Source organism: Theropithecus gelada, chromosome 20 (assembly GCF_003255815.1).
Source record: "Theropithecus gelada isolate Dixy chromosome 20, Tgel_1.0, whole genome shotgun sequence".
NCBI lineage: Eukaryota > Metazoa > Chordata > Mammalia > Primates > Cercopithecidae > Theropithecus > Theropithecus gelada.
In genome coordinates this window covers 55,334,624-55,395,596 of record NC_037688.1, presented here as the reverse complement: position 1 = coordinate 55,395,596, position 60,973 = coordinate 55,334,624, and the positions used below count along the sequence as shown (strand labels likewise).

Genomic DNA, 60,973 nt, shown 5'->3' with positions numbered 1-60,973 from the left:
TTTTTTTTTTTTTTTTTTTTTTTTTTTTTTTTTTTTTTTAGAGACAGGGCCTCACCATGTTGCCCAGGCTGGTCTTGAACTTCTGAGCTCAAGGGATCAGCCCACCTCAGCCTCCCAAAGTGCTGGGATTACAGGTGTGAGCCACCACCACCGGCCCAGACACTTTGATTTTGCCCATTTTATGGGTAATAAGTGATTTCTCAGGGTTTTTTGTTTGTTTTGAGACTGAGGCTTGCTCTTATAGCCCAGGTTGGAGTACAGTGGTATGATCTCAGCTCACTGCAACCTCCACCTCCTGGGTTCAAGTGATCTTCCTGCCTCAGTCTCCCAAGGCACATGCCACCAAGCTCGGCTAATTTTTTGTATTTTTAGCAGAGATGGGGTTTCACCATGTTGGCCAGGCTGGTCTCAAACTCCTGACCTCAGGTGATCCACCCGCCTCGGCCTCCCAAAGCGTTGGGATTATAGGTGTGTGCCTCACCCCCTCAGTGTTGTTGACTTTACATTTCTCTTACTTTTTATTTTATTATTTTTTTTTATTTTTAAGAGACTGTGTCTCACCGTGTTGCCCAGTCTGGCTTCACTCAAGCGATCCTCTCGCGGCAGTCCCTGGAGTAGCTGGGATTACAGGCATCCGCCACCAGGCTGGACTCCATTTCTCTGACTTAAAAAAAAAAAAAAAAAAAAATTGCAGTGAAATACACACATCGATATGTACCATCTTCACCATTTTTAAGGGTAAGATTAGGTGGTGTTCGGTATGTTCACTTTGTCGTGCAACCATATTTCTCTTTTAAATAACAGCACTTAGAGATGCCAACTTCGTGCCAGGCCCAGTTTGGGACACTAGGAACTCCCAGATGAATCAGCCGCTCCAGTGGAACTCCCTGCTGGTGGGGGAGGCACTGGCGAAACAGTGCTGAGCGGAGTCCTGACGGCGCTGGAGCTGAGGGGCAGTGTGGGATGCCCCAGGAAGGTTCCTAGGAAGAGGGGACCCAGGGTGACTCCCTAAGGAAACGCCGGTCCCAGGTAGAGGAGCGCATGTGAGCCAAGATCCTTAGGACTGAGCCGTCTAGGTGTGTCCCGGGAACTGCAGGAAACGGTTGGGTGAGTCAGTGGTGGGCAGCGGGGGTGATAAGCCCTTTCGTGTTTTCGGAATGGTAAGTTTGGGTCACAGGTGAGTGAAGACCGAAGGCCAGGGGTGGACTGACACTTCGTGGTAGGCGCAGGGCAGGGCAGGGGGGCGGCTTGGGGGTGGCAGGGTTTGGGTGAGAAATGGCAGCACATGGGGAACGAACGCAGGGCTCGGGGGCCTTCAGAGCTAAGCCCCGACGCCCCTTCCCACCTGCGGGGCAGAACTGGAGACGGCAGGGGGAAAGGTGAGGGAGGGTGGTTCCTAAAGGAGATGCCATCCCTGGTAAGGGGACACGGGCCCCTGGGACTTGGGTTGGGCCACAAGGAGAGAGGCCTGAACGACCAAAGGGAGGAGGTGTGCGGGAAGCCGCAGCGTCAGACCTCTGCCTCCTCCCTCAGATCGTGAGGCTCCCCAGCCTGGCTCGGGGGACCCCGAGATCCCCGGCCGGCGACAGCAGGCGGATCAGACCCCCTGCTCCTGTCCGCCTCTGGGTCCCTACAGACATGGGGAGGGGAGGACGGAGGCCCCAGCTCCCTGCGGGGGAGGGGCGTGAAGACGCGCGAGGTTCGGGGGAGATGAGCCGGCGTCGCCATGACAACGAGGCTGGTGGTCCGGCCCTGGGGACCCGGGAGGGAAGGAGGAGTAGTGGCCACACGCGCTGGCGGGGGCGGGGGCCCGGGTCTCCCAGGAGTACTTGGGGAACACCCGGCAATTCTGGCGGCTGCTTGCTGGTGGCGCAGGGAGCCCGCGTGTTTGAGAGCGCGTGTGCGTGCGAAGTTCTCTGGGTAAGTGTGCCAGCGCGCGCCTGGGGGTGTGCAAGGGTGTGAGCGTGCACACGTGGGCACGGGCGTGTGCGCGCAGGGGTGCCCGGCTGGATGTGTGCACACGAGTGTTTTCCGGCCCGCGTGCCCCTGCGTAAGTGTGCGCGCGCGGGCACACGTGTCTGTGTGTGCGCTCGCGTGCGCTCCCGAGCGGCCCCCGGGTGGGAGTCCGAGATCCCGCCCCCTCCCCAGCCCCGGCGTCCCTCCCCGCCCCCACCCCCCACCCCCTCCCCGCTGCCGGCGCCGGCTGCATCCTCGCCTCCACCTCGCTCACCCCCTCCTCCCCGCACTTTCTCGGCGCTCCCTCCCTCTCGGCTCGCACAGCCGGACTCCGCGCTCTCCTCGCCGGCCGCCGCCGCCCAGCCTGCGCCTGCCGTCCCCCCATTGCCTGGGCACCTGTTGGAGGCAGAGGCAGGTGCAGGGGGCTGGGCAGGCCGGGGGCGTGAGGGTGCTGGGGAGAGTGCCAGCCTGTGTGCGCTACGGGGGTGTTCGGCTCTCCTGCGGCTGCAATTTCTGGCTCCCCTGGGGAGCCAGGGGTGGCATCTGAGGCTGGGGTCTCCACCGGGGGCTGTGGTGAGCGAGCGGGGGAACCAGGCAGGCAGACAGGTCCTGGGGCTGAATGAAGGGACAGTGGGCAGTGGGAGCCTAGAGGGGTGGGTGACACCTTGACTAGACCAGCGCCTGGTGCAGAGGAGGACAGAGCCTCCGAGAAACAGAGGCGGGGCCCTGCAGGGTCCCTTGGGGAACAGGCAGGCTGAGGAGCAGAGCAGAGGGGAGCCCTGGAGGAGAGGAAGGAGCTGGCAAGATGATACAGGGACAACCTGGAGGTGGGTGGGTGAGGACGGGGTGGTGCAACTTCGACTTCTGCGGGGAGTGGGTTGGCAGCCCAGCCCCTGTGGAGCCAGCGTGGGGTCTGCAGGGCCCAGGCCTCCTGCCTGCCACCGGCTGGCACAGGCCACCCTCTCCCTCGACACCTAGGAAGGGAGGCTAGTGAGGGCCCTGCAGACCGAGGAGGCTGTCGCCTGGCCCTCAGCCAGAATGGCTAGGTATGATGGGCTCATTGGCTCACACGCCCTCTCCCAGCCAGGGGTGCTGCATGAGGGGCCGCAGGGGCGACCGCATGACCATCAACATCCAGGAGCACATGGCCATCAACGTGTGCCCCGGGCCCATCCGGCCCATCCGCCAGATCTCTGACTACTTCCCCCGCCGAGGACCCGGACCTGAAGGGGGCGGCGGCGGCGGCGAGGCCCCCACCCATCTGGCCCCCCTGGCTCTGGCCCCCCCTGCAGCCCTCCTTGGGGCCACCACGCCTGAGGATGGTGCGGAAGTGGACAGCTATGACTCGGATGATGCCAGTGAGTCTGGGGGCTTGGAGGTCCCATGCGCTGGTGGGGGTCTCCAGGCTTGCCGTGCCGGGGGAGGGGAATGGGCCCTGCTGGCTGTGCATGTAGGTAGGGGAGGAGGGCAGTGGGGGGGGAGGTGGCAGGGATGGCTGCCACAGCTGCAGTCGGTGTGGAGATTACAGCTTCAGCAAGGCTCAATATTCAGTATTTCTGCTGAGACACTCCACCACCCACACAGCCCCAGTTGCAGCCGAGCCAGGGACCCAGACGCACACACGCACGGGCCCACTCAGCCTCTTGCACTCACACTCGCTGGCTGGCAAGAAAGACACACACAGCCAGTGCCCACCTGCTGGCCTCTCTCACACACCTGTCTCCAAACCGATCCATGCTGCCTTTCCTCTCTCTCCAGCCGCCCTGGGCATGCTGGAGTTTGACCTTCTCTATGACCGAGCCTCCTGCACTCTGCATTGTAGCATCCTCAGGGCCAAGGTGGGCACTCCCTGCTGCCCCAGCCCGGGCCGGTTTGTGTGCAGCCCCCAGAGGGGGCCCATTCCTCCTTCCCTTCCCAGGCCTGCTCCTTCCTCCTGCCCTTGCAACCCCCTTCTGGGCTCCTCCAGGGTCCAGCTCTACAAGAGGGAGAAAGGTGCCGGGAGCCTCCAGCCCTCTCCCCTGCCCTCCTCTCCAGGGCCTCAAGCCCATGGATTTCAATGGCCTCGCCGACCCCTACGTCAAGCTGCACCTGCTGCCTGGAGCCTGTAAGGTAACAGCCTCCTCTCGCCCTGCTCGGCCCAGCCCGTGCCTCCAGCCCATGGGGCTGGAGGACAGGTATTGAGAACCTTTCATCCCCACACCCCAGGCTAATAAGCTAAAAACGAAGACTCAGAGGAACACACTGAATCCCGTGTGGAATGAGGACCTGACGTACAGTGGGATCACGGATGATGACATCACGCACAAGGTGCTCAGGTGAGGGCTCCCCTCCCCACCACCCAGGTCCAGCAGCAGCTCAGGGACAGCTGACATTGTAACTGCTGGTTGGTTGATCTATGTCCCATTAAGTCTGTACCTCTCTGATGCTCAAGAACCATCAGTGGCTCCCTAGCCCCTTTGGCAGCAGGCCAAAATACTTCCCTGCCATTCCTGCCCCCCAATATCTCCTGCCAGCCAAGTGTGGTGGCTCACGCCTGTAATCCCAGCACTTTGGGAGGCCAAGGTGGGCGGATCACTTGAGGTCAGGAGTTTGAGACCAGCCTGGGCAACTTGGTGAAACCCCATCTGTACTAAAAATACAAAAATTAGCTGGACATGGTGGCGTGCGCCTGTAAATCCCAGCTACTTGGGAGGCTGAGGCAGGAGGATCGCTTGAACCCAAGAGACAGAGGTTGCAGTGAGCCGAGATTGCACCACTGCACTCCAGTCTGGGTGATAGAGGGAGACTCTGTCTCAAAAACAAAAATATCTCCTGCCCCTCAAACAGAGAACTCCCTTCTTCCAACTGGCCAGTTCCACAACTCCTGAACTTAACTTGTTGTTTTCTATCTGGAAAGCTCCTTCCTGCCAGCCTAAATTCCGCTCATCTGAGGCTCAGTCCAAGCTCTGCCCCCTCCCAAAAGCGTTCCTGGGTTACCGAGACTCCTTCTCAGAGCCCTTGGCTGAAGTCAGACCTCTGCAGCTTTGGTCTGCCCCTTCCATGCCTTGAGTTCCCCTAAAATCTCTTAAGGAGTGAAGTCTTCAGGGACAGGGAACTTGCTCCGTCATCCCAGGAGATGAAGATGTGAGGAGAGTATTCCCTCAAGTCAGGTGGCGGGCAGTGAGACCCAGGCTCCGGAGAGACCTCTGCCTTTGTGCTTGGATTTGCATTTGGGACCTTCCCTGATGGTCAGGGCTGTGTGGCAGGGAGGCCACCTTGGTGTCGGGTGTGCGGGTGGAATGGAGGGGAGGCCAAGAGGCCAAAACCAGAATGAGACCTAAAAATGAGCACTCACCAGGGCCCAGCCTGGGCTTAGTATTTTCACATTTCTTTCTTTCCCTTGACCATCTCCATTTACAGATGGGAATTGAGGCGTAGGGTGATCAAGTGACTTGCCCAAGGTCACACAGGTGGCTCAGAAGTTGCAGGGTTGGGATCTGCCCATCCTCCATGCCACAGATGCCCAACCTGGTAGTAGGTCACTGCAGAGGCAGGGCAGGGGCTGCCGGAGGACAGGTGGCCGGAGAGCAATCATTTCTTTTTTTTTTTTTTTTTGGGTATATTTTTTTTTTGAGACTGAGTCTGGCTCTGTCGCCCAGGCTGGAGTGCGGTGGCCGGATCTCAGCTCACTGCAAGCTCCGCCCCCCGGGTTCCCGCCATTCTCCTGCCTCAGCCTCCCGAGTAGCTGGGACTACAGGCGCCGCCACCACGCCCAGCTAGTTTTTTGTATTTTTTAGTAGAGACGGGGTTTCACCGTGTTAGCCAGGATGGTCTCGATCTCCTGACCTCGTGATCCGCCCGTCTCGGCCTCCCAAAGTGCTGGGATTACAGGCTTGAGCCACCGCGCCCGGCCTGAGCAATCATTTCTTAGTGAGTCCCTGTGGGGCTGGCTCTCTGCTGCATGCAGGAAAAGAACGGGGTTCCTGAGGAGGCATGGGGTCCTTGTCTGGCTGTCCAAGGCTCTCACGGCCTGTGTCTATGGCCACATCCACTGTAGTGTTTGGCTTCTGCCCCCAAGCCCTGAATGGAGGCAGTGATCAGGGTGCTTCAAGATTTCTGAGGGCTTCCCACAATGGCCGAGCACGTTCTGATGGACCAGGGACAGCCGGTTGGCTGCACAGGGAGGGACAGAGGAATGGGCAAATCCGCTTGTCCTTCTCAAGTGCCAGCCTGTCTTCCAGATGAGACGTAGTGTGTAGGGCAGAGCTGGGCTGGTTCAAGGCCCTTCCTACACCCCAGAACAGGGCTCAGGTACCCCAGGGGCCCTGACGCTGCAGTTCCCCACCAGGATTGCCGTCTGTGATGAGGACAAGCTGAGTCACAATGAGTTTATTGGGGAGATCCGCGTGCCCCTCCGCCGCCTGAAGCCTTCGCAGAAGAAACATTTTAACATCTGCCTCGAGCGCCAGGTCCCGGTGTGTGCGGGGGGCTGCAGGGGCACCGGGGTAGGGGGCCCTGGGGAGGCCAGGCTTCCAGAACCTTCTGTTTGCCCCCTCAGCTGGCATCCCCCTCTTCCATGTCGGCGGCGCTGAGGGGCATCTCCTGTTACCTGAAGGAGGTGAGGCATCTCACAGGGATGGGGATGCACGTGGGTGGGAGGCGGCAGGGGCCCAGGCTGACCCTGCGTCTGTGCCCCGCAGTTGGAGCAGGCGGAGCAGGGCCCGGGGCTGCTGGAGGAGCGCGGCCGCATCCTGCTGAGTCTCAGCTACAGCTCGCGGCGCCGGGGACTGCTGGTAGGCATCTTGCGCTGCGCCCATCTGGCTGCCATGGACGTCAACGGTTACTCGGACCCCTACGTCAAGACGTGAGCCCTCGCCCTGACCCTCTCCTCCCCAGGGAGCCTGCCCTGGCCCGAGTTGGGCCTGGCCTGTCTCTGACCCCTCAGTTCCTCTCCCTCCACCCCACCTCTAGGTACCTGAGGCCTGATGTGGACAAGAAATCCAAACATAAGACATGTGTGAAGAAGAAGACTCTCAACCCAGAATTTAACGAGGTACCCGGGTGGGGATGGGATGCAGAGGGAGGCCAAGGAGGGGCTGGGGAGCCGGCTCACGAATGGGTGGCTGGCCTTGTTCTCAGGAGTTTTTCTACGAGATAGAGCTCTCCACTCTGGCCACCAAGACCCTGGAAGTCACCGTCTGGGACTATGACATTGGCAAATCAAATGACTTCATCGGTGAGGGAGGAGCTGGCTGAGGGTGCTGAGGGAGGGTGAGTGGCAGGGAGGTGGCCCTGACCCTGCCACTTGCTCCCCCAGGTGGCGTGTCCCTGGGGTCAGGTGCCCGAGGCGAGGCTCGGAAGCACTGGAGTGACTGCCTGCAGCAGCCGGACGCAGCCCTGGAGCGCTGGCACGCCCTGACCAGCGAGCTGCCCCCCGCGGCTGGGGCTCTGTCCTCAGCCTGAGTGGATAGCAGTGTCCTGGTACAGGCCTATCGGGCCGGGTGCAGTACCCAACCTTCGCACGAGTGTGTTGCACGTTTACACGGGGTGGGCTGCTCCCACCCTGCACTACCTGTCTTATTTTTGTGAATCTCTGTGACCTGGGTCTGTCTGCTCGTGAGGGGCTGTGGAGTTCTATATTCATATATGCAAACCTCCTGCCTGACTCGCTAGTCCCTGCAAATATGCAAAGCCCCCCTCCTCTGCACACCCGGGCAGTGCTCAGAGCCCGGCCCCAGGCCCCCACGCTCCTCGCTCCTGCCTCTCCACGCTGCCCCGTCCCTCTCCCCCCACAGGGAGGAGGTCGGATTAGGGGAGGTTCAGAGGAGGAGAATGCCTCAGAAAAAGAGAAAAGGACAAAAAACACACCCAGAGCCACTCCTTTAATACAGAAACTTCATTGCAAAAACCTAGCCCTGTACAGCTGCCCTTTTAAAGGGGTGGCCATCGCAGGGTCTCTGCCTCCCCAGCAGGGGGCAGATGCTCCCGGCCACTCGTTTAAATAACTGTCCCCTGGAGGGGGCCAGAGTTTGAAGGCAGGGCCCTTGCCACCCTCCTGGGGGACACCCGTGCATGTTTACGCCTTTTCTGGTTGTGTCAGTGGCCGGAGCATGGCAGCTGGGCGTCAATAAACACCTCCAAGGAAGCTGGGCTCGTGTGTGCTGGCACGGGGAGGGCGCCGGGCAGGGCTGTGGTGGGCATGGCATGATGTCGCGGTCACTCTGGGATGTCGATCACCAGGTCATCGTCCCCATCCAGGGCATCGTCCCCGCTACCTGCGTCGCTGAACATCTGCCGAGGGACCGTGCTCAGGATCGTGGGGGGGGGCATCTTGGGGGGTGGGAGGGGGGTCAGGGCTGTCCCGACCCCAGCCCCAGAACCCCGGCCAGGGAAGGTCAGCGGTCCTCCCACAGGGCAGTCAGGCGGCCCCACCGCCATCTGCAGCAGGGGAAGAAACACAGGGGGACTAGTCAGGGAGGCACTGGGGCCTCAGGAGACCGGGCCCTGCCCCCCAGGGCAGCTCTGGGGACGGGGAAGGGGCCCTGGGCACAGCCAGGCCAACCTATGCTGCACTCAGGGCCTGCCCGCCCCCAGCCCCTCGAGAGCCTCAAACCAGCAAGTGCCTGGGGGTGGTGATGGAGGTGAGATGAGGGGATGGGGTGCCTCATAGGAAACCAGGAGGGAAAGGCCCGGCCCTGCCCTCTCCAGGGAGGTGCCTGGGCTGCCCTGAGACAGGGGTTAAGCCAGAGGTGGAGTCGGCCTGGACTGCTTGCCTGCCTGCCACTGGGCCCCGAAGGTGCCACCTGCCGCCACTGGCTTCCTCTCCCTCCTCCTCCTCTCCCTCTTCTGCGGAACTCACTGGTTCGGTGGAGGGTATTGCAGGCTGCCTGAGCCAAGAGCCCCGGTGGCTTCTCTGCCCCCCAGAAGCTTCTATTATGTCTTGGATGGGCCCCTCCTCGGTATCCCCGCAGCCGTGACCTAGGCCCAGCCCTCCTCTCAGCTCACCTGGGCTGCGGTCCCAGCCTCCTAACTGGACTCCCTGCCTGCAGCCTCTCCCAGATCCAGCTCCTCCGCACTGCAGCCAGAGCGCGCGCTCTAAAACACAGACCTGAGCGCGTCACCGTGCCACTCAGGGCCTCGGGACGGGAGTGCTGCCTGCCGGATGACAGGCGGCCCCTCCACCTGGGCATCCTGCTCTATTTGTCAGAAGTCCTGCTTCGTCCTCTGAGGCTGGGAAGTGGCCTCTGCCCTGCCCAACCCTTCAGCACCCCCAGCTGCCAGGTCCTCACAAACCCTCCCCAGAGAGCTCTGTGGGTCTCCTCCGCAGTCCCCATGCTTTGTCTGTGGGCACAAACTGGGCACGGGCTGTGTGCCAGGTGGTTTGTTAATGCCCTCCCAGCCTCAGGACACTGGGGAGCGGAGACAGGTCACGTGCCAGAGAAGGAGGCTGAACCTGGTGTGGACATGGAGGTCCTGAGGCACAGGCCCGCTGGGTCCTGTGGGGCAGTGGCAGTGTCCAGTCTGGTCCTGGGCTAGATGCTGGGTGGGCTGGCAGGAAACGCCATGCGCGGTCTCCAGTGGCCCTTCTGAGTGTCACATTTGGCCCTGTGGCCTCCTTTCTGCTTCCTAAGGAGCCCTCACCCTCATCTCCGCTGCTGGGGTGGCGTGGGGGCCAGGGTGGGTCAGGCCTCAGGGTATAGGAGACTGGTAGGATGGATGACAGGGGGTCCAACTCTGAACAGCACCCCCGCGCCCTGTACCAGGCCCCCACATGTACACACGGGAGCAGACATGTGTGTATGACTGGAAAGCACCATCCCCTTCTCTGGCCACCCCCTCTCCTTCCCCGCTGTGCGCAGCATGTCCCACCCTGGCCTGGACTTCCTCAGTGGCATCCTCTCAGCCTGACTGGCAGCGACTCACGTTTCTCTGTGGCTTACTAGGAGCCAGGCATGGGCCAAGCAATTTTCATCCCTTCACTCACATTCTTCCCACAAGGACGCCACTGAACAGAGAAAGAGAGCTGTGGCTCCAAGTGTGAAATGACACGCTGAGGTCGCATGGTGAGTACTGGAAGAGCTGGGATTCAAAGCCGGCCAAGTCTGACTCAGGCCTGACAGAACCAACCTGCTTCTGTCTTCACAGTTATCCCTTCTCTGCTTGGACTCCCTTCCTTCCATCTCCTCGCTCCCCTGACAGTAACAGACAAACTCCCACTTCAGGCCAGTGTCCAGGCCTTCCATGATGCCGCCCCACCTGGTTCTTCTTGCCAATTTCTTACCACTCCTGCTCTGGCCCAGAAAGTGCTTTCACTGTGGCCCTGGCTCCCTTCCCACCATGGCTTCAGCCAGGAACATCCAAATCCACTCACCCTGGGCTCACACGTTCTCCTCGCTGAGGCCTTTCCTGGCTTCTCCCCACCTCCCCCGACAGCTATGGACCTGGGCCGCCCTCCCAAATCTTCTCTCCAGAATGTCTAGAACTTTGCTCCCAGACGCAACTCCGCTTCAGGAGTCAGCACCAGGCCAGAAAGCCTCTAAGTGCCCCCCAGTGCTGCACCACTCCCCACCCTGCCCGCCATCCCTCTGCGAAGGACCAGGGCCAGTACTGTCACCTCTGCTACTCAGGCTCAAGGGGTGAAGCCTCACAGGGCCAAGGTCACACAGAGAAAACGGCAGAGTTGGGATGGAAGCTCCAGATCCTGTACTCCAGACCACCGCAAATGCGGCCTCTCATTCTGCTTCTGGCTCCAGAACCCTGGGAGCCGCCCAGCTGGTCCCCATTCCGCTCTGCCCCTCAGCCCATCCCCATCTCGCCCAAGGCTCGCATCTACCACTAGCCTGGTGGCTTCCAAATGCGCAGCCCCTCATGGGCTGCTGTCTAGCTTCCTTTCCAGGTGGCACCTGACACATCCGCGGCCAGACTCAGCTTCCCTCCAAGCCTGTGCTCCCACAGCCCTCCCATCTCGAGGGAGGGAGACTCCACTCGTGCTCAGACTAAAGCCCTGGAGGCATCCTGGCCTCTCTCCCGCACAGCCCACACGGGGTCCTCCTGGAACTCCCACCCTCATTCTCCGAAATGGGTCTGCAGCCCCCTCTGGACCCTCTGCCCTCGGCCTGGTTTACCGCGGTGGCCTCCTCATTCCCATCCCAACTCACCCCACCGCTCACCTAGTCTGTTCTCTGACCACCAGTGTCTGCAATTTTGTTAAGATGCAATTAGATCACTCCCGCTTCATGCCTGCAACCTGTGCCCCGCCAGGGAACTGCCTTCTCCAAGGCTTCATTCACAGCGAATCCTGCACACTGGCGCCTCAGGAGCTCCCCTCTGACCTGCTCCAGGACCCACTTACTTTCCTTCCCGACACGGACTCCTTCCAGACCCTCCAACAAGCCCAGCTCACACCCTCCCAGGGTCTCTGCCTGACAGAAACACTGCCCAGGAGCCACACGGTTTGCTGCCACTTCCTGTATGTCTCTGCTCAAAGAACATCCCCGACTGCTGGGCCCTAAGTGTCAGCCTCGTCCCCCCGGCGTCCCCATGCTCTGGACCTCACTCTGTTCTTCTCCACAAGTACCTATTTTTCTAGTATGTTTTCTGCGTATCTTGCTAGAACGTGAGCTCTGTGAGGGCAGGCACTGGTCTGCTTTGTGCACTGCCGTGTAACAGGAGGTGCTCCAGGGGCGCTTGCTGGTCATATCGAGTAGGACCACTAGCACTATAGGTGCCAAGCCTAGGAAGCCTAGAGGGTAACAGAGACTTGCTGAAGGCCATGTGGTTTCTAATAGGCGGTCTTGACTTGACTAGATCCAGTAATCCTGCCCTGGTCTGGGGCTACCTGGCATCACAAAACACGCCCCACCCTGGGAAAATGAGCCTGGCCCCGCTACACTGCAGCCGTGAAAGGGCGGGACCCCTGGCATCCGCATGCCAGGTCCCCCAAGGCTGGTTCTGCCCTGATTTGTCTCCATACAAGCCTGTGAGCCGAGATTTCTCTGATCCACCCCTCAGTGCTAAGTGCTGACTGGGTCCCCAAATTAATCGTTCATGATTCTCTGACAGGCCCCCGCCTTGAGCCTCCCTCAGGTGGCTCTCCTCCTGCCGTCCTGCCCCTCCCTAGCGCCCCCACGTCAGGGTACCTTGAGTTTCCGGGGCAGGCGGGGCCGTTTCTCCCGCTTGGGCCTCAGGGGGCTGGGCTCGGGCAGCTGCAGGGCCAGGTAGTCAGAAGGGAATGGGGGGTAGCGGGGGGAGGCCAGCTGCGGGCGGGAGCGGGGATGGAGATGGGAGGCGGAGTGGACCGGGGTGAGGGTGGGGAAAGAAATGCAAACAGGAGGAAGATGGAAAAACAAAAGAGATGGTGATGAGTGCGGCTCCCGGGGCTCCCGAACACAGAAGGGCCGGGCAGCAGCAGGATGCTGTCCTGGGCTTTGCTCTCCTCAGTCACGCCTGGCCCCGTTCCTATACCAGAGAGAAGGGGGCAGCCCCCACTCACACCCTCCATGGGACACTTGGGCCACACCCAGACAGATGTCCCCAAAGTTGGGCAGGCCTTGCCCGGAGGCCCAGCTCTTCTGCCCAAACGACGCCCACCTTATTCCCAGGCATATTAGTTCACCACTTCCCACCCCTGACCCCAACTCACCGAGCTCAGGTATGGGGAGGGAACCCCGGAGGCCTGAAGGGGAAACCCTGTTGAAGGAGGCAGGGAGAGGCTGGAGGGAGAGGGGGCCCCCCCCAGCGGAGGGCTTCTCTTCCTGGAGAAAGGACAGCGCGGGGTCAGAGGTGGCTGGGAGCCCAGGCGCCCCACCTGACCCTCCCCAGCGAGAGGAATGCATCTTCTTCTCACCTCTTAGGGGCCGGTGTGTCAGACAACTTGGGTGTCCCCTCGGTCTCGCTGTTATCTGATGATGCAGTGGCATCTGAGTCTGTGACGGGGACAGATGGTCAGTGGGGCTGGGGGATCCCAGTCCATCCCAGAAGGGTATAACCTCCTCCACGCTACAGAAGGGCACCGGAGGACCAGGTGCGGGGGCTCATGCCCGGAATCCCAGCACTGTGAGAGGCTGAGGTGGCCAGATCGCTTGAGGCCAGGAGTTCAAGAGCAGCCTGGACAACCTAGCGAGACCTCATCTCTATTAAAAACAAAAGCAATTACCCGAGCATGGTGGCGTGTGCCTGTAGTCCCAGCTACTCAGGAGGCTGAGGCAGGAGAATTGCTTGGAGATTGAGGCTGCAGTGAGCTGTGATTGTAACACTGCACACCAGCCTGGGTGACAGAGCAAGACCCTGCCTCAAAAAAACAAAACAAACCAAAAACCCAATAGAAGGGCTCCCGGGGGGGATTCTGACTCACCAGCTAGTGGGCACGCACATGCACCACACACCTGAGCTGTCCCAGGGAGGTCCACAGCCTCTCCAGCCTCCCCAGCGCCCCTCCCGCTCTGATTCCTCCGTAACACACCTGCCACGCATGGCCAGCGTGCCGGGCTCCTTCCCACTCACCACCTCTCCTTGCCATCAGATCCAAGGAAGGATGGGAAGGGCAGCACCTCCACTTGTCACATGAGGTCACCGAGGCTCAGAAAGTAAGGTGTGAGGCTGAGACTCTGACTCCTTGGCTATTTGATGCCACTGGTTCCTTGCCTCTGAGCTGAGCTGTCTTCAGCTCCTGCCTCTGCCCCACACCCCATAACCAGGGTCCTGTTCATCCACCCCTGAAGTCCTCCCCTTCATCCACTGCTCCCCACGCCAACTAACACAGGTCAGGCCACCAGCATGTCAAAATCACCTGCTAAGCAGTCTCACATCACCCTGCCATCCACTGTCCACCCCCAACCCCACAGCGAGCTAAAACAAACCTGGTCACATCCTTCTTGATGACATCCCCCACTACCTGCACGAATTCATGGTGCTACTTAATCTGGCTTCAACACACCTTTCCGATCAACTAACGTAACTGTATTCTTTACAGCACACTGACCTATTTCGTCAAAAAAGAAATGTATTTCCTATTCAGTGCCTCTGCCTACAAGGGCCATCTTTCATGGAACAAATGACTGATACACCTATAGAAGCCATTACCAATGTCTCTGCTCAGAGAGACCCTTTAAGAAGCAGATCAAACGCCACCGCCTCTGGGAAGTCTTCCAGAATCCCTCAAGCCCAATTAACTGCAGGCTCTCCTGGAACCCTCTACTCTTACTCATCATGGCTGCGCTCACACTGTGCTGAAAAGTGTCATTTGCATGTGTCTCCCTAGCCAGGGTGTGGGCCTCCATGACAGGAGTGGGGCTCATATTGCTGGCCTTTGCTCCTCAGATGCAACCCACTCTAGCCATGAACATGCTGGGTCCTCTCCCACCTCCTGCCCTGAATTCCCCTCAAACAGGATGTTAACTGGAAGACCCTAGGGAAAGGAGAGGCAGGGGATGAGAGGCTGCAATAAAAGCCAAACCTCCTACTATGACCTACCTGAGTGAGCCCCTGCCTATTTCCCTAACCTTATCTACAATCCTCCTATAATAGCAAGCAAATGGGTATCATGCGTTCTGACAAAACACTACGTCCCAAAACGTGGCTGGCTGCTACATGCCGATCCCTGCCTCAGACCAATGTTTAAAGGCACCTTGGAGAGAGGTGATTCTACATGACATGGCTTATGAGGGCCCCACCCAGGAAGAGACCCACAAATGCCCACCTTAGGGTTTTTTCAAACTGTGGGTCTCAATCCATTAGTGAGTCATGAAATCAATTTACTGGTGTGCAACCAGCACTAAAGGAAGGGAAAAAGAGCAATCTAAAAAGTATCAGGATGAAATGGATACAGTGATCTTAAAAACGTTTCACTAAACTTTGTTTTGTAGGTATGCATGTGGGGCTCCGGTTATGATGGAAAACATAGTTAATTGCAGACAATATTTAAATAAAGGGATGAAAACAGTGTTCTCTCTTTTTCACCCCTCTGCTTTTCAACCAAGCCTGGCCTGTTCTTACCTCAGGGTAGCTGCATTTATTATTCTGCTGGGGCAGCTCCAGCTCACTTCTTCACAAGGTTGGTTTTTCTTTTTTTTTGGACGGAATCTCGCTCGGTTGCCCAGGCTGAAGTGCAGTGGCGCAATCTCGGCTCAGTGCAAGCTCCGCCTTCCAGGTTCACGCCCATTCTCCTGCCTCAGCCTCCCGAGTAGCTAGGACTACAGGCGCCCGCCACCACGCCTGGCTAATTTTTTGTATTTTAAATAGAGACGGGAGTTCACCATGTTAGCCAGGATGGGGTTTCTTTCTCTTTTTTTTGAGACAGTCTTGCTCTGTCACCCAGGCTGGAGCACAGTGGTGCTATCATGACTCACTGCAGCCTTGACCTTTCAGGCAAGGGATCCTCCTGGTTCTGCCTCCCAAGTAGCTAGGACCACATGTATACACAACTATACATGTTTTTTTTTTTTTTAAACTGAGATGGGGTCTCACTATGTTGCCCAGGATGGAAGCCTGGTTTCTTATCTGGTCCCAACTCAAACGTCTCTCCGTGAAAAGCCTTTCTTGAGTACTCTATTCAGACGTTGCCTGCTGCCTGCTTGCTGCTGTCTGCAAGCTAAGAATGGCTTTTTTTTTTTTCTTTTTTTGAGATGGAGTTTTGCCCTGTGGAATGCAGTGGCAGCGATCTCGGCTCACTGCAACCTTTGCCTCCAGGGTTCAAATGATTCTCCTGCCTCAGCCTCCCCAGTAGCTGGGATTACAGGCGCACGCCACCACACCCAGCTAATTTTTGTATCTTTAGTAGAGACGGGGTTTCACCATGTTGGTCAGGCTGGTCTTTAACTCTTGACCTTGTGATCCACCCACTTCGGCCTACCAAAGTGCTGGGATTACAGGCGTGAGCCACGGTGCCCGGCCAAGAATGGCTTTTAAGCTTTTAAATGTTTGAAGAAAAAAAAACTAAAGAAAAATTTTTCATATGGAAATAACACGAAATTCAAATTTCAGTGCCTATAAAGTTTTATAGAAACATAGCCCTACTCATTTATTTGCCTATGGGGCATGGCTGCTACTACAACGGCAGAGTTCAGTAGGTGCTTCAAAGATTGTATGTTGCAGAAAGCTTACTTACCATCTGGCCCTTTGCAGAAACAATTCATCAACCCCTGTTGTACTATAATCATTACCACATAACTGCTTTCATTACCTTCAAGTCCTTACTATGACCTAAAATTCTAGTGTATTGTCTTCATTTACTTATTCTTTCCAACTAAAATATAAATTACAAGAGACCAAGGGCTTTGCCTGTCTCTGCCTCTGCTGTATCCCCTGTGCCAAGCACAATGTCTGAAGCACAATGGGTGCTCAGTAAGTGCCTGAATAAAAGAACGGTGCAGGTGGAAGGCAAGCAACTAGGCTTAAGGACCACTGGGGGCTGCATCAGCTGCCACTGCCTAAAAGGCAGGGGTCCAGGAAGCTTGCTAAGTGCCAGGAACCACGCCCTCCACCAATTTTTCAAGACCTTGCTCACCTGAAGAGTCTTCATCCACATTCTCGTACTGCAGAAGTCGGTCTAGGAGGAAACTGAGGAGAGAGAAGGAGAGACGGACAGTGATTTCCCAGCGCAGCAATGTCCCCCTGGGCCCCTGACCCTCCCAGCAGGCCCATCGGATCCTTGAAAGAGCCCATGCACTTGTGGCCCTACTCGGGGATGGGGTCCCAATGTAGACTGCCTAGGAACTACATCGCCCTCCGCCCCTGCAACGTGCCTCACCTCTTGTCCCGGGACACCTTCAGTAATTTCCTTTGCGCTTTCCTCAGCTCCTCCTGGAAGCACTCGTGCTCCTGTATCATGGGCAAGGGGTGCGCTGGGCCAACGGTCCTCCGTGAAGGGCCCCGGAACCTGCAGCCGCTCGCCCCACCCACTTTACACCTGAGTAAACTGAGATTTTGTCCGCGCCAGGCCTCCCCCATCTACAGCCTTCCCGCGGCAGCACTCACGTAGATGAGGAACTTGAGCTTCCGTTTCAGATTCCGGTATTTCTTTTTGTAGTCCACTTCACCGTCCGCCGGCCCGTTCATGACCGGCCCGGCAGTGGCGCCCAGCTTCTGCAGTCCCGCTACCCCAAGCAGGCGCTGCCCCGTCGCTCACGCCTCCACTTCCGGAGACTCTGCAAGGCTGTGCCACCGGGACTACAACTCCCGGCGTACCGGGCGCCCAGGCGGCGTCACCGCACGGGCCGCCCTGCCGGGGAATACTGGGAAAGGAGCGCGGTGGCGAGTGGCTGCGCTGGGGATGGCGCAGCAGTGACGCGGTGACGCCACAAAAATGGCGGACGCTGGAGGGCGCCGTTCCTGACTCTAATGTGCTTAGACACTTGAAGCCACAAAAGGATTTTCCCCCGAGGTTCCTCGTCTCCTCGCGAGGATGCCTCTTCTCTTCTGCCTTGCGAAATAATAGCGGCCTAGCTGGTGCCCGTGACCACGAAGGAAGGCAGAGTCGCGGGCTGATTACGTTTCACCCAAAGGTTGCCGGCGCCGAATCGGTTTCTAACGAGAAATTTAAAAATGATTCGTTCCAAGAAAGGGTAGGAGCCGCGAGACCCTCCAACTGCCCAGGGAAAACAAGTCTCGTCTGGCAAAGTTATCGGCCCACGCGATCCAAGGGCCAACGGTCCCTAGCCCCACGGTGCCGCAGCACTGCGCGTGCGCGAACCGCTGTCAAACGCGCTGACGGAGGCCGAGAAGAAAAAAAGGCGGGAGCCGCCAATCCCGGGTTGAGCAAAATGGCGCGGGAGAAGGAGATGCAGGAGTTCACCCGTAGCTTCTTCCGAGGCCGCCCGGACCTCAGGTGCCCAGGGAGTTGGAGATGGGGTTGGAAAGGGCGCGGGTGGGACGGGACTCCGTCCTGACACCCTGTCCCCGCAGCACGCTCACGCATTCCATCGTGCGGCGGAGGTACCTGGCTCACTCGGGCCGCGACCACCTGGAGCCAGAGGAGAAGCAGGCACTGAAGCGGCTGGTGGAGGAGGAGCTGCTGAAGATGCAGGTGTGCCGGGCCGGAGCCTGGGCCGCGGGAGGCGGAGGCGGGGCTTGCTGCCGAGGAGGAGGGGCCTGACGGGGCGCGGTGAACGCCGCCTTGGTGCATAGTTCGCCCTCTTGGCGCACACACAGGTGGATGAAGCCGCTTCCAGGGAAGACAAACTGGACCTTACCAAGAAGGGCAAGAGGCCTCCCACCCCTTGTAGCGACCCGGAGAGAAAAAGGTTCCGCTTCAATTCAGAGTCGGGTTAGTGCTTCCTACCTGCTATGGGGGACTTCTGCATCGTTGGGTCACTCAAGAAGCATTCACTGTGCATCTCTTATGTCCCCAGGCGTTAAATGAGGGAGCGAGGCCAGTGAGTCAGGAACCGGGAACAGCGAGGACAGATAGCTGTTTCCTGCTGCCCCTCCAGCTGTCAGGGCAGGGCTCGAGACAACCTATCCAAAGTGAAGGGAGAAGGGACAGGAGCAGCCTGTCTCAACCCTCTCTCCTCTCCATATTCCAGAGTCCGGCTCTGAAGCTTCCAGCCCAGACTACTTTGGACCCCCAGCAAAGAATGGGGTGGCAGCAGAAGTCAGCCCAGCCAAGGAGGAGAATCCAAGGCGAGCCTCAAAGAAGGCAGTTGAGGAGAGCAGTGATGAGGAACTGCAGAGGGACCTGCCCGCACAGAGGGGAGAGGAGAGCAGTGAGGAGGAGGAAAAGGGGGACAAGGGGAAGACTAGGAAGAAACCTGTGGCAAAGAAGCAGGCACCAGGCAACGCCTCAGTCAGTAGGAAGCAGGCCAGGAAAGAAAGCGAGGAGAGCGAGGAAGAACCCGTTCAGAGGATAGCAAAGAAGGTGGAGGGAAATAAAGGAACTAAAAGCCTGAAGGAAAGTGAACAGCTGAATGAAGAGGAGGAGGAGATCCTAGCTGGGAAGAAAGAGCACAGAGGGGAGGAAGAGAAAGAAGGGGAGGAGGAAAAGGAGGATTGGAAACCCAGAGCCAGGAGCAATGGCGGGAGAAAGTCAGCTAGGGAGGAGAGGAGCTGTAAGCCGAAAAGCCAGGCAAAGAGGCTCATGGGAGACTCAGACAGCGAGGAAGAGCAGAAAGAGGCAGCAGGCAGTGGGGATGACAGTGGGAGAGATGGAGAACCCCCAGTGCAGAAGAGGAGCAAGGACAGGACCCAGCTTAAGGTTGGGAAGGGGTTGAGTGGAAGCAGCGAGGATGAGGAAGACAGTGGGAAGGGGGAACCCACAGCTAAAGGCTCTAGAAAGACGGCCACACGGCGCAGCACCAGTGGTGAGGAGAGTGACTTGGAGAGGGAAGTGAGTGACATTGAGGCAGGGGGCGGCCCCCAGGGGGAGAGGAAGAACCGCTCTTCCAAGAAGAGCTCCAGGAAAGGCAGGACACGGAGCTCCTCTTCCTCCTCAGACGGAAGTCCAGAGGCCAAAGGAGGGAAGGTGAGGGTGAGGCGGGGTGGGAGGCCACCATTAGGGAAGAGGGAGACCCTGCCTCAGGCCCAGCAGGCTTTGCCTTCAGCTGTTGTCTTTCCTTGCTAGGCTGGCTCAGGTCGCCGTGGAGAGGACCACCCAGCTGTGATGAGGCTAAAGCGCTACATTCGGGCCTGTGGTGCCCATCGAAACTACAAGAAGCTGTTGGGCTCCTGTTGCTCACACAAGGAGCGCTTAAGTATCCTCCAGGCAGAACTGGAAGCCCTAGGCATGAAAGGTGAGGCCCGGCGTGCCCTAGGGGCTGCAGTAGAGGGCCTTGCTGGGGAGGAGAGGATCACCAGCTTCTTCTGCCCCAGGTACCCCTTCCCTAGAGAAGTGTCGGGCCCTGAAAGAGCAGAGGGAGGAGGCAGCTGAGGTAGCCTCCTTGGATGTTGCGAACATCATCAGTGGCTCGGGTAAGGGATTTCCTCTCACTGCCCGGGAGCAGATAGGTGAGGTTGGACATCCTCGGGTATCTGATCTCTCATTTCCCCTTTCCCCTAGGCCGGCCACGCAGACGTACAGCCTGGAACCCTTTAGGAGAAGCAGCACCCCCAGGGGAGCTGTACCGTCGGACCCTGGACTCAGACGAAGAGCGGCCCCGTCCCGCACCCCCGGACTGGTCACATATGCGTGGCATCATCAGCAGTGATGGCGAGAGTAACTGAGCTCTGCCACCCTCAGGAAGGACCCTTGATCCATGTACAAAGCATACATAGCACCCCTTGCCCGGTGTCTGTGGAACAGAAGCAGCTTTCTTCAGAGAAGACTGCCGTTCCCGAGGACACAAGCTGTTGGGATGCTACTTCTCAGCTTCACGCTCTCCATTTAAGGTGTTTATTTTTTAAGACTCAATAAAGGAGTGTTCGTAATCACATCAAATCTGGTCCCCCATTCTCACCTGTATTTTGGGCCAGGAAACTGAGGAGTCACTGCCTCCACCTCCTCCCCTGGCGTGGTTCCCTTTAATTTCCCCTGGGTTCCTGGAAGAAGTCCCTGCCTTCAGACCCTGTCATCCAACAGCCACCAGACCCATTGGAGAAGGTGTGTGGCTCCTGTGCTGCCAGCCTGCCCAGTGGCCCCTCTGCTTTTAGCCTGGCCTGCCCACTTGGGAGGGGGATAGAATGACTTGAGGGCAGCCGGTGCTTAAGCCTTCCCCCTTCTTCTGCTAACAGCCACTTTGTCCAGGGGCTGTTAGCCTCGAAGGGGTGGGGAAAAGCCCTGACCTCCTGGGCCAGTCCCAGCCTTCTAGGCCTCTGGCTACAGGCCCAGCCTGTGCAGTCACATGAGGTCTCCACTGAACTCTGGCTGCTGAGCCTTGCGGGAAGATGTGAGCATGGAGCTGCCTGGGGTCTGTATGGAAAGCAAACCTAAGAATCTTTGAAGCCAAAGCAAAGAAAACAGGAATTAGAGGTCAAGGGGTTGAAGACCACCTTTAAGATCTGATCTGGTCACACCTGAAGTCATTAAAATCACTGAAATGTTTAGATACACAGCCCAATAAATTCTCTTTTTTAAAAAAGTACAACCAGTACTATTCACTGGCCACTGAGCAAGTCCTTCACGCACACCAAAGACAGAAAGGGTGAATCCTGAGGTCTGTTAGAATAACCAACAGTTTATTAAAAGCTTGCCTGGGGCTCTGTGCCAGCCCCACAGCTGAGAGGGGCTCCCACGACTGCCCAGGAGCAGACCATTCCCCAAGGTCCTTCCCTTGTTTCCCCGCCCCAGCCCTGATCCCAATTAAAAAAAAAAAAAAAAAAGGACAAGACGGCACAGGACGTCAGACAGTAACAGGGGAATGGGGAGACCCAGGCATCCTGACCCCAAGACCCCATCCTGATCCTGCTTGCCAGTAAGGTGGCCTCTCATTCTCCCCACCTCAGGCCCAGATCTGCTCTGCCCCGTGGCAGGTCTGAGGGCCCCACTGTGAGGGTAGTATAGTTCTCTGAATATAGTATGTCTAGACCCACCCTGCCCCTCCCCCAGGGGACTAGATGAATATTTGACACGCACATCTCCCTCCTTTCCCAGGTGGCGGAGGGAGACCCTGGCACCATGGTGGGGAGGCAGGGCTCCCAGGCAGCCTTGAGGCACCTATCCTCAAGCTAGCCCTGGGCCACTGGCCGGCCCCAAGAAGCTCATGAGATGAGGTGTGAGGGGAGCTGGAGCCAACATCCTGTCCTCTACCCTTGCGGGGGCCTCCAGCTCAGTGCCCTCCAGTGTCAGGCTCCACCCACCCCTGCCCTGCCCAGCTTATCTGCTCCTCCCCACTGCACTTCAGGAATAGAAGTGGGAAGAACCATTGAGGATGTGGGAAGCGACACTGGTGCTGCGACTCAGGGGCCCGGGCACCGCGGCAGCAGGGGGGCCCACGTTCTCACTGCCACTGCCCCCTGAGGCTGCCCGCCGCAGGGGCTGGGGGCTGTTTCTTAGCAGCAGCAGGGCTCCGCCACGGGGTGTCCCACTCTGTGTGGGGGGCCCCAGCCAGTTTGGGGGGCCTGGGGGAGCCAGCAGAGACGGCTGACGCCAGGCTGGAGGGGGCATGCCTGGTGGAGGAGGGCCGTGACTCCAGTGTGCCCCGGAACGGGGAACGGGACGGGAGGGCCAGGCTGGGGCAGGGGGTGGAGCAGGATAGCCCTGGGCAGCAGCCTCGGCTGGGATGCCCCCCAGAGCCATGCTGGAGAAGCCCAGCCTCATGCTTTCCGCATCAAAGGCCTCGATCTCACGGGCCTGCCGCTCAAGCAGACTCCGGATTCGCTCAGAGCGCCCTGTCTGCAGGGCCAGCAGCTCCTCTTCCACCTGGGGCATCCGGAACAGAGGTTAGAGTCAGGGGCGGGAGCCTACTCTCCCTCCCCAGTCCTGGAGGCTGGGCCCCTTACCCGCTGCTCCAGCAGTGCCCGCCGCAGCGCGACCCTCTGCTCCAGCTCCCGCAGTTCCCTCTCATGCTGGCTCTCTGTGCGGATCTTGATCTTGCTCTGGTAAGCGTTGAGCAGCTCCAGCTCCTGTTGAAGCTGCTGCCGAAGGGCCTGGAACTCTGCCTCCTGGGTCTCATCAAGTCGTAGCTGGGGAAGATGAACAACCAGTTGGAGGAATCTCCTCCCCCACCCCCACTATCCTCCCCTGCCCCAGGTAGGGCTGGGCCCTAAGGTTTCAAGAAGCAGCGGTCTCAACATCTATCAGAATGGAAGATGGTCATACCCTGTGGCACAGCAATTACACTGCAGAATCTATCCCCCACGTATACTTGCACATGTGCTCGAGGTGTTCACGGAAGCGTTGTGATAGCAAAATACTGGAAACAACCTAAATGTCCACCAATAAGGGATGGGTTAAATAAATTATGGTGCAGCCATATTGTGGAAAATTCTACGCTGTAAAAAAAATGAGACAGGAGTACTGACAGGGGAAGATGTCCAAGAAGTATTAAGTGGAAAAAGGAAGTTAGAGAATAGTAAATGTAAAGTATGATTCCATCTGTGTTTAAAATTCATATATTTTTTCAAAATGTGCACTGAAAAAATACAAAATACAGTTAATTATTAACAAGTTGCCTGGGAGAGGTGGGACTGGGTGAGAGAACGGCCTTGGGTGGGGCGTTTCCACTCTCTACCCTCTCTGCACATTTTAAGTGGCCCATTCCAGTGTTAGGTGTGATCATTTTTTTAGAACAGCAACTTTCAAAATCCTCCAGAAGTCTGAGTAAATGGGCTTGAGGGCCACACTCACTTTAATCTGCACCCTGTTTATCCATTAAACTAACTCAGGGCCAGGAAAAAATAATAGCCACTCTTTTCCTTGGTGGTTCTTGGGAATAGGCACATGGCTTTGTCAAGACCTTAAGAAAATACTAAGAGAAAGAATAAAATCACTGAGGAGAATATGAAATAAATCATTGTGGAGAACACGAACAGAGGGAGAGTGAGTTTCCTAAGTACAAAAGCCCTAGCTCTGTGCATGCCCTGCACCGTCCAATTCTCTAAAGCGAAGTACAGAGCCCGGCCTCTAGCGCACTCCCTCCCTGGACCCCAGGCCTCACCGCCTGTGAGCTGAGCATCTCTGAGATGGACTGGTCATACTGCTCGGCCAAGATCGCCAGCTTGCGGGTCTGCTCTTCCTTGAGCCGCTTAAGGAGGCTCTTGTGCTGAGCTTTGGGCGTGGTCTCCAGCAAGTGTGCTCGCAGAGCCTTGTACTGCCGAGTCTGGATCTTACACGTCTCCTGGAACTGCTTCTTGATCTGCAGCTCCTTAGACTATGCAGTGGACGGATCAAGGGGAGATGGGGGCAGCGGGGAAGAGGAGGAGGAAAAGGAGGAGGAGGAGGAACAACCAGGGAAAATGGGGAGAAGAGAGAGAAGAGGAGAGGAGACAGAAGCAGAGACAGGGAGAGGGAGAGAAACAGAAAACATGTTAGACAGAGGGGGTGGGGGGAGCTGTATACAGACAGACATGGAGAGGTGGGATCATGTTGAGAGAGATCAGGAAGGTCTCGATGGGCAAGAGATGCAGAGAAGACAAGAGGTTCCAAAGCACGTGCACGGAGTTGGGTGGGTGGGATACCCACGAGAAAACATCGGAGTTACTGGACAGGGAACTGAGGATCTTGGAAGCTCTGACCAGGCAAAGAGGGAGAGACTGTGACCTAGAGGTAGAAGCACGTGAGCAAATATGAGAACGTGCACAAGAACAAGCGAGAAGAACCAGTCACACAAAACACCCGTGAAGAAAAAGCAACACAACTAAGGACAGACACAGGAAGTCCCAGGTCCAGCAGCTCAGGGAGGAAGGCAGGGAAGGAGGAGAAGCATCGAGCTGAGAAATGGGTAAGAAGGGGCTGCCCCATGTTGGGCCACAGAGGAGAAAGGGGCAAAGGAGGTGGCCAGAAAGGGCCTGACAAGTTCAACCGGCCAGCAGCTGCCACCCTGACCAGATCCACATTCCAGCCCGGCCCCTCACACACTCAGCTCCCACTCCAGGCCCACACCCAATCCTGCTGCCACAGCCCTCATACTCCGCCTGGTTGCCCCCAGTTCAGCACCCCCTACTGTGGAGGGTCTGCAGCCCCGTCCCCCAACCCACTAGGGTAATGCCTCATGCAGGAGAGCAATTTGGCCCCCTGTAGCCGGGTACCATGGAGGGAATGGGTTGGGAGAAAATGCAGGGCATGAGGAGACCAAGGGCCTGGAAACTAAGACCTATGGAAGGAACCCGCAAACAGGGGCTCTGAGGGACCAACAAGTTCGGTGAAGTTCTACAGGGGCCCAGACCCCAGAGCCGGTGGTGGTCATGGTGCAATGAAGCTATGAAGGCAGAGAGCATGAGGCTGAGTAGTGAGAGGGGCTGAGATAACGGAGATGGGGTGAAGAGGTCATGGAGCCGGGCCGAGGGTCAGCCTGGGGGCATACCGGGGAGGCTAGGCGGCAGGACAAAGCAGACAGAGGCAGCCTGGGCCAAAGGCACAGTTCCGCTCAGATATTTTATTTGTGTTTGTCTTTTTCTTTTTTTGGTGGGGGGAAGGGGACAGGTTGGAAGGGAGACAGAAAAACAAAATCAAAGAGGAGAAAAAAAAACATGACTCTTCCCACCCTCCACCACCCCTGGCCCCAGGTCTGAGTCAATGAAGGTGAGGATGAGCACACACAGCCAGGGAACAGCAATAACTTAGGGGAGGAGCGCCAGGAGAACACAGAGTGACTGCTGGACTCCACGGCCGAGGAGGCTGCCTGTCTATAGGTCTGAAGGGCTGGGCCTGGGGTGAGTGAGCAAACTGAGGAAGGTGGGTGAAAAGAAAGGACTAAGGACTGGAGAAACTTCACTGAGTCATGGGAGATAAAGTGCTCAATGCTCTAGATTTGGGCTGGAAGGATTGTAGTCAGCTACCTCCAGGGAGGCAGGGCCCGGGACTGGCGGGTGCGGGATCTCCGCCCGGCTAGAGTCCCTGGCAGTGGCTGGTGGGAGGCAGGGGGCCCTAGCTGGCGCTGGCTGCGTGGTAGTAGCCGGGGGATTCGGGTGGGCCGTTCACCCCGAAGCAGGCCCCAGCTGGCCAGTGTGTGGATGGCCCATGGGGGCAAGTGGGATGCTAAACTCCGGCTGGCCCGTGCCAGACGCCAGTTCCAGCCCTTGCACAGGGCCCAGACCTTTGCCAACAAGGCTAATGGGTGTTGGGTGGTGCGGGGATTACGCCGCCGGGGCCCAGGGATGGGCAGGCGGCTGCGGAAGCCATCCTTGTTGGTTTTGGGGTAGAGTGCAAACAGACCCCGGTCCCCCACAGCCCCACAGCCCTGCAGGGCCCGGAAGGCCATGGGTGACAGGCGCAATAGAACCCGCAACCAGAGTCGAGATATGCCCCGGCGCACCCGGGGGCCCTGCTGCCGCGCCCATCTGCCCCCCGCTGCCATAGCCACCAGAGGTAGAGCCAGGCCTGGCCAAGCTAGGAGCCAGGCAGCTCCAAGGCCCAGGGGAACACCCATGAGGCCTCGGCGCCAGCTCAGGCCCAGGACGGCCCCCAGTGCGGTACCCTGGGCCAGGAGTAGGAAAAGACTGGAGGGCAGGTGCAGGGCTGTACAAAGGAGCAGGTAGGAGGCCCCCAGCCCCACCAGCCCCACCTCAAGGGCCAGCAGCGCTGCCTGCAGGCCACCCCCACCCTGGGCTGCCAGCAATGGAAGCAGCAGCAGCAGCAGGAGGGGCAGGAGGCCAGAGGAGGACCCCACCGCAAAGGAGAGGCCGGCCAGGAGGCCATGGGACAGGAGTCCGGGGAGCTGGCTGGCAGGGCCGGGCCTCAGGTGTGTTGGAGGGGGTTCAGGAGGGATGTCGGGGGAAGGACAACCATCTCCAGGATCCCTAGGGGTCCCAATTGGAGCCCCCTGTTCCTCTTCTTCCTCCTCCTCGGGGACTGGAGTCAGTGCTGGGCCCTGGACCCAGCCAAGCTCAAACTCCTCATCCAGAAGACTCCCATCCTCCTTCCCCCACAAGCTCCACGTCCCAGCCTCCTCCTGGCCAACAATGCTCCTCTCCTGGGGTACAAGGAAGGGCACCCGAAGCTCCTCTATCTCCTCCTCAGGCAGACCCCAAACTTCCTCATCAACCAGGCTCCCATGTTTTTGTGGACTGGGACTAGAGGCTCCTGATTCTTCCCCCAGAATCCTCTGCTGCTTGGGCTCCAAAGTGGCCCCTTCCTCTCCCAGAATCCTTCTCTCTCCAACTGCTTCCTCCTCCTTGCCCAGCATTCTTTGGTACAGGACTGCCTCCTGGCCAGGTGAGCAGGGCTGCTCTTCTATAGGGGTGCCTGTGCTAGGTGGGTCCAGAGCCCCAGGAATGGGAAGTGGGAGGCCCGGGGGGCGCTGGCCTGCACGTACTTTGAGGCTCTTGGGCTGCTGGCGAACCTGGGCCGCGTGCTTCTGCCGCAACTCTTGCTCACGCCGCTTGTTGTACTCCAGCTGGTTGCCCAGCTCCGTCTGGTGCTGCAGGCGGGTGAGCTCAGCCCGCGTGCGCTGCACAGCCTGGAGCTGCCGCAGCTCCAGCTCCCGCGTGGCCTCGTGCTGCCGAAGCAGCAGTGCACACTCCAAGTCTTTCTGGGTCTGCTTCTTGTTCAGGTCCTGAGGCAGAAGAAATGCAGGGCCCGGGGCCTGGTCAGTATCAACAAAGTGAGGGGCCAGGGCTCCTTGGCAGAGGGAGCTGGGGATGGCAGGAGATGAGGGTGTAGGGGAGGCAAGCTCCTGCCTGTCTTGGGAACAGAGAGGCCTAAGGAAATTCTGGCAGGATCTGTTGGGGATGAGAAGTAAAAGGGGCACTGAAGTAAAGATGAACTGTAACACTCAAGGGCCAAGGGGAAAGAAGACAAGAATGAGGCCAATGGAAAAGGGTGGGTCCCTGGGATCCATGAGTGAGTGGGAGGAGAAAGGAGACTGGGATGCCTACCTCCCGCAGCAGGTCCTGGTCCAGGCTGTGCCGAGCCAGCAACATCTTGCGCTTGTACTGGCGACACTGCAGCTCAAAGTACTGCCGCTGCCGCCGCAGCAGCCCTGCCTCCTCCTCCGCCTGGCACTGCTGGAGCTGCTCCTTCTGCCGCAGCAGCCACTCGGCCTTCTCCCGCTTGGGAGTGCTGGGGTTCTCTTGGAGCTCCTGGGCGAGGGCAGAGGGGAGCAGGGTCAGGGCCCACCTGGCCTGCCATTGGTCCCACCCCCGAGCAGCCCTAGCTCACCTCCTTCAGCTGTTCCTTGCGAAGTTTGTAGGTCCGCTTCTGCGCCTCCAGCAGAGCAGCCAGCTCCTTCTTCTGTTGACCAAGGATGTGCTGCTGGAACTTCCGCTCCTCGGCCTGGGCAGCTCGCGCCTCCTTCTCACCGATAGCCTGGTGCCGCCGGGCCAGCTTTTCTGCCTCCGCCCCAAAGCCAGCCCGCTGCGCCTCAAGCTCCCGCTGCAGCCGTGCACTGTGCTCCTCCCGTTCACCCCTCAGACGCGACTCCAGGGCCAGCAGCTGCTTCTGGTGCTGTCGTCGCATCCGCTTATAACCACTCAGCTGCTCCCGCAGTGCAGAGTCCTGCTCATGCTCCTGGATCTGACGGCTAACCTGGGGCAGGAGAGAGGGTGAGAGCTGGGGCTCAGCCTGGCCCCTAGTTAATTAACACAAAGGGTCTTCCATGGGGAAGAACATGGGTTTTCAACTCATAAATTTCATTCTCATTTAGCACTTTCCTCACACACAGCCTCTCCAGCCTGTTTCCTCAACTGGATAATGGTAGTATTATCTACTTCACAAGTTGGTGTGACTGAATGATAAAAGGTGGCAAGCACAGGGCCTGGCACAAAAGTAGGAACAATCCATACTAATTTGAAACAGTGAGTCAGACAGACCTAGGATCAAATCCCAGCTTTGCCACTGACCAATCATGTGATCTCAAGTAAGTTAACTTCTCAAAGCACCAGTTCCCTCATCTGTTAAACGGGGAAATAATACCTCCTCATAGGGGCTGTGGGGTAAGTTCAGACTCTATCTAATAAGTGTTGGCTTCCTTCCCTTTTAGCAAACATGGTGGGCCTATCACTCCCCAGGTATTGAGCTGGGATCGGGGCCACAAGATGCTGGAATAACAAGAACACTGGGCTTGGACACCTTCATCCAAAGTCTGATCTCAGGTCTCAATCTCAATTGACTCTACGTGTGGCTCTTAAACTAGTCCTGGCAGCCAAGCCCCTGGCAGTCAAGACCTCTCTGCACAGTACCACAAAACACCATGGGGTCTGAAGAGTTGTTGGAACACAACCAGCCCCAAGCAGAGGCCATAAGAACATACTAGACTGAATCAGTGGCCTCTAAGGGGATTGCTGACACTCAAATGCAGCTGAGCAGGAATGTGATCTAAAGGCTTATTAAAAACATGGATGAAAAGCTATGTTTTTTTTTTTTTTTTTGAGACGGAGTCTCGCTCTGTCGCCCAGGCTGGAGTGCAGTGGCCGGATCTCAGCTCACTGTAAGCTCTGCCTCCCGGGTTCACGCCATTCTCCTGCCTCAGCCTCCCGAGTAGCTGGGACTACAGGCGCCTGCCACCAAGCCCGGCTAATTTTTTTTGTTGTTGTTGTATTTTTAGTAGAGACGGGGTTTCACCATGTTAGCCAGGATGGTCTCGATCTCCTGACCTCGTGATCCACCCGCCTCAGCCTCCCAAAGTGCTGGGATTACAGGCATTAGCCACTGCACCTGGCCCCCACTGCTTTTTAATTTGGTTCCCTTTATGTCTTATTGTACTATGCCTTGAAATGTTGTAGTTATTATTTTTTATTGGTTCATTGTTTAGCTTTTCTACTTCAGATAAGAGTAGTTGACCGGGCACGGTGGCTCATGCTTGTAATCTCAGCACTTTGCGAGGCTGAGGTGGGCGGATCACCTGAGGTCAGAAGTTTGAGACCAGCCTGACCAACATGGAGAAACCCTGTCTCTATTAAAAATACAAAATTAGCTGAGTGTGGTGGTGCGTGCCTATAATCTCAGCTACTCAGGAGACTGAGGCAGGAGAATTGCTTGAACCTGGGAAGAGGAGGTTGCAGTGAGTCAAGATTGCACCATTGCACTCTAGCCTGGGCAACAAGAGTGAAACTCCATCTCAAAAAAAGAAGATAATGGTAGTTTATATACCAAAATTACAGTGTTATAATATTCTGTATTTTTCTGTGTGCTTACTATTACCAGTGAATTTTGTACCTTCAAATGATTTCTTATTGCTCTTGAACATCCTTTTCTTTCAGATTGACGAACTCCCCTTAGCATTTCTTGTAGAACAGGTCTGGTGTTGATGAAATCCTTCATTTTCGTTTGTCTGGGCAAGTCTTTATTTCTCCTTCATGTTTGAGGAATTCTTTTTTTTTTTTTTTGAGGCGGAGTTTCACTCTTGTTGCCCAGGCTGGAGTGCAATGGCACGATCTCGGCTCACCGTAACCTCCGCCTCCCAGGTTCAAGCAATTCTCCTGCCTCAGCCTCCCTAGTAGCTGGGATTATAGGCATGTGCCACCACGCCCAGCTAATTTTGTATTTTTAGTAGAGACGGGGTTTCTCCATGTTGGTCAGGCTGGTCTCGAACTCCCGACCTCAGGTGATCCACCTGCCTCGGCCTCCCAAAGTGCTGGGATTACAGGCGTGAGCCACTGCGCCCAGCCTTTTTGAAGAATATTTTTACCAGACGTACTATTCTAGGGTAATTTTTTTTTTTCTTTTAGCACTTTCAATATGTCATGCCATTCTTTTCTGGCCTGTAAGGTTTCCACTGAAAAGTCTGCTGCCAGATGGGAATTGGAGATCCATTGTTTTGTTTGTTTGAGATGGAGTCTTGCTCTGTCGCCCAGGCTGGAGTGCAGTGGCGCAATCCCAGCTTATTGCAACCTGCACCTCCCAGGTTAAAGTGATTCTCCTGCCTCAGCCTCCTGAGTAACTGGGACTACAGACATGCACCAATATGCCTGTTTGTGTGTGTGTGTGTATTTTTAGTAGAGATGTGGTTTCACCCTGTTGCTCAGGCTTGTCTCAAACTCCTGACCTCAAATGATCTGCCTGCCTCGGCCTCCCAAAGTTCTGGGATTACAGGTGTGAGCCACTGCACCCAGCCTCCATTGTATGTTATTTGGTTCTTTTCTTTTGCTGCTTTTAGGATCCTTTATCTTTGACATTTGAGAGTTTGATTATTAAGCACCTTGAGGTAGTCTTCTTTGGGCTAAATCTGCTTGGTGTTCTACAACCTTGTACTTGAATGTTGATTCTCTAGGTTTTAGAAGTTTTCTGTTATTATTCCTTGAAAAAAGTTTCTACCCCTATCTCTTTCTCTACCTTCTCTGGTAAGGCTAATAACTCTTAGATTTGCCCTTTTGAGGCTATTTTCTAGATCTCGTAGGTATTTTTCATTATTTTCTATTCTTTTTTCTTTTGTCTCTTCTGCCTATATATTTTCAAATAGCCTGTCTTCAAGCTCACTAATTCTTTCTTTTGCTTGATCAGTTCTGCTATTAAGGTACTCTAATGCATTCTTCTTTTCTTTTTCTTTCTTTTTTTTTTTTTTTTTTTTGAGACAGGGTCTCACTCTGTTGCCCAGGCTGAAGTGCAGTGGTGAAATCTCGGTTCACTGCAACCTCTGCCTCCCAGGCTCAAATGATTCTCCTGCCTCAGCCTCCTGAGTAGCTGGGATTACAGGTGTGTGCCACCATGCCCAGCTAATTTTTGTATTTTTAGACGAGATGGGGTTTTACCTTGTTGGCCAGGCTGGTCGCAAACTTCTGACCTCAGGTGATCCACCCACCTCGGCCTCCCAAAGTGCTGGGATTACAGGTGTGAGTCACCTCACTTTCTAATGCATTCTTTAGTATTAGTCAATTGCATTTTCCAACTCTAGAATTTCTGCTTATTTTTAGTTATTTCAATCTCTGTTAAATGTATCTGATAGAATTCTGAATTCCTTCTCTGTGTTACTGTGAATTTCTTTGAGTTTCCTCAAAATGTCTTTTTTGAATTCTCTGTCTGAAAGGTCCCATCTATGTTTCTCCAGGATTAGTCCCTGGTGGCTAATTTGGTTCATTTGGTGAGGTCATGTTTTCCTGGATAGTCTTGATGCTTGTGGATGTTCATCGGTATCTGCACATTGAAGAGTTAGGTATTTATTGTAGTCTTTGCAGTCTGGGCTTGTTTGTGCCCATCTTTTTTGGGAAGACTTTCCATGTATTCAAAGAGACTTGAGCTCCAAGCCCAATAACACTGTGGTTCTTGTGGACTCATGTAAGTACCACCTTGGTTGTCCTAGATAAGATCCAGAAGAATCCTCTGATTACTAGGCAGAGACTCTTGTTCTCTTTCCTTACCATCTCCCAAATAAATGGAGTCTCTGTCTCTTTGCTGAGCTTCCTGGAGCTAGGGATGGGGTGATGCCAGCCTTCTTATGACCACCACCACTGGGACTGTGCTGGGTCATACCTGAAGCCAGCACAGCAGTGGGTCTCACCCAAGGCCCACTGTAACCACTACCCGGATACCACCTGTGTTCACTCAAGGCCCTAGGGCTCTACAATCAGCAGCTGGGGCCACCAGTCAGCTTTCTATCTTTCCCTTCAGGGCAGTGAGTTTCCCCAGGCCCTGGGAGGGTCCAGAGATGCTGTCTGGGAACCAGAGATTAGAGTCAAAAACCTTAGAAATCTACGTGGTGGTCTATTCTACTGCAGCTAAGCTGGGACTCAAACCACAAGACAAAGTGCCTCCCACTCTACCTTCCCCTTTCCATGGACAGAGGAGCCTCTCCCAGTGGCCACCACCACCACTGGCCCACAGAGAGTTCTGAACACTCACTTAAAGCCCAAGGGCTCTTCAAGTCAACTTGTGGTGAATGCTCTCAGGCCTGGGACTCATCCTTTAGGGCAGTGGGTTCCCCTCTGGCCCACGGCAGGTCCAAAAATGTTGTCCAAGAGCTTAGGTCTGGACTTGGGGGTCCCAAAAATCTGGTTGGTACTCTACCCCACTGTGGCCAAGCTGGTACCTAAGGTGCAAGACAAAGTTCCCTTTACTCTTCTCTCCGCTTTTCTCAAGCAGTAGTCTTTCACCAGAGCCACCACAGCTGGTAATGTGCTGGGCCTTACCTGAAGCCAGCACAACTCAGACTCTTATTCAAGGTCCACAGATACTACCTGGGTATCGCTGTTGGCTATTCAGGGACCAAGGGCTCCTTAGTCAGCAGGTGATAAGTCCTTCCAGGACTGGGTCCTTCCCTTCAGGACGGCAGGCTCCCTTCTGGCCCAGCGTGTGTCTAAAAATGTCATCCAGGAGCTAGGACCTGGAATGAGGGCCTCATGACTCTGTCTGGTGCTCTGTCCTATTGTGGCTGATCTGCTATCCAAGATACAAGACAAAGCCCTCTTTACTCTTTGCTTTCCTCTCCTCAAGCAGAAGGAAGGAGTTACTTTCGTTGCTGTGAGCTATGCCACCTGGGATTGGGGGAAGGGTAGTACATGCACTCCTTTAGCTGCCCCAGCTAGTGTTTAGCTAGGTCATGTGCCTTCCTAGTCCACTGGCTCTAAGGCCAGCCCAGCACTAGGACTTGCCTAGAAGTTGCAGTCCTTGTATCCTAAAATGCCTTTCAAATTTATCTAGGACCCCAGAGCACTTTAGCCTGTGGTGGCAAGGCTTGCCACAACTTGAGTTCTGACCACTAGGATGGACAATTCCCCTCTGGTTCAGGCTGATACAAATGGTCCTTCCTTGGGAAGGCACTGGCTGAGTCCAGCATGGCTTTGCTCTCCACTGTGACAGGGCAGCACTGAGTTCATTGCCAAGTCCCTCAGTTCAATGTGCCAAATCCCCCAGTCCATGTGCTCTCTCTCCTCCAAGTGCACAGTTTCTCTCTGTGCCATGCAGCTACTGCTAGCGGGTGGGGGAGGAGTGGTGTCAATGATTCAAGACTCTCTTTCCTGGCTGGCGCGGTGGCTCACACCTGTAATCCCAACACTTTGGGAGGCCAAGGCAGGCGGATCACTTGAGGTCAGGAGTCACTTGAGGTCAGATAACTTGAGGTCAGGCCAACATGGTGAAACCCCGTCTCACTGAAAATACAAAAACTTGCCAGGCATGGTGGCGCATGCCTGTAGTCCCAGCTACTAGGCAGGCTGAGGCAGGAGAGTAGCTTGAACCTGGGAGGCAGAGGTTTCAGTTAGCCGAGACTACACCATTGCACTCCAGCCTGGGTGACAGAGAGACTCTGTATCCAAAAAAAAAAAAAAAAAAAAAGACTGTTTTTCCTACCCTCTTCAGTGCCTCTTTCAGTGATATGAAGTTAAAATCAGCTACTGTGACCACTCACCTGATTTTTAGTTCTTATGATGGTTCTGAGGAGGCTTCTATTCTGCCATCTTGCTCTGACCTCCCACTACATTGTTTTTTGTTTGTTAGTTTGTTTGTTTTTGCCACTCTGTCACCTAGGCTGGAGTACAGTGGCCAAATCTTGACTCACTACAACCTCTGTCTCCCAGGTTCAAGCAATTCTCGTGCCTCAGCCTCCCGAGTACCTGGGATTACAGGCGCTTGCACCCACTCCCAGCTAAATTTTTTTATTTTTAGACTGGGTTTCACCATGTTGCCCAGGATGGTCTTGAACTCCTGGCCTCAAGCAATCCTCCCGCCTCGGCCTCCCAAAGTGCTGGAATTACAGGCATGAGCCACCACACCTGCCCCCACTACAGTTTTTGTTGGTTTGTTTGTTTGAGACAGAGTCTAGCTCTATCCCCCAGGTTGGAGTGCAGTGGCGCAGTCTTGGCTCACTGCAACCTCCGTCTCCCGGGTTCAAGCGATACTCCTGCCTAAGCCTACCGAGTAGCTGGGATTATAAGCACTCGTCACCCAGCTAACTTTTATATTTTTAGTAGAGATGGGGTTTCGCCATGTTGGCCAGGCTGGTCTCAAACTCCTGACCTCAGGTGATCCACCTGCCTTGGCCTCCCATAGTGCTGGGATTACAGGCATGAGCCACTGCACCCAGCCCCTACACTGTTTTGATTATGATAGCTTTGTAGTAAGTTTTAAATTCAGGAAATTGAGTCCTTCGGTTTTTTTTTCAAGACCGTTTTGGCTATTGAGGATCCCTTTAGATTCTGTATGAATTTTAGGATGGGTTTTTCCATTTCTTTAAAAACCATCATTGGGATTTGATATGATTTGTTAGGAATTTGCATTGAAACTGCAGATTGCTTTGGGTAGTATTGCCATCTTAACACTATTAAGTCCTTCAATCCATGAATGTGGGATGTTTTCTCTTTTGGGGGTCTTCTTTAATTTATGTCAGCAGTATATTGTAATTTTCAGTGTACAAATCTTTGAGCTCCTTGGTTAAATTTCTTTCTAAGTATTTTATTATTTTGATACTATTGCAAAGGAAATTATTTAAATTTCCTTTTAAAATTGTTTGCTCCAAGTGTGTAAAAACTGAATTGATTTTGTGTCCTGCAACTTTGCTGAACTTAATTCTAAAATTTTTGTGTGGATTCCTTACGATTTTCTACATATAATTATATCGTCTGTGAAAAGAGATCCTTTTATTTCTTCCTTTCCAATTTGGAAGTCTTTTATTTCCTCTTGGCGAATTGCTTTGCCTAGAACTTCTAGTTCTATGTTGAATAGAAGTGATGAGAGCAGGCATCCTTGTCTTGTCCCTGGTCTGAGGGGACAAGCTTTTAGTCTTTCCCTGTTGAGTATGATGTTAGCTGTGGTTTATAGCCTTTATCATTTTGAGGACGTTCCTGTGTATTTCTAGTTTATTGAGAGTTTTAATCATGAAAGGGTGTTGGCCGGTCATGGTGGCTCACGCCTGTAATCCCAGCACTTTAGGAGGCCGAGGTGGGCAGATCACTTGAGGTCAGAAGTTCGAGACCAGGCTGACCAACATGGAGAAACCCCGTTTCTACTAAAATACAAAAAAATTAGCCGGGTATGGTGGCGCATCCCTATAATCCCAGCTACTCAGCAGGCTGAGGCAGAATTGCTTGAACCTGGGAGGCAGAGGTTGTGGTGAGCCGAGATCACGCCATTGCACTCTAGCCTGGGCAACAAGAGCAAAACTCCATCTCAAAATAAATAAATAAATAAATAAAATCATGAAAGGGTGTTCATTTTTTCAGAGCCTTTCTGCATCAATTGAGATGACCATGTGTTTTCTCCCTAGTTCATTCTATCAATGTGGTGTATTACTTTGTTTTTTTAAGACAGAGTCTTGCTGTGTCACCCAGGCTGGAGTGCAGTGGCTTGATCTCAGTTCACTGCAACCTCTGCCTCCCGGGTTCAAGTGATTCTCTTGCCTCAGCCTCCCAAGTAACTGGTACTATAGGCACCCGCCATCACACATGGCTAATTTTTGTATTTTTAGTACAGTGAGGGTTTCACCATGTTAGCCAGGCTTGTCTCGAACTCCTGACCTCAGGTGGTCTGGCTGCCTCGGCCACCCAAAGTGCTGGGATTACAGGTGTGAGCCACTGCACTCAGCCACGCTTCGCATATTTTGAAGTGCATCTATTTACTTAGCATTCATGACTTGAATAATTTCACCAAATGAATAATTTTGGGTAGTTTGAAATTCGTTCTTCCAATTGTTACAGTTTGGTGTTCGTAATAAATATGTAAAGGTAAAAGAAACAGTTTTTCTGTATTCTGCCAATCATGTTTTTATATAATAAATGATCCATTTTTTTCCCCCAGGAAAAAAAAAAGAAAGTTATTGCTTAATGTTACAGAATTTCTGTTTGGAGTGATGAAAAAGTTTTGAAAATAGTGGTGACAGTTGCACAAAATTGTGAATATAATTAATACCACTGAACTATGCGCTTAAAAGTAGCTAAAATGGCCAGGAGCGGTGGCTCACGTCTATAATCCCAGCACTTTGGGAGGCCAAGGCGGGTGGACCACCTGAGGTCAGGAGTTCAAGACCAGCCTGGCCAATATGGTGAAACCCCGTCTCTACTAAAAATACAAAAAATTAGCCAGGTATGGTGGCAGATGCCTGTAATCCCAGCTACTTGGGTGGCTGAGGCAGGATAATCACTTGAACTCAGGAAGCAGAGGTTGCAGTGAGCCAAGATTGTACCACTGCACTCCAGCCTGGGCAACAGAGTGAGACTCTGTCTCAAAAAAACAAAAAACAAAAAACAAAAAAAGCTAAAATGGCAAGTTTTATATTATATATATTGTTTACCCTCCACACACACACACACACAAAATCAGGCAGATACTCCTCTAACGACACTTACAGTCTATTAAGTGAATGTGGGCATTTTAAAGAAAAAAAATAACTATATGTGGTTACGGAATCAGGATAGTAGTTGCCTATGGACACGGGCAGTGGGGACTGACTAGAAAGGGGAGGGAAGGAGTGCTAGAAGTGTTTTATGTCTTTTTTTTTTTTTGAGATGGTGTGAGCCACCACGCCCAACCCGTGTTTTATGTCTTGATTGGGGTGTTTAGATAAGCATTACATTTGTCAAAACTCAAGAAATTTTATACTTTAAGATCTGTGCATTTCACTATATGTAAATTTTGTTTTGTTTTGTTTTGTTTTGTTTTTTGAGATGGAGTCTCGCTCTGTTGCCTGGGCTGGAGTGCAGTGGTGCGATCTCGGCTCACTGCAAGCTCCGCCTCCTGGGTTCACGCCATTCTCCTGCCTCAGCCTCCTGAGTAGCTGGGACTACAGGCGCCTGCCACCACGCCCGGCTAATTTTTTGTATTTTTAGTGGAGACGGGGTTTCACCGTGTTAGCCAGGATGGTCTCGATCTCCTGACCTTGTGATCCGCCCGCCTCGGCCTCCCAAAGTTCTGGGATTACAGGCATGAGCCTCCACGCCCAGCCTATATGTAAATTTTACCTTAGTAAAAAACAAAACAGGCTGGGCACGGTGGCTCATGCCTGTAATCCCAGCACTTTGGGAAGCCAAGCGGGTGGATCACTTGAAGTCAGGAGTTCAAGACCAGCCTACCAACATGGTGAAACCCTGTCTCTACTAAAAATACAAAAGAAATTAGCTGGGTGTTGGCAAGCGCCTGTAATCCCAGCTACTTGGGAGGTTGAAGCAGGAGAATCGCTTGAACCTGGGAGCCCGAGGTTGCAGTGAACTGAGAGGGACCCACTGCACTCCAGCCTAGGTGACAAAGTGAGACTCCGTCTCAAAACAAAACAAAACAAAAAATGTTAGCAGCTTCTAATCCCTTGACGGTGTATATAGACTGCAGCGATTTTCTCCAACTTCTCACTCACATGGTGTCTCATTATACAGAGGTTTTAAATTTTAAATAATTAAATTTATCAACCTTCTTCATTTATGGTTTCTATATTTGTGTGTCTTGCTTCAGAAAGTTTCTCTTATTCCAGGTAATCATATTATCCTATTTTTTAAATTCTATTTTGGAATAAGTATTTCTTATTACAGGCAATCATATTAGCCTATTTTTTTCAATATGTTTGTTGTTCATTCCTGTGTGGGACATGTAGCTGGTGGGCTAGGTGGAGACCATGGACAAGTTTGCTAACATTGCTAAGTCTTGGTTTTCTCATCCATAAAATAGGGATAATAATTTGTTTTGTTATTGACATAATTCAAAAAAGTAATATTTATTTGTTTATGTATTTATTTTAGAGACAGGGTCTTACTCTGTCACCTAGGCTGGAGTGCAGTGGCAATCTTGGTTCACTGCAGCTCAAGTGATCCTCCCGCCTCAGCCTCCAGAGTGGCTGGGACTACAGGTGCACGCCCCCATGCCCAGCTAACTTAAAAATTTTTTTAGACTGGGCGTGGTGGCTCATGCCTGCAATCCCAGCACTTCAGGAGGCCGAAGTGGGTGGATTAAGAGGTCAGGAGTTCGAGACCAGCCTGGCCAAGATGGTGAAACCCTGTCTCTACTGAAAATACAAAAAATTAGCCGGGCGTGGTGGCGGGCACCTGTAGTCCCAGCTACCGGGGAGGCTAAGGTAGGAGAATTGCTTGAACCTGGGAGGCAGAGATTGCAGTGAGCTGAGATCGTGCCATTGCACTCCAATCTGGGCGACAAGAGTGAAACTCCATCTTAAAAAAAAAAAAAAAAAAAAGCCAGGCGCAGTGGCTCATGCCTGTAATCCCAGCACTTTGAGAGGCCAAGGCGGGCGGATCATGAAGTCAAGAGATTGAGACCATCCTGGCTAACATGGTGAAACCCTGTCTCTACTAAAAAATACAAAAAATTAACTGGGTGTGGTGGCGGGCGCCTGTAGTCCCAGCTACTTGGGAGGCTGATGCAGGAGAATGGTATGAACCCGGGAGGTGGAGCTTGCAGTGAGCAGAGATCACCTCACCACACTCCAGCCTGGGCGACACAGTGAGACTCCGTCTCAAAAAAAAAAAAAAATTTTTTTTGACCAGGCACAATGCGTCACACCTGTAATCCCAGCACTTAGGGAGGCAGGAGAATCACTTGAACCCAGGAGGCAGAGGTTGCAGTGAGCCAAGATCGTGCCATTGCACTGCAGCCTGGGCGGCAAGACCAAACCTCCGTCTCAAAAACAAGACAAAACAAAACAACAAAAATTGCCTCACTATGTTGACTAGGTTGGTCTTGAATTCCTAGGCTCAAGTGATGCTCCCACCTCGGCTTCCCAAAGTGCTGCAATTACAGGCGTGAACCACTGTGGCCGGCTTTGTATCTGCCTGTTTCGTTAAGGCTTTTCTATGGTAGGAAGTGTGGCTTCCCACAGTGCCTAACCAAGTGCCTGGCATTTAGCAAACGTTTAAATGTTTCTTGAATGAATGAACTGGTTGACAGAATGGATGAATAACACATGATAAAAACCAAATTGTAAAGGGGAAAGGAAGGAGTAATTTCTTTTTTTAGAGATGGGGTCTTGCTATATTCCCCAGACTGGTCTCGATATCCTGGGCTCAGACAATCCTCCTGCCTCAGTCTCCTGGGTGGCTGAAATTGTAGGCACTGGCCACCACGCCTGGCTCAGGAAGGAGTAATTTTATCAGTCGGTTCTACTATGAAACTAAACACAAAACTAAGGCCCAAGTAGGGTAGAGAGAACCATATTAAATACATTATTTATTTATTTTTTTATTTTTTTTTTTGAGACGGAGTCTCGCTCTGTCACCCAGGCTGGAGTGTGGTGAGGTGATCTCTGCTCACTGCAAGCTCCGCCTCCCGGGTTCACGCCATTCTCCTGCCTCAGCCTCCCGAGTAGCTGGGACTACAGGCGCCCGCCGCCACGCCCGGCTAAGTTTTTGTATTTTTAGTAGAGATGGGGTTTCACCGTGTTAGCCAGGATGGTCTCGATCTCCTGACCTCGTGATCCGCCCGTCTTGGCCTCCCAAAGTGCTGGGATTACAGGCTTGAGCCACCGCGCCCGGCCTAAATACATTATTTAATATCTACATTGGGTTCTTATTCAAGGATGGGCTCCAAGAGGACTGAACTTCCACTGATTGAATGTGCATGTAAAACTTTAGGTGGATGGCTGGGCGCCGTGGTTCACGCCTGTAATCCCAGCACTTTGGGAGGCCAAGGCAGGTGGATCACTTGAGGTCAGGAGTTCGAGACCAGCCTGGCCAACATGGTGAAACCCCCGTCTCTACTAAATACAAAAATTAGCCAGGCATGTGGCATGCCCCTGTAATCCCAGCTACTCAGGAGGCTGAGGCAGGAGAATTGCTTGAACTCAGGAGTTGGAGGTTGCAGCGAGCCGAGATCGCGCCACTGCACTCCAGCCTGGGTGACAGAGTAAGACTCCATCTCAAAAAAAAGTTTAGATGGGGCCGGGCAGAGTGGCTCACACCTGTAATCCCAACACTTTGGGAGTCCGAGGCAGCTGGATGGCTTGAGCTCAGGAGTTCAAGACCAGACTGCACAACATAGTGAGACCCTGTCTCCACTAAAAATACAAAAAAAAAAAAAAAAAGCTCGGCGTAGTGGTGCACACCTGTGGTCCCAGCTACTTGGGCGGTGAGGTAGGAGGATTGCTTGAGCATGTGGGGGAGGGAGGTTGCACTGAGCCAAGATTGTGCCACTGCCCTCCAGCCTGGGCAACAGAGCAAGACCCTCGGGAGGCTGAGGCAGGAGAATGGCGTAAAAACCCGGGAGGCGGAGCTTGCAGTGAGCTGAGATCCGGCCACTGCACTCCAGCCTGGGCGACACAGCAAGACTCCGTCTCAAAAAGAAAAAAAAAAGGCCAGGCTCACTGGCTTACACCTGTAATCCCAGCACTTTGGGAAGCTAAGGTGGATGGATCACTTGAGGTCAGGAGTTTGAGACCAGCCTGGACGACATGGCAAAACCCTGTCTCTACTAAAAATACAAAAAAATTAGCTGGGCCTAGTGATGCATGCCTGTAGTCCTGGCTACTAGTGAGGCTAAGGCAGGACAATTGCTTGAACCCAGAAGGCAGAGGTTACCGTGAGCTGAGATCGCGCCATTGTATTCCAGCCTGGGCAACCAGAGTGAAACTCTGCCTCCAAAAAAAGAAGAAGAAAAAAAGTTTAGGCAAACGTGCACTTTTCTTGTTGCCTTTTTTTTTGAGATAGAGTTTTGCTCTTACTGTCCAGGCTAGAGTGCAATGGCATGATCTCAGCTTACCACAACCTCTGCCTCCTGGGTCAAGCGATTCTCCTGCCTCAGCCTCCCGAGTAGCTGGGATTACAGGCATATGCCACCACGCCCGACTAATTTTGTATTTTTAGTAGAGACAGGGTTTCTCCATGTTGGTCAGACTAGTCTTGAACTCCCCACCTCAGGTGATCCTCCCACCTTGGCCTCCCAAACTGCTGGGATTACAGGCGTGAGCCACCGCGCCCAGCCTGAACGTGCTGGATTGTAGTTCCAGGAGGCCAGAGATCATGAATACTTTGTCCACCACTATATTCCCAGCCCACAGAATACACAGTCTGGCAGCCAACAGATGCTTATTGAATGAATGAGCCTCAACAGGGCTTTCTCATTCCCACATGCCATGCTGTGGTCAGGCTTAAATCATAACCCAACTTCTGCCACCTAATATATGTATGACCTTGGTTAAATTAAACCAGCAGTCCCCAACCTTTTTGGCACTGGAGACCAGTTTCATGGAAGACAATTTTTCCACTGGAGAAGGAATGGTTTCCGGATGATTCAAGCACATTACATTTATTGTGCACTTTATTTCTATTATTATTACATTATAATGTATAATACAAATAATTATACAACTCATCATAAAGTAGAATCAGTGAGATCCCTGAGCTTGTTTTCCTGCAACTAGATGGTCCCATCTGATGTTGATGGGAGACAGTGACAGATCATCAGGCATTAGATTCTCATAAGGAGCAACCTAGATCCTTCGCATGCGCAGTTCACAATAGGATTCATGCTCCTATGATAATCTAATACCGCTGCTGATTTGACAGAAAGCAGAGCTGAGGCAGTAATGTAGGCAATGGGAGCAGCTGTAAATACAGATGAAGCTTCGATCGCCAGCCATTCACTTCCTGTTGTCCGGCTCAGTACCTAACAGGTCACGGACTGGTACTGGCCCCACAGCCCAGGGGTTGGGGACCCCGACTTAAACTAAGGCCCAGGTTTCCAGAATAACATCCACTTTGAGGGCTTGTTGAGTGGATTAAGTCATAAATGTTGGTATTCTTGGCCGGGCATGGTGGTTCATGCCTGTAATCCCAGCACTTCCGGAGTCTGAGGCGGGTGGATCACTCGAGGTCAGGAATTTGAGACAAGCCTGGCCAACATGATGAAACCCCATCTCTACTAAAAATACAGAAAATTAGGCCGGGCGCAGTGGCTCATGCCTGTAATCCCAGTACTTTGGGAGGCTGAGGTGGGTGGATCATTTGAGGTCAGGAGTTTGAGATGAGCCTCGCCAACATGGTGAAACCCTGTCTCTACTAATAAATACAAGAATTAGCCAGGTGATAGTGGCATGCACCTGTAATCCCAGCTACTCGGGAGGCTGAGACGGGAGAATCCCTTGAGCCTGAGAGGCAGAGGTTGAGGTGAGCTGAGATCGGGCCATTGCACTCTAGTCTGGGTGAGAGAGTGAGATCCTGTCTCAAAAAACAAAACAGAATAAAATTAGCTGGGCGTGGTGGTGGGCGCCTGTAATCCCAGCTACTCAGGAGGCTGAGGCAGGAGAATCACTTGAACCCGGTACACGGGGGTTGCAGTGAGCCCAGATTGCGCCATTGCACTTCAGCCTGGGCAACAAGAGTGGAAACTCCATCTCAAAAACAATGCAAAAGAAAAAATGTTGGTATATTGTTGGAGCATTATAATGCACAACTAATTTTGTGTCCTCTCCTACTCCCCCACCACCACTTTACTTTCTCTATGTAAGTCGTTTGTTCTCAGGCCTCAAGGCAGTTCCTTGCTCTAACCAGTTTGCCTCTACTAGTCCATAGAATTGCTTGGTTTGGCCGAATGAGTAAATCAATTATGGTCATTTACAAGAACCATTGCCCAAATATGCCTACTTACTCCAAAGCACAAGAATCATGAGGGGCAGTTCACATTTGTTCACCTCCCATGATGTACAGGTTGTATGCTGGACACTTTCATGCCTTATCCCACAAATTAGGCTTGTCCTTAAGTAGAAGCATTGACAAAGTTTTTGCTACATGGATATTAATTTTGTGCCCAGATCATAGCATTTTTTAAAAAATCGTTGGCTGAATAAACTGTTTTAGTTTTTTTTTTTTTTTTTTTTTTTTTTGAGACGGAGTCTCGCTCTGTCGCCCAGGCTGGAGTGCAGTGGCCCGATCTCAGCTAACTGCAAGCTCCGCCTCCCGGGTTTACGCCATTCTCCTGCCTCAGCCTCCCGAGCAGCTGGGACTACAGGCTCCCGCCACCTCGCCCGGCTAGTTTTTTGTATTTTTTTTTAGTAGAGATGGGGTTTCACCGTGTTAGCCAGGATGGTCTCGATCTCCTGACCTCGTGATCCACCCATCTCGGCCTCCCAAAGTGCTGGGATTACAGGCTTGAGCCACCGCGCCTGGCCTTTTTTTTTTTTTGAGATGGAGTCTCACTCTGTCTCCCAGGCTGGAGTGCAGTGGCACCATGTCCGCTCACTGCAACCTTTGCCTCCCCAGCTCAAGCAATCCTCCTGCCTCAGCCTCCGAAGTAGCTGGGACCACAGGCATGTGCCACCATGCCTGGCTAACTTTTGTATTTTATCATATTGGCCAGGCTGGTCTTGAACTCTAGAGCTCAAGCAATCTGCCCGCCTAGGCCTCCCAAAGTGCTAGGATTACCAGTGTGAACCACCACACTGGCCTATTTTTTACTTTTTTTTTTTAAATACAAATTGCCGTACTGTTTTCCATAGCAGCTGCACTATTTTATTTTCTTTTGAGACAGAGTCTTGCTCTGTCGCCCAGGCTGGAGTGCAATGGTGCGATCTCGGCTCACTGCAACCTCTGCCTCCCAGGTTCAAGTGATTCTCCTGCCTCAGCTTCCAAAGTAGCTGGAATTACAGGCACCTGTCACTGCACCAGGCTAATGTTTGTATTTTTAGAAGAGACGGGGTTTCTCCATGTTGGCCAGGGTGGATTCAAACTTCTGACCTCAGGTGATCCGCCTGCCTCAGCTTCCCAAATGCTGGGATTACAGGCGGGAGCCACCGCGCCAGGCCAGCTGCACTATTTTATATTCCCACCAACGGTGCACAAGTATTCTGATTTCTCCACATCCTCACCAACACTTGTTAGTGATTTTTGATAGCTGACATCCTAATGGGTATAAGGTGGTATCTCATTTTGGCTTTGATTTCATTTACCTAGTGGTCAGTTTTGTTAAGCATTTTTTAATTTGCTTGTTGGTCATTTCTACAGTATAGTATATATTTCTTTGGAGAAACGTCTACTCAAGTCCTTTGCCCTTTTAATTGAGTTGCTTGTTTATTGTGGTTGAGTTGTAGGAGTTCTTTATATATTACAGATCTTAACCCCTTATCAGATATATGATTTGCTATTTCCTCTCATTCTGTTGGTTGCCTTTTCACTGTTCTTTTTTGTTTTGTTTTGTTTTTTGGGGGGTGGGGGTTTGAGACAGAGTTTTGCTCTTTTGCCCAGGCTGGAGTAAAGTGGTGCAATCTCAGCTCACTGCAACCTCCACTCTGGGGGTTCAAGTGATTCTCCTGCCTTAGCCTCCCGAGTTGCTGGGAATATAGGCGCCCGGCACCATGCCTGGCTGATTTTGTACTTTCAGCAGAGATGGGGTTTCACCATGTTGGCCAGGCTGGTCTCAAACTACTGACCTCAGGTGATCCACCCGCCTCGGCTTCCCAAAGTGCTAGGATTACAGGCTTGAGACACCATGCCCAGCCTTTTGTGTCCTTTGATGTACAGAAAATATACTTTTCTCTACTGAACGGCCACAGCACCCTTGTCAAAAATCATTTGGCTAGTCAGGGCATGGTGGCTCACGCCTGTAATCCCAGCACTTTGGGAGGCTGAGGCGGGAGGACTGCTTGAGGCCAGGAGTTTGAGACATACCTGGGCAACATGGCAAATGGCAAAACCCCGTCTCTTACACACAGTGCAAAAGTTAGCTGGGCATGGTGGGTGGCGTGTGACTACTGGCTGTCTCAACTACCCAGGAGGCTGAGGCAGAAGGATCTCTTGAGCCCAAGACGTCCAGGCTGCAGTGAGCTTTGATTGTGCCACTGAACTCCAGCCTGCGCGATGACGGAGCAAGGCTCTGTCTTAAAAAAAAAAAAAAAAAAATCAGCTGGGTGCGGTGGTTCAGCACTTTGGGGGGCAGAGGCGGGCAGACCACGAGATCAAGAGATCGAGACCATCCTGGCCAACATGGTGAAACCCCGTCTCTACTAAAAACACAAAAATTAACTGGGCGTGGTGGCGTGCGCCTGTAGTCCCAGCAACTCGGGAGGCTGAGGCAGGAGAAACGCCTGAACCCGTGAGGTGGAGGTTGCAGTGAGCCAAGATGGCGCCACTGCACTCCAGCCTGGCTACAGACCAAGACCCCGTCTCAAATAAAAAAAAAAAAAGAAAAAAGAAAAAAAAAATCATTTGACTGTATATGCGAAGGTTTTGTGCCACAAACTTTTGTGGTTGGTGATACAAACAACATAGTCTCTGCCTTAAGGAAACCACAGTCGAATTAAATAGATTCCGTTTCAAGTAGCATCTGTCCTGTGTGCTCAGTGGGCACTGGGCCCATGTTTTCCCACATTTTGCCCCTTGAGCTTCTGATCCAACCGGTGAGATAGGTAGGATGATCCTCTTTAGCAGAGGGGTAAGCTTAGTCCCCTGAGAGCGCGGCTATGGCTTACGCGAGGGTACGGACAGTCAGGATTTGAACCCAAAGTTCCTGGCTCCATGTGTCATGCTACCTCCGGCCAGATGTTCTCACCTCTAAAACTTGGGTAGAAGTGAACCGAGATGCTCTCTACTGAGCAACTCTTCAGCTCCAGCATCCTATACATTAAGGAGTCACTAAAAGCCAGGGTCCACGAAAAAGGTGCAGACATTAAGCATGATCGGGGTGCACAGAAGAGCGGAGCCCAAAACACCACTTCCAGCCCCAGTGGACGAGTCCTACAGCGGCAGCCCTGCAGCTCCGAGCGGTTGCCGAGTCCTCACCCGGAACCCGGGCGCGGTTGGGCTGTGCTATTGGCGCGGGTGGGGGACGCACAGCCCAAAAATGCCCGCGACAAGTTTCTAGGGCAGTTCTCGCCAGTCTCTCTGGAGGGAGCCTGTGGGCTTCTGCGACATTTCTCGCACTTGCTCTCTGGCCTTCCTCCCGTTTCCACCCTTCCCGCGGAGGTTTTCCTTCCCGGTGGCCCCTTCCTCGGGTGTCCCTTTGGTACGCCCCCACCCGGGCGGGGAGCTGCGTCGCTGGCGCCCGCGTGGCCACTGCGCATGCGGACCCGTCCTTGGGGCGGGGCCGCGCGGGGAGGAGGGTCCGGGACGGAAGCGCGGAGCACGGACCCCGCCCCTTCGCGGCCCCGCGTGACGTCGCAGGGGGCGCCGGCCTCCGCCGGGCCCGGAGTGGTAAGCGCGAGCGGCTGGCGGATCGGACGCGCGAGACCGGGAGGGGACGAGGGTGTTGCAATCGTTCGGGGCGGGGGCTTTCCGGGGAGGGGGTGCTCAGGTGCACCAGCGGCCGCGGACCCCCAGGCTCTACCCTCTCCTCCCTTTAACCCCCTTCCAGCCGGACGGGAGGCGGGGCAGGGCTGAGCATTTGTGACACCTGCATTTCCGTGGCTCCCTCCGTCTCCCCCCACCGCTGTTTATCTCTTCGCCTTCTAGAAGTTCTTTTCCATCAGGCTGTCGCACCTTGCGTGGGAAGGAGCACCCCACTTGGAAGCAGGAGACAGGGTTCAGACCTTGGCCCTACCCCTCCTATGTTAAAGTCCGCGAGCCTCAGTTTCCCCCACAGTATTTTTTGCCTCGCCTTACCCGGTTTTGAGAATCTGTACGAGAAAGAGAAAGGAAATGGACATCTGTTGAATTCTGCATGGCCAAATACCACGCAGATTGCTTCATCCACTACGTTTAATCCTTATTACTTGGTGTTCTTAGAACTCCTATTTCATGGATTCTTAAGCTCACAGAGTCAGTGAGTAACAGAAAGGGATTCAGATCTAGCCGTTTAGCTGCACAGTGGAGTTCTTCTCCAGAATCTGCCTTTGTCTGGGCTCTGGCTGGAACTATTCCTCAGCCAAACCCTCGCCCCAGAACAGTGCTTCCTGTTTCTCCAGCTGAGAAGTCTCCCTTTGGGGTTCCTTCTTCCACCACGGAGTGCCCTGCTCTGCCTCCACTGAGATTACTTCAGAAATTAAATGCAGCAAATATTTATCCAGCAGTGCAGGGAGATGAACTTTTGGAGTCGGGAACCTTGGATTCTTATTCTGGCTCTGCCACTTACTGTGTGGCCTTGGAAAGTCCCTTGTCTTCTCTGAGCTTTCTTTTCTCTTTGCGTAAAAGAGGTGCTCTTGTCCCATTCTCCCTCCCTGTCCTCCAGCAGGCTCTCCCCGGAGGCTCAGCCCCCTCTGCTCCCCATGGGCAACTGCCAGGCAGGGCACAACCTGCACCTGTGTCTGGCCCACCACCCACCTCTGGTCTGTGCCACTTTGATCCTGCTGCTCCTTGGCCTCTCCGGCCTGGGCCTTGGCAGCTTCCTCCTCACCCACAGGACTGGCCTGCGCAGCCCTGACATCCCCCAGGTAAGTTCCCCACCCCCATATCTGCTCTTCCTTCCAACCTAGACAGGCTTTTGCTGCTAATCTCATCTCACCCATCTCCCACCCTTCTTTTGCTCACAGGACTGGGTCTCTTTTTTGAGATCTTTTGGCCAGCTGACCCTGTGTCCCAGGAATGGGACAGTCACAGGGAAGTGGCGAGGGTCTCACGTCGTGGGCTTACTGACCACCTTGAACTTCGGAGACAGTCCAGACAGGAACAAGACCCGGATATTCCAGGCGACGGTCCTGGGTAGTCAGATGGGATTGAAAGGTGAGATCAGAGGCTGGGCTTGGTGGCTCACACCTATAATCCCAACACTTTGGGAGGCCGAGGTAGGTGGATCATTTGAGGTCAGGAGTTCGAGACTAGCGTGGCCAACATGGTGAAACCCCGTCTCTACTAAAAATACAAAAATTAGCCAGACACAGTGGCAGGCGCATCTAATCCCAACTACTTGGGAGGCTGAGGCAGGAGAATCGCTTGAACCCAGGAGGCTGAAGTTGCAGTGAACCAAGATTGCACCATTGCACTCCAGCCTGGGTGACAGAGCAAGACTGTCTCAAAAAAAAAAAAAAAAATTAAGAATAGTACAGGCACGGTGGCTCATGCCTATAATCCCAGCACTTTGGGAGTCTGAGGAGGGCGGATCACGAGGTTAGGAGTTCGAGACCAGCCTGGCCAATATGGTGAAACCCCGTCTCTACTAAAAATACAAAAATTAGCCAGACATGGTGGCAGGTGCGTCTAATCCCAACTACTTGGGAGGCTGAGGCAGGAGAATCGCTTGAACCCAGGAGGCTGAAGTTGCAGTGAACCGAGATTGCACCATTGCACTCCAGCCTGGGTGACAGAGCGAAACTCTGTCTCAAAAAAAAAAATTAAGAATAGTACAGGCACGGTGGCTCATGCCTATAATCCCAGCACTTTGGGAGTCCGAGGAGGGCGGATCATGAGGTTAGGAGTTTGAGACCAACCTGGCCAACATGGTGAAACCCCATTTCTTTTTTTTTTTTTCTTCAAGACGGAGTGTCGCTCTGTTGCAGTGGCTGGATCTCAGCTCACTGCAAGCTCCGCCTCCCGGGTTTACGCCATTCTCCTGCCTCAGCCTCTGGAGTAGCTGGGACTACAGGCGCCCGCCACCACGCCCGGCTAGTTTTTTGTATTTTTTTTAGTAGAGACGGGGTTTCACCGTGTTAGCCAGGTTGGTCTTGATCTCCTGACCTCGTGATCCGCCCGTCTCGGCCTCCCAAAGTGCTGGAATTACAGGCTTGAGCCACTGCACCCTGCCATGAAACCCCATTTCAACTAGAAATACAAAAATTAACTGGGTAGGCTGGTCACAGTAGTTCACACCGGTAATCCCAGCACTTTGGGAGGCCGAGGCGGGCAGATCACGAGGTCAGGAGTTCGAGTCCAGCCTGACCAACATGGTGAAACCCCATGTCTACTAAAAATGCAAAAATTAGCCGGACATGGTGGCACACGCCTGTAATCCCAGCTACTCAGGAGGCTGAGGCAGGAGAATCATTTGAACCTGGGAGGCGGAGGTTGCAGAGAGCCGAGATCGTACCATTGCACTCCAGCCTGGGCGACAGAACAAGACTCAGTCTCAAAAAAAAAATTAGCCAGGCTTGGTGGTGCGCGCCTGTAGTCCTAGCTACTCGGGAGGCTGAGCCAGGAGAATTGCTTGAACCTGGGAGGTGGAGGTTGCAGTGAACCAAGATCGTGCCACTGCACTGCAGCCTGGGAGACAGAGTGAGACTCCGTCTCAAACAAACAAACAAAAATACAAAAATTAGCCAGGTGTGGTGGCAGGCGCCTGTAGTCCCAGCTACTTGGGAGGCTAAGGCAGGAGAATCTCTTGAACCCGGAAGGCTGAGGTTGTAATAAGCAGAGATCACACCACTGCACTCTAGCCTGTGCGACAGAGACAGACTCTGTCCCACCAAAAAAAAAAAAAAAAAAAAAAGTAAGGTGAGATCACAGAGGACTGTGGGGTCGGGCATCAGAACACTCAGGGCTGGACCCTACCTCTGACCTCACCAATGATGACCTTGGACACATCCCTGGACTTTAGTCACTTCTGTGATTCGGGCTTTCAGTGAACATGCTGCCAACAGGGTAGGTTTTCTATGAATGCTTTCTTCCTCTGCCAGTTCTGACGTTCTTTGAGTCTATCTTTGGAGGTAGGATGAAATGGGCTAGATATTTGACCTACTGTTTTCTCATCCTTTAGCTACCTCCTCTTAGAGACCCCTTTTTCCTCAGGGATATCAGAGAAGCATATTCAATTAAACCAGTGTCATAAGGGCCTGCTATGTGCTTAGCATAGTTCTGTATGCCACAAAGGATGCAGAAAAAAATTAGACAACATAAATTTCCAAAGAGCTATAGTGTTCTGGGAAAATGACAAGCGAGAGAGACAGAAAGTGAAAATGTCAGTGGATGCCATTAATCCCTGTATGACATTTGCCTTATCTAAAATATGCTGAGATAAAGAGGGATGGAAGAGGGTGGTATTTTTTGACTTCTGAGGTCCTTTACAACACTATCATTCTAAGATTCTCCTATGAGTATGTATGTATCGGGGGAGTGGGTCTCTGCCTGTCCAGGTGTACATGTATGTTAACAAAAATAAGGAATGTGTCTGATATATGCAGACTTGGGACAATTCTTTCTCATTCTTTTTACTTTTAAAGAGATACATAATAGTTTTATTGAGATATGATTCATACACAATACAGTTCACCCATTGGAAGTGTACAGTTAGGGCCGGACGTGGTGGCTCACGCCTGTAATCCCAGCATTTTGGGAGGCCAAGGCAGGCAGATTGCTTGAGCTCAGGAGTTTGAGACCAGCCTGGACAACATGGCAAGACTCTGTCTCTACTAAAAATACAAAAAAAAAAAAAATAGCCAGGCGTGTTGGCACACGCCTGTGGTCCCAGCTACTCAGAAGGCTAAGGTGGGAGGATTGTTTATCCCTGAGAGGCAGGACTTGCAGTAAGCATTCTCCCACCTCAGCCTCCTGAGTAGCTGGGATTACAGGTGCTCGCCATCATGCCCAGCTAATTTTTTTTTTTTTCCTGAGACGGAGTCTCGCTCTGTCACCCAGACTGGAGGGCAGTGGTGCAATCTCAGCTCACTGCAACCTCTGCCTCCTAGTTTCAAGAGATTCTCCTGCCTCAACCTCCCAAGTAGCTGGGATTACAGGCACGTGGCACCATGCCCAGCTAATTTTTGTATTTTTTTGTAGAGATGGCATTCCACCATGTTGGCCAGGCTGGTCTTGAACTCCTGACCTTGTGATCCGCCCGCCTCGGCCTCCTGAAGTGCTGGGATTACAGGCGTGAGCCACTGCGCCTGGCCAATTTTTTTATTTTTTGTAGAGATGGGGTCTCACTATGTTGCCCAGGCTAGTTTCAAACTACTGGGCTCAAGTGATCTTCCTGCCTCACCTCCCAAAGTGCTGGGATTACAGGCATGAACTACCAGGTCTGGCCTATTACCCAATTGTTTTAATTTACTTTCTCCTGATTGCTAGTAAGGTTGAACCTCTTATGGTTTATTGTCTGTTTTCATGTTGTCTGTGAATTACCTGTTTGTTTCCTTTGTTCATTTTTCTTTTAAGTTATTTGTCTTTGTCTTCTTGATTTGTGGAAGGTCTTTATTCTGGATAGTAATCCTTTTTGTCATTTAAATATAGGTATTTTCAATCAATATGTTACTTGTTTTTTTAACTTATCTTTCATTGCATAGAAGTCTTTAATTTTTATGAGGTTAGGTTTGTCACTCTTGTCCTTTATTAAGACTTTTAGGTTTTGTGTCTTTCATAGGAAGGCCTTCCTCATTTTAAAATTAGAAAATATTCTGGCCAGGCATGGTGGCTGATTGCTGTAATCCCAGCCTTTGGGAGGCTGAGGCAGGTGGATCACCTGAGGTCAGGAGTTCTAGACCGGCCTGGCCAACATGATGGAACCCCGTCTCTACTAAAAATACAAAAAATTAGCTGGGCATGGTGGTGGGTGCCTGTAATCCCAGCTACTCTCAAGGCTGAGGCAGGAGAATCACTTAAACCTAGGAGGTGGAGGTTGCAGTGAGCCAAGATCGCGCCACTGCGCTCCAGCCTGGGCAAAAACAAGAGTGAAACTCTGTCTCAAAAATAATAAAATAAAACGGCTGGGCGTGGTGGCTCATGCCTGTAATCCCAGCACTTTGGGAGGCCGAAGCGGGCGGATCATGAGGTCAGGAGATCGAGACTATCCTGGCTAACATGGTGAAACCCTGTCTCTACTAAAAAATACAAAAAATTAGCCGGGTGTGGTGGCGGGCGCCTGTAGTCCCAGCTACTCGGGAGGCTGAGGCAGGAGAATGGTGTGAACCCAGGAGGCGGAGCTTGCAGTGAGCGGAAATCGTGCCACTGCACTCCAGCCTGAGGGACAGAGCAAGACTCCGTCTCAAAAAAAATAATAATAATAATAAAATAAAATATACTGTATTTTCTTTTAATACTTAAGTTTTTTTTTTAGTTTGTATAGTTCTTTAATACATCTGGACTTTATTTTATGTTATAGGATAACAGTTTGACGCTATGTTTTTTTCTACATGGAAATTTTCCCAAGGCCATTTACTGAGGCCATCCTTTCCCCACTAATTTAAAATAGGGTGAGAACCTTTCAATGGATTTTGGTACCAAGTGAGAAACTGCTTTCTTAAAAAGGATGAGCTAGTTTATGCAAACTGACATGGGCAATGTGTATCTGCCCATTTCACTGCAGCCTTGCGAGTATTGGTATGGTTGTTGTATTGATTGTAATTTAAATTAATTTAAATTACAACTTAATTTGTGTTTATATTGATACAAAGTTATTTTCATTTCTCAGTGATATAAATAATGGTATATGGAATAGTTCATTGAATAGAATCAATGCCAAAACACCTGGTATTAAAGAAAGCCTTAAAAAATAAATAGGGCCAGGCATGGTGGTTCATGCCTGGAATCCCGACATTTTAGGAGGTCAAGATAGCAGGATGACTTAAGCCCAGGAGTTTGAATCTAGCCCGGGCAATACAGTGATACCCTGTCTCTACAAAAAAATTTTAAAATTAGCCAGGCGGGTGGCGCATGCTTGTAGTCCCACCTATTCGGGAGACTGAGGTGGGAGGATCACTTGAGCCCAGGAGGTTGAGGATCCAGTGAGCTGGGATCGTGCCACTGCACTCCAACCTGCACGACAAAGTGAGACCCCATCTCAGAAAAATAAAGAAAGAAAGAAAAGAATAGAAGTGTGAAGACAGAGGCTCCCGCGTCACCCCTCATTTTCTTCCATCTTTTGTGCCTTTCACAGGATCTTATGCAGGACAACTGGTCCTTATCACAGCCAGGGTGACCACAGAAAGGACTGCAGGAACCTGCCTGTATTTTAGTGCTGTTCCAGGAATCCTACCCTCCAGTCAGCCACCCATATCCTGCTCAGAGGAGGGGGCTGGAAATGCCACCCTGAGCCCTAGAATGGGTGAGGAGTGCGTTAGTGTCTGGAGCCACGAAGGCCTTGTGCTGACCAAGCTGCTGACCTCGGTAAGAGCCTCGGATGGGTCGCCAGGGTTTTGTGGACTGCCTGCTGACTGCTGTATCTTGAAGGCCCCTGGAAACAATTCTACGTTGTAGAAAAAGCACAGGTTTTATAACCCTGCCTTGGGGCCTGTGTGACTTAGAACAAGTGTCTAAACATCTCTGAGTGTCAGCTTCCTCATCTGTAAAACAGAAAACATGACCCTATCTCTTAATTCCACCAAATAAGGATTAAATGAGAATGACTGTGAAGTGCCCAGCACAATGCCTAGGACATAGAGATTTGATAAGTGACAGCTATTATTGTTTACTATTGTCTTTAAAACATTCTCTCTACCTCAAAGGAGTTCAGAAGCTGTAATAAGAGGCAAATGGGCTAATTGCTATTAGAAAGATGTGAGCAAAGTGTTATGCAAACACAGAATAAGGAGCCATTAACCCTAACTTGAACATTTGTGGAGAGTGCTTCACACAGAAGGTGGCATTTACCAAAGAGCATTGTGTACAGCAGTTTATAATGCACAAAGTGCTCTTAGGGTTCATTAATTCATTTGATCTTAAAATAGCCTTTTGAGGTAGGTGTTATTATCCCATTTTGCAGATGAGGAAACAGGTTTAGAGAGAGGGAGTGAATTGCCAAAGGCCACACAACTGGTTAAGTGGCAGAGCCAGGATTGCAACCCACACCTTCCGTCAGGTCAGGATGATCCTTGAAGATCCGTCTCAAAAAAAAAAAAAGAAAAAAGAAAAAAACCCATGAGGAACGTAACCTGGGACTTGGAATCAGAGATCTGGTTTCTAGATCTAGCACTGCTTGCACTTTTTTTTTTTTTTTGAGATGGAGTCTCGCTCTGTCACCCAGGCTGAAGGGCAGTGGTGCAATCTTGGCTCACCGCAAGCTCTGCCTCCCAGGTTCATGCCATTCTCCTGCCTCCTCCTTCCAAGTAGCTGGAACTACAGGCGCCCACCACCACACCCAGCTAATTTTTTGTATTTTTAGTAGAGACGGGGTTTCACCATGTTAGCCAGGATGGTCTCGACCTCCTGACCTCATGATCCACCCTCCTCAGCCTTCCAAAATGCTGGGATTACAGGTGTGAGCCACCACGCCCGGCCGCTTACACATCTTTAAAGTGTGGATCATAATGAAGTTTCCTATCTCTTGGAGTCATGATGGGGGTTCAGGTTGATAGCTGGGCAAGAAAGTAGTTTTCAAACCATCAAGACAAATGTTCGAGCCTGGGCAACATGGCGAAACCCTATCTCTACAAAAAATACAAAAAAATTAGCTGGGCATGGTGGCACATACCTGTGGTCCCGGCTACTCAGGAGGCTGAGGTGGGAAGATCACTGGAGCCCAGGAGGTGGAGGTTGCAGTGAGCCGAGATCGCACCACTGTACTCTAGCCTGGGTGACAGAGTGAGACCCTGTTTAAATAAATAAATAAATGTCAACTTATATGAAAATAACATTGGCCGGGCGCGGTGGCTCAAGCCTGTAATCCCAGCACTTTGGGAGGCCGAGACGGGTGGATCACAAGGTCAGGAGATCGAGACCATCCTGGCTAACATGGTGAAACCCCGTCTCTACTAAGAAATACAAAAAACTAGCCGGGCGAGGTGGCGGGCGCCTGTAGTCCCAGCTACTCGGGAGGCTGAGGCAGGAGAATGGCGTGAACCCGGGAGGCGGAGCTTGCAGTGAACTGAGATCCGGCCACTGCACTCCAGCCTGGGCTACAGAGCGAGACTCCGTCTCAAAAAAAAAAAGAAAATAACATTTTCCCTTTAGTTGCTCCCTAGATGTGGAGAGCCCTCTCCCTCATGGAGGCTCCCTCTATAGCCCTTGGGCTGGATTAAGATCTCCTTCTCCTCCCCTCCCTGTACCCCTCCGTAGGAGGAGCTGGCTCTGTGTGGCTCCAGGCTGCTGGTCTTGGGCTCCTTCCTGCTTCTCTTCTGTGGCCTTCTGTGCTGTGTCACTGCTATGTGCTTCCACCCACGCCGGGAGTCCCACTGGTCTAGAACCCGGCTCTGAGGGCACTGGCCTAGTTCCCGACTTGTTTCTCAGGTGAGGTTCTTTGCTCCAGTCCTGCGGGAGCAGGGAATGGGGTGGGGGTGGAGGTTGTAACTGGGGTAGAGCAGATCTTTGGACTTTTCCTCAAAGACTGCTGCTTCTGAGTCCCCGAGAACCTCTTCAACCACAGCTTTCCCTTAGGGACTGGGAACAATTTGACACTGTGAGCATTCAATATTTTTCTAATTACTTTAACTTTTTTACTATAAAATATTTAACACTTATGTAGAAAAGTCCAATACCATAAAAGGACAGCTTGGCAAATTATTATAAAGTGGATACTTATAAATACCACTGAGGAAAGGAATAGAATATTACCAGCAGTCCACAAACCCCCATGGTCCCTTCCTTCCTGACTATGCCCTCCCTCTCCCTAGAAATAACTACTGGCTTGCTTTATAATTTATTGCCAAGTATGTATTCCTAAATAATATAGTTTGGGTTTACTTATTTTTGAACCTATGTAGACAGAATCATACACATTCTTTTGTGGCTGACTTCTTTCAAGCAACATTGTGATTTTAAGACTCACCCATAACTAGTTCGCATCCAAGCATTTGGGTAACAATGGTGAGTTAAGAGGGTTCACATTTGATGATTCGTCCTGGATATGAACCATGTTTGTCTTGCTTTTGTCCTGAAATTCCGATACCCAGTTTTATGATGAAAATTTTGTAAAATTCAACTTGAACTGCTCAGAAGAGTCTAATTGATGATACCCATTTACTGGGGACATAGTATGTGCCCAAGAACTTGACATGCACCTTCTCTCTTCCATTTAGTCATCGTTACCTTTAGAAAAAGCTGATTCTGTTAACAAGATCTTTGGAGGGAATCAGCTTCACAAACGTAGCAGTGGGTGGGGGTCATTAGGTTCACATGTCAGCCCACTAAGGGAAAAAATATTTCTGCAAAAAATCTTCACTTGTCAGAGGGAGGGTGCATGTAATCTGAGAGCCATGTTTTATGCATCCAGCTCTTGAACTGGTCTCAGCTTCAGCTGGCTGCGGTCACCTAGGAAGTTACTATGGGAAAAGTGCAAATAGTTCAGGCTCAGGAAACTGATTGGGCCAGAGGAACTGGAAGCTCAAGATCAACTTTGCTTATTTTGCTGATGGCTGGACCTAAATGCCCTAGCCACCTACTTGGGACAGGAAATGACAGGACCCTCTCAACCTTGGACTGGGAAAGGAGGGCTTCCTGCCCCTGGCAGACCCTGGGGTCCTGAGGCTACCTTAGTTGGGATCAAATGCCTGTATTGGTCTCTAGCTGTCACTCCCTCTGCTCGTTCCTCAATTTCTGCACACATCTCAGAGCTTCCTCTAGCAGCTCTCCGACCTGTTTTGTTGTTTTCTTTTCTTTCTCCTCAGGTGTGAATCAACTTCTTGGGCCTTGGCTCTGAGTTGGAAAAGGTTTTAGAAAAAGCGAAGAGCTGGAATGTGGGGGAAAATAAAAAGCTTTTTGCCCAGTGGCGTGTATGGTATTTATTGGGGGTTGGATTGAGGTGCGGATTTTAGGGTAGGCAGGCTTACAAGTTTTGGGGACTCTTTTCTGTTGACTCTTTAGTTTGGACACAGGTTGCCATAGGGCATAAGTTACTTGAGCTCTCCCCATGGTTAACTTGGCTTTGGTAAACACCTGTCTTGTTTTCTTCTACGAAATAAAATGGATATAATTACAGTTAGTTGGGCGGGTGGGGTGTCAGGTCATGGAAATGCTGTGACATAAATGCACCGTGACCTTGGCAAGTCTTGCAACCTGCAGCGCCTCAATTTCCGTAAGAGATTTGACCTATTGCGTTTTCCCAGCATCAGCGCGCAAAGATTCCTCGCACTTGGGGGCCCTCGTCCAGGCTAGATGGTTGCTAACCTCGGAGCAGTCTATTTTCCCGCTTTTTCCGCGCCCAGCAGCATCTTCCCTTGCCCCTCCCAACTTCCACCCTGCGCGCAGGCGCAGATCGCCGCTGCTGTCCGTCCACCCGCGCCCCCTCAAAGCTTCCCCTAGCAACAACCTCGGGCTGAGAGCAAAGGCGGGGCGAACGCATGCGCTGCAGCTCTGTCCACCGCCAGTCGTGGGACAGAGTGCCGGGCTCCTCCCCTTGCAAGCCTAGCCCTTCTCCCCGCCTCCTCCGGCCCGGGGTCCGCGTGGCGGGGCGCGCGCGCACTGGGGCTCGGCGGCTGCTGGTCTCCCAGGCCGCGGCAGTGAGAGGAGAGGGCGGGGCTGAGTCCTTCGCTGCCCCGCCCCCTTTGGCCCGGCGTCCGTACCGCGCCTGCGCGCTCCCGCCCGGTCTCCATCTTGGAATTGGGAGGAAGAGGGAGAGGGAGACCGGGACGAGACCTGGGCTGTGGTGCGGAGAGAGGCTGAGACGGAGAAGAGGAGAGGCAGAGAGGGCGCGGGGACCGTCAGCAGCGCCTTAGCTATAATCTTTCAGCTATTCTCGGAAGAGAGAAGGGAGAGAGAGGAGGCCGGGGCGGGAGTGGGGGCTGTCACCCTCGGACCCCGGCGTGAGAGGGGCCGTGCGGCCGGACGTCCTCGGGGTGGGCCCCCAGTCGGTGGCCGAAGACCTAGGGCTCAGGCTCCTGGGTCCCAAATTTCCAGGCTTTGCCCTTCGCTTCTCAGATACCCGGGTATCAGTTCTCATAGTCCAGATATCCGGGACTCGGGTCCCAATCTCTCTAAACCTGGGTCTCTGTTTCATAGAATTTCAAATATCGGGTTCAGGCCCCTGCGTGCACCAGTATCCGGGGTTCATTCCCCAGGCGTTCAAATATCGGATTCAGTCTCCATCCCGTTCAAATATTCGGGGTTCAGACCCCGCAATCAGAAATCCGGAATTCGGCAGCTGTCGCCCTCGAGGAGGGGGAGGACTGGACCGCGAGGTCAGATTAGGTTGTCACCCCCTCCCCTCCAGGGGAGGCTTCCCGGGCCCGCCCCTCAGGAAGGGCGAAAGCCGAGGAAGAGGTGGCAAGGGGAAAGGTCTCCTTGCCCCTCTCCCTACTTGGCAGAGCCGCTGGAGGACCCCAGGCGGAAGCGGAGGCGCTGGGGCACCATAGTGACCCCTACCAGGTGAGACACGGGGTGCAGGGGCGCGGGTCCCTGTGTCTAGCTCTGAGAAGAAAGGGTGCGCCTTTCTGAGAAGCTGGACTTGGGTAGGCCCTCTCCTCAGGATGGGGAAGCCCAGCTCAGCCAGTGGTCAGCCTCTGGCTAGCCTTGCCTTCTGTTGCCACCCCCTTCCCCTTCCTCTTCCCTTCATTGTGTCTGGTTGGTGGGGGACCTCAGGTGACAGGGTCTCTGATGTCACCGGGGTTCACACCCTAGGGCGCTTCAGCTAATCAGATGGATTTACACTTCAGTCTTCTCGCCTTCACTTTGCCCCTCACAGCCGCCTCTCCTCCCTGATATGCCCCTTTCTCCTACCTATTCTGCGGTGTTGAATCCCATGCCTCTGATTCCCCTGGTGGGTCTGCTTATCTGCTTTTCAGGCCTGGTCTGGTTGGATTTCTTGTCCTTGCAAGGAAGTGTGTGTATATATGTGTGTGTGTGTGTGTATGCTTGTGTGTGTGCTTGGAGGTGCCTGGCAATGTTTTCCCCCAGCTGCAGTTCCCTTCCAGTCTCTTGCTCTGATGGTATCAATAATCTCATCTATTTGTCAAACGATCTTTTACAAAGTGCTTTGACAGCCATTCTCTCATGTGACATCCCCGCATTCACCGTGTGGCGGCCTCTTTTATTGGCATCTTCCCATTTTACAGTTGAGAACATTGAGGCCCAGAGAGGTTGCCCAAGGTCACACAGTGGCAAAACCAGAATTTGAACTCAAGTCCTCAATCACATCTTTCCCTGATGCATGCCTGTCTCTTGCCATCTCTTTTCCTCTGAGTTTGGGCTCAGCCAGGGGTCCCCAGGAGACCAGGCTGGGATGGGGTTTAAGAATGGGGGTGAGATGAGCTTCCTTTCCAGGAGGGCTCTACTCAGAAGCTTTTCCTGATGGGAGACTCTGGTTTTTGCCACTGCCTCATGGACTTTTCATCCACTGTGACCTTCATCTTTACCCTGATCCCAGGGTTTGGCCTGGATTCCTGAGAGGGCTGGCTCCTGACAAATGGTAGCACTACTGGCATCTTTTAACTGTTCAAGCCAAGCTGTTGGGGTAGAATGATCCCCCAAAGGATTAAAGCTTTGTGGGGACCTTGGAGGCAGGAAAGGAAAAATCCATATGCTGAGTGTCTGCATGGTGTTCCTAAGTATGAGATCTCATTAAAATCTTACAACAGCTCCATGCTGTAATCCATTTCACTGAAGAGAAGACCAAGAACTAGAAGCAACTTATTCAAAGCCCTGTTGCTGTACATTGCAGATGGGATGTACTGGTAGCATAGCTTAGGAACAGATAGATAATGGGTTTCCTCATCTGTAGAATGGAGATAACGTTGTCCATTTTGGAAGGTGGTTATGATTTAGCACTGACCTTTGTTATTGTTCAAGTGTTTGTTGTTATTATGGGGAAGGGGACCTGCATGATGTTTTTCCAGTGGGTGGCACCCCTTCCATGTGGCCTTGGGTCCTAGGTTAGCATTCTGGGGCCCTGTATTGGTAAAGAGGTCAGGAAGATTCCTTTGGCAAGTTGAGAGCACCTGCCTTTGTGTGTGGGTGTATGGCGCTGGTGAGGGGTGCTTAGCACTATTGCTGGCAGAAGAGAGAAAAGGGCCTTACTTTGAGCAACCTGGGAGCTGCTGAGGGCTGAGCAGAGAGCAATCAATCAGTCTCCCAGGCTATTCTGAGCCCTCTGCACCCTGGGGGCCCACTGGAGAGTCAGGCTCCCTCCTTGCCCTCCAGCTTCCAGTTGGACTGAGAAGACAAAATTAACAACACAACAGGAAACAATGCATGACAGAATAAATTACATGCTAAAATTGTTAGGTGCTTTTAAGTAGCTAGAACTCTGCCCCAGGAGTCCAGCTCTGCTGAAGGCCCCTTTGTGCCCAAATTCTGACAAATGCTTAGGCTGGATGGAGCCTGTTTGGAATCTCCTTGAGGGTTTTGGTTCTGGTATCCTGCAGGAACTTTCTCTGGGTGTTTGGCTGGGTGCCCTAGGCACTCTTCCCAATGGCTGGAGTGGTCAGGACAGGCTTCCTGCAAGAGGGGAGCTGAACTTGGAGTGACAACTGAGAGAGTAATGGGCAGGCCTAACCAGGAAGCAGAAGGTTCTGTTTTCTGACCTTGGAGAAGTCCTTTTTCTTTGTGCCTCAGTGATCTCACCTAGGAAATGGTGATCATGATTCTGCCCTGTCTGTTTTGAAGGGCTCTGAAATCATAATGATGGAGGACCAGCTTTGGACAAGGCACTTAACCTTGCTGTGCCTGTTTCTTTATCTATAATATAGGGGAAATCATAATACTTGCTTCATAAGGTTGTGGTGAGGACTGAATAAGAGATAATGCATGTAAGGTGCTCAATAAATGTTATTTGTACCCTGCAAATGTCCTGTGTGTGATGCTTATGCAATTGGACAGGACAAGTAAGGTGGCCCAGACCACAGAGAGGCCCTCACAGCAAGATGCCATTTATATCCCTATTCTTCCCATTCTAGATCTCCCCCTGCCCTTTTTGAGAGTGACTCTGCGGGCCCCTCTGGGCCCGTACCCACTTCTAACAATGGACGGATTTCCACCGCCTCCGGCCTGGCCATTTCCTGTTCTC

General features: G+C 52.9%; 6 protein-coding genes across 15 annotated transcripts in view; 4 read left to right on the top strand and 2 right to left on the bottom strand.

The window, feature by feature from the left end:
- Window positions 1-681: 681 nt before the first annotated feature.
- DOC2A (double C2 domain alpha) lies at window positions 682-8,080 on the top strand. Of its 2 annotated transcripts, XM_025369795.1 has the most exons (12): window positions 1,836-1,920; window positions 2,281-2,367; window positions 3,040-3,314; window positions 3,715-3,794; window positions 3,991-4,065; window positions 4,162-4,271; window positions 6,284-6,410; window positions 6,494-6,553; window positions 6,636-6,799; window positions 6,907-6,988; window positions 7,075-7,171; window positions 7,253-8,080. In XM_025369795.1, the coding sequence occupies exons 3-12, from the start codon at window positions 3,053-3,055 to the stop codon at window positions 7,396-7,398; spliced, it is 1,203 nt and encodes a 400-aa protein (XP_025225580.1). In that variant the 5' UTR covers window positions 1,836-1,920; window positions 2,281-2,367; window positions 3,040-3,052; the 3' UTR covers window positions 7,399-8,080. The 2 variants fall into 2 exon arrangements, with proteins under 2 accessions (XP_025225581.1, XP_025225580.1); XM_025369796.1 differs by lacking the exons at window positions 1,836-1,920; window positions 2,281-2,367 and adding an exon at window positions 682-1,029.
- INO80E (INO80 complex subunit E) lies at window positions 7,802-18,364 on the bottom strand. Of its 5 annotated transcripts, XM_025369802.1 has the most exons (8): window positions 16,909-18,364; window positions 16,682-16,752; window positions 16,439-16,491; window positions 12,782-12,860; window positions 12,578-12,689; window positions 12,075-12,191; window positions 8,941-9,030; window positions 7,802-8,373 (listed from the first exon to the last, which is right to left on the bottom strand). In XM_025369802.1, exons 1-7 carry the CDS (start codon window positions 16,987-16,989, stop codon window positions 8,962-8,964), a joined length of 582 nt encoding a protein of 193 aa, XP_025225587.1. In that variant the 5' UTR covers window positions 16,990-18,364; the 3' UTR covers window positions 7,802-8,373; window positions 8,941-8,961. The 5 variants fall into 5 exon arrangements, with proteins under 5 accessions (XP_025225587.1, XP_025225583.1, XP_025225584.1 ...); XM_025369798.1 differs by lacking the exon at window positions 8,941-9,030; XM_025369799.1 differs by lacking the exon at window positions 16,909-18,364 and having other exon boundaries at window positions 16,682-16,881.
- On the top strand, window positions 17,217-20,942 carry HIRIP3 (HIRA interacting protein 3). Of its 2 annotated transcripts, XM_025369793.1 has the most exons (7): window positions 17,217-17,758; window positions 17,836-17,956; window positions 18,082-18,196; window positions 18,456-19,390; window positions 19,490-19,658; window positions 19,738-19,836; window positions 19,925-20,939. In XM_025369793.1, the coding sequence occupies exons 1-7, from the start codon at window positions 17,694-17,696 to the stop codon at window positions 20,086-20,088; spliced, it is 1,668 nt and encodes a 555-aa protein (XP_025225578.1). In that variant the 5' UTR covers window positions 17,217-17,693; the 3' UTR covers window positions 20,089-20,939. The 2 variants fall into 2 exon arrangements, with proteins under 2 accessions (XP_025225578.1, XP_025225579.1); XM_025369794.1 differs by lacking the exon at window positions 18,456-19,390 and having other exon boundaries at window positions 19,925-20,942.
- Window positions 20,943-21,018: 76 nt separating this feature from the next.
- LOC112613887 (serine/threonine-protein kinase TAO2-like) lies at window positions 21,019-28,380 on the bottom strand. Its single transcript, XM_025369758.1, has 7 exons — window positions 28,373-28,380; window positions 27,620-28,028; window positions 27,337-27,540; window positions 26,775-27,014; window positions 23,460-23,672; window positions 22,303-22,485; window positions 21,019-22,222 (listed from the first exon to the last, which is right to left on the bottom strand). The coding sequence occupies exons 1-7, from the start codon at window positions 28,378-28,380 to the stop codon at window positions 21,701-21,703; spliced, it is 1,779 nt and encodes a 592-aa protein (XP_025225543.1). The 3' UTR covers window positions 21,019-21,700.
- Window positions 28,381-46,333: 17,953 nt separating this feature from the next.
- TMEM219 (transmembrane protein 219) lies at window positions 46,334-56,744 on the top strand. 4 transcript variants are annotated; one of them, XM_025371516.1, is made up of 6 exons: window positions 46,335-46,437; window positions 46,696-47,612; window positions 47,712-47,901; window positions 52,979-53,208; window positions 55,096-55,266; window positions 56,643-56,742. In XM_025371516.1, the coding sequence occupies exons 2-5, from the start codon at window positions 47,448-47,450 to the stop codon at window positions 55,231-55,233; spliced, it is 723 nt and encodes a 240-aa protein (XP_025227301.1). In that variant the 5' UTR covers window positions 46,335-46,437; window positions 46,696-47,447; the 3' UTR covers window positions 55,234-55,266; window positions 56,643-56,742. The 4 variants fall into 4 exon arrangements, with proteins under 4 accessions (XP_025227302.1, XP_025227301.1, XP_025227299.1 ...); XM_025371514.1 differs by having other exon boundaries at window positions 46,336-46,437; window positions 47,411-47,612; window positions 56,643-56,744; XM_025371515.1 differs by having other exon boundaries at window positions 46,336-46,437; window positions 47,414-47,612; window positions 56,643-56,743.
- A 595-nt stretch (window positions 56,745-57,339) lies between these two features.
- The window catches only part of LOC112613886 (serine/threonine-protein kinase TAO2), a 10,265-nt gene continuing 6,631 nt past the window's right edge, over window positions 57,340-60,973 (top strand). Inside the window, exons 1-2 of the mRNA XM_025369757.1 lie at window positions 57,340-58,338; window positions 58,459-58,461. The gene's annotated coding sequence lies outside the window, so the exon portion shown is untranslated. The remainder of the gene's footprint in view (window positions 58,339-58,458; window positions 58,462-60,973) is intronic.

Excerpts from the sequence above, each read along its gene's own strand:
- DOC2A (XM_025369796.1), top strand. The coding sequence starts at position 3,053 with ATGAGGGGCCGCAGGGGCGACCGCATGACCATCAACATCCAGGAGCAC. Across the intron at positions 4,066-4,161 it reads TGCTGCCTGGAGCCTGTAAG|GCTAATAAGCTAAAAACGAA; the intron begins GTAACAGCCTCC and ends CCCACACCCCAG. Across the intron at positions 6,411-6,493 it reads GCCTCGAGCGCCAGGTCCCG|CTGGCATCCCCCTCTTCCAT; the intron begins GTGTGTGCGGGG and ends TTGCCCCCTCAG.
- INO80E (XM_025369797.1), bottom strand. The coding sequence starts at position 16,881 with ATGGGGGAGGCCTGGCGCGGACAAAATCTCAGTTTACTCAGGTGTAAA. Across the intron at positions 16,492-16,681 it reads AAGGTGTCCCGGGACAAGAG|TTTCCTCCTAGACCGACTTC; the intron begins GTGAGGCACGTT and ends CTCTCTCCTCAG. Across the intron at positions 8,374-12,074 it reads GCCTGCCCCGGAAACTCAAG|ATGGCGGTGGGGCCGCCTGA; the intron begins GTACCCTGACGT and ends CCCCTGCTGCAG.
- HIRIP3 (XM_025369793.1), top strand. The coding sequence starts at position 17,694 with ATGGCGCGGGAGAAGGAGATGCAGGAGTTCACCCGTAGCTTCTTCCGA. Across the intron at positions 17,957-18,081 it reads AGGAGCTGCTGAAGATGCAG|GTGGATGAAGCCGCTTCCAG; the intron begins GTGTGCCGGGCC and ends GCGCACACACAG. Across the intron at positions 19,837-19,924 it reads GAACATCATCAGTGGCTCGG|GCCGGCCACGCAGACGTACA; the intron begins GTAAGGGATTTC and ends CCTTTCCCCTAG.
- TMEM219 (XM_025371514.1), top strand. The coding sequence starts at position 47,448 with ATGGGCAACTGCCAGGCAGGGCACAACCTGCACCTGTGTCTGGCCCAC. Across the intron at positions 47,613-47,711 it reads GCAGCCCTGACATCCCCCAG|GACTGGGTCTCTTTTTTGAG; the intron begins GTAAGTTCCCCA and ends TTTTGCTCACAG. Across the intron at positions 53,209-55,095 it reads TGACCAAGCTGCTGACCTCG|GAGGAGCTGGCTCTGTGTGG; the intron begins GTAAGAGCCTCG and ends ACCCCTCCGTAG.
- LOC112613887 (XM_025369758.1), bottom strand. Across the intron at positions 27,541-27,619 it reads GCAAGGAACAGCTGAAGGAG|GAGCTCCAAGAGAACCCCAG; the intron begins GTGAGCTAGGGC and ends GCCCTCGCCCAG. Across the intron at positions 22,223-22,302 it reads GGGCACTGCTGGAGCAGCGG|GTGGAAGAGGAGCTGCTGGC; the intron begins GTAAGGGGCCCA and ends CGGATGCCCCAG.